Source organism: Ictalurus furcatus, chromosome 7 (genome assembly GCF_023375685.1).
Source record: "Ictalurus furcatus strain D&B chromosome 7, Billie_1.0, whole genome shotgun sequence".
Classification (NCBI taxonomy): domain Eukaryota; kingdom Metazoa; phylum Chordata; class Actinopteri; order Siluriformes; family Ictaluridae; genus Ictalurus; species Ictalurus furcatus.
This window is the reverse complement of record NC_071261.1, coordinates 4,107,834-4,179,922: the sequence shown is the minus strand read 5'-3', so window position 1 is coordinate 4,179,922 and position 72,089 is coordinate 4,107,834. Positions and strand designations below refer to the sequence as shown.

The 72,089-nt window shown below is 38.2% G+C and overlaps 3 protein-coding genes across 3 annotated transcripts in view; all 3 read right to left on the bottom strand.

Annotated features, from left to right (window-relative positions):
* Positions 1-15,290, bottom strand: part of LOC128609485 (carcinoembryonic antigen-related cell adhesion molecule 5-like) — a 19,208-nt gene extending 3,918 nt beyond the window's left edge. Inside the window, exons 1-10 of the mRNA XM_053627958.1 lie at positions 15,260-15,290; positions 7,048-7,083; positions 6,658-6,906; positions 6,253-6,525; positions 5,513-5,764; positions 4,401-4,667; positions 1,868-1,975; positions 648-752; positions 439-477; positions 245-319 (exon numbers count right to left, since the gene is read on the bottom strand). Coding sequence (XP_053483933.1) covers positions 245-319; positions 439-477; positions 648-752; positions 1,868-1,975; positions 4,401-4,667; positions 5,513-5,764; positions 6,253-6,525; positions 6,658-6,906; positions 7,048-7,083; positions 15,260-15,290 — 1,435 coding nt within the window. The remainder of the gene's footprint in view (positions 1-244; positions 320-438; positions 478-647; positions 753-1,867; positions 1,976-4,400; positions 4,668-5,512; positions 5,765-6,252; positions 6,526-6,657; positions 6,907-7,047; positions 7,084-15,259) is intronic.
* A 17,542-nt stretch (positions 15,291-32,832) lies between these two features.
* Positions 32,833-37,157, bottom strand: LOC128610651 (Fc receptor-like protein 5; the record flags this gene model as incomplete). The annotated part of the gene is made up of 4 exons (XM_053630070.1): positions 32,833-32,986; positions 33,167-33,439; positions 36,425-36,697; positions 36,830-37,157. Coding segments are annotated over 4 exons (1,026 nt in total), but the record flags the coding sequence as incomplete, so codon positions are not given.
* Positions 37,158-62,820: 25,663 nt separating this feature from the next.
* Positions 62,821-71,136, bottom strand: LOC128609490 (high affinity immunoglobulin gamma Fc receptor I-like). The gene is made up of 7 exons (XM_053627970.1): positions 71,106-71,136; positions 66,940-66,975; positions 66,562-66,852; positions 64,592-64,858; positions 63,688-63,954; positions 63,058-63,165; positions 62,821-62,964 (listed from the first exon to the last, which is right to left on the bottom strand). The coding sequence occupies exons 1-7, from the start codon at positions 71,134-71,136 to the stop codon at positions 62,906-62,908; spliced, it is 1,059 nt and encodes a 352-aa protein (XP_053483945.1). The 3' UTR covers positions 62,821-62,905.
* Between the last annotated feature and the right edge of the window lie 953 nt (positions 71,137-72,089).

The following is a 72,089-nucleotide window of genomic DNA, read 5'->3' as shown; positions in this document are numbered from 1 at the left end:
GTGTATTAAAATCGTGTAATGTACACCTAGCCATGGATTATCCCTTACACATGTGGTATTATGTAGAATATATTATATAATAAACAGGTTTTAGTAGTTTCTTTCTTTCTGAGGTTTATAGTGGAACTGACACCTAAAATGGGAGGTGCATGCAGATTTTTAGTATAGTAGATGATTGAATGTACTGTAGACTGTAAATATTTTTATATATAAAATGTGAAGTTGCAGTATAAAAATACTCCACCTTTATTCTTGTATGACTCCTTTTTCTTCATGACCTGTGCATAAACGGCCCCACTGAGTTCAGCTGCAGAGTCACCTAATCACAGTGCAATGTGATAGTCACTACAGGAGATGTATTTACTGTATGGTGTTAATCTGATTTATTCCTTCTAGTGTAAGTGGAAATATTTGACATGAAATAAAGAAATCTCTCACTTTTACTTGCGTTCTCCACAGTGGCATAAATGTGCACATCTACAGAAAAGAGTGCAAATAAAGAATAAACAAGATAAATTTTCAGACAGTTTTGAAAACAATTCCACTGAAATTAACATTGTTAAATTAGCTTGTTAGTAAGAACACAATCTTATATTGAATTACTGTATACATAAGGAAAGTATTCATTATGTGACACATTGTCTGACCGGTCTGAAGTGGAGCGTGTCCTGACTGAGAATCCTCAGCTCCTGACTGACTCGGGTTCTGGCCTGGTGTCTGATTGCTGTTCTGCTGTATGTCTCTGTCCTTTCCTGTATGAGAAGACAGAAATTCTTCATTTGCTCAATTTATAAAATCATACAAACTTTATTTTAGAGAACGCTTATACGTTAGTGTTTAGCTAAAATGTACCAGTAAATAAAGAGCAATTTCAAGCTATTAAATGTGTAAGCAACAATTTGTCTCATTTATCAAGCTGGATATGAACACATTTATTTGTAAATCATTCACAGGAGCATTTACATACATAATGTGTTATTCATGAATATCCAGTTAGTTTGGAAAACAACGGTGTATCCTATAAGAGCTCTTGAGTGTGGGCTAATTCACTTATAAGGAGAATCACTAATGTGAACCAATTAGGAGAAGAATAATGGTGCCCCATATTGCAACACATTGTGGTTGTCACTAAATGTAAATCTGCTGTGTCATAAATGCACTTGATGCAATTTACAGCTGATTGGAATTTATCAACATACATGAGTATGAAGAAAATCAGTGATACTAAAACTTGTGTAAATCTAGTGAGAATTATTTTTTGTTTACTTTGGCCTATGAAAACATTTAGACACAAGTCGATAATGATTAATAAACGAGGACCAAATTATGTAATTGCAAGTACAATGTGTAATAATTAGTATTCTATTCATATTTTTTATTACCTTGTAACTTTCTTATTTAATAGAAGCTATGTACAGTAGTTGTGTGTTAAATCATGTGTAATGAGAGTAATTATTAAAAAAGTATTAGATACAGTGGGGGAAATAAGTATTGAACGTGTCAACATTTTTGTTCAGTAAATATATTTCCAATGAGGCTATTCACATTAAATTTTCAACAGACATAAGTATTAACTCAAGAAATCCAGAAATATAAAGAATTCACAACATTAAAGTTCATAAATGAAGTTATGTGTAATAAAGTGGAATAACACAGGAAAATAGTATTGAACACACTAACTGAAATGTATTTAATACTTAGTGGACAAGTCATATACAAATATATAAATACCAGTCATATACCATTTTGTTAACATGTTTGTTATTTCCATGTTCGTGTAGCTTATACTATTTCATGTTTTATACACCATGCTTTGTAGAAGTACTGATTATATTATAAGCAATTTAGTGAAAACTAGTTATCAGACCTTTGTTGGATTTGTGCCACCAACGCAGGATCAGTAAAAGGATGATGAACAGAAAGGCCAAACTCAGTCCCACAGACACAAATACTATAACAGTATTGTATGTTAAACCTGAGACAGAGGAAAGAAAAAGACACAAATGATAAAAAAAAACCTGCTGTCACTAATAATAGCCCAATTTCTAATTCTCCATTTCTGTCCAAACTGTTTTAAAGAGTGTTTACCAGCAATCTCTCTGAGCCTTTCTAATCAGATCCACATTCTCTACTGAGACTGCTCTTCAAGGAGTCACTCATAATCTACTCCTTTCTGCTGATGCTGGTGCCTTTCCTCGATCAGTATTTCTAGCTTGGTTCATGTTTCCTTTTTCTCCTGCCCCTGACACACAAGGTATCCCTCAGTGATCAATCCTTGGCCCTCTCCTTTTAACTACAGGTACAGTATATGCATCCACTTGCTCAGTTCACTCAAAAACATCTGAGTTTCCACTGTTAAGCAGATAACACTGATTTATCTCATCATGAGCTATGTCTTCCACATCATTAACTGTATACATTCATGATATAGAATAATGGATGGACTCCAACGTTCTTAAATTGAACTCTAATAAAACAGACATTTTATTTGCATCCAAAACTCATTTGTTTTAAAATTCCAGCTATTCAGTAGATATTGATGGCATTAACATTAAACCTTCTACAAATGTTCACAATTTATTCATAATTTTTGACAACACAGTTTCATTTGAACTCTGTATTAGGTCACTCACAACAATCTCTTTATCAGCTCTGCATGACCCTTACTTAGTTTGAAAGAACTCTTGCTTCATGATTTCATCATTTCACAGTTACATTTTTGAAGAGCTCTTCATTCTCATTTCTGGTATAACTCCTAATCGACTACAACACGTTTGAAAATATGTTTGTTGTAGTCTTTACTCATACCAAACACACATTAAATGTGTACACTATCATGGACACTGGTTACCCATCTCACAGAGAATCAAATAAACAAACTCTTAATTCTAACACACATGGCCTCGCTGTAACTCTCTACACCCTGGAGTCTTAGATCCACCAGTACTGATCTACTAGTGGCTCCTAACGAGCAGACTGACAAGAATGGGAAGAATATTTAATGCCATAATCCACCCCCAGGCCTTTAACTGCACGTCCATGAACTCAAAACACATGTTTTGTACCAACAGTTTTCCTTTTTTTTTTTTTTCTTCCTGTTAGTAATTCTCCTACTGTTTTTTTTTTGTTTTTTTTAACAGTCCGTTTGAGTGATAGGTGCTACAGAAATTGTATTTGTGTTCTCCTTCTTCCTCTTATTATTATTATTATTATTATTATTAGTAGTAGTAGTAGTAGTAGTAGTAGTCACAGTCTCTCCTTTGAACACATGTTTATCAGGCTTTATGGTCACCACAGATATAGGAATCTCTACAGAAACAATTTTAACATCCCAGATACAAACACACTTCAATAATATACAGATCTACTTCTATTAACTGCTATATACCTAAGTGGTTAGTGATGATGCAGTTTATACGTATGTAATAATATCTAAAGTCTGTTAAGAAGTGCCAGTGTTTTGCAGTGATTTGTAAACTTTTCACTCACCAGTAACATTTACCCAGAATGCATCACTGTAGTGTGTGTAGTAGACTGGGTTTCCTCTTCCAGCTCTGCACCTGTACTGACCCCCATCAGAGTCTCTAACGGAGCTGATGTTGTAGTAGTCTGTTTCAGTCTCAGTCTCAGTGCTCTGTGTGGGTTTGATCCAGTAAAACTTCCATCCAGCAGACTGCAGCTTCAGTGTACAGGACAGAGTCACGGAGTTTCCTTTCAGTACAGCTCCTTCACGACTTGGTGTGAGTTCAGGTTTAGGTTTTTCTGCAGTTGGAGATGAAACACACAGTTCAGGATGTTAACTGTTCATGTTCTGCTGTCAGAGTGTTTAACACACTAATCACTACTACAGACAAACACACTATTACTGATACACTGTAAAGACTCCTGTCATAGTGAAATTATTCATGAATATCTATCAAAATATTTTGTGGTATTTATGAAAGTAATTTAGTTTTTGTGAGAGTAGATTTAATGTGAAGTACATTGTTCTCTTATTCAAGAAAATGTGTAAAGACAAAATGTACTGCATTAAGTTTGACTGTTATTTAAAACATCCTTCAATATAAAATGTTTGAACCAGCAGAATGCATTTTATTATTTCATTTTACACTTAATGCAGTAATAATAAAAGAAGAGATATTTTGCCATTAATATTATTTATTATTGGATAAACCTGGGACATTTTCATGTTCAGCATTTTGCAGCACATTGAGTCAGCAAATAAATAAAAATCACATCTTTAGTCTTCATCGACTGCATTTCACATCATCATCTCAAAGTCCAACATCTTTACTGCATATCACACTTTGTATGCATATTGTGCAGCTCTAATCTACACCAGTACTGAGTGCTGAGGTGAACCTGAGGTTAATGAGTACTGAGGAGATGATCACACTCACCTGATACAGTCAGTGTAACAGCATCACTGGTGTGTGAGGCGTGTGAGCCTCCTGTCTCTCTTCCTCTACAGGTGTATTTACCTGCATGAGATGTTTCAGCACTACTGATTCTGTACTCCTGTTCACTACTGACACCAGAACCATCTTTATTCCAGCTGTAGATCCAGTCAGAGTCCTCTTCATCCTGTAGGTCACATCTGAAAGTGACAGTCTCTCCTCTGTACACCTGTTCATCAGGATTTATGGACACCACAGGTTTTGGGAGCGCTGTACAAAGATAGTAAAATATTTCCTGAAATAATTATTATACTTTTGATTGATTGGTTTTCATGAGTGTAGAGAGTTTAGAAGATTTTGGAGAAGAATGTAACATTACACACGTAAATATTTTGGACAAGTTAAAACCACATGCAACAAAAAGTCCAGCGTCTTCAACAGATCCTGATTCTAATCATTTGGTATTGTGATGGATGTATTTATAGTAAAGTATTATTCAGATTTGTTTAATAAAATGAACAGGAGATTCATTTAATCCATTTATTTAACATCACATTTTATTCTGTATAATTCCATGTTTTGGTCATTGGTAAGGAAGCAGAGTGGAGCAAAAGAAAAAAAAATCCTGCAATTACTCGAGATCCTGATGTGATCTGGCTCCAGGTCTCTTATGTATGATTTCCAAAGTGATTAGTCAGCACTTATAGAGACGAAGCAGGTGATTTATTTACAGTGTAGCTTTAAGGCCTCTGGTATCAGACACACACTGTACATTCTTTCTATATTGATCATAATTTAATATTCTGTAGAGTGTTTCAGCACTAATGTCTGTGTTTCAGTTACAGTTATAAACACCATTATGAGTCTGATTAACATGAGTGCTGTGTAATTATAATTTCCATCTTTCTACTACCATGAGATTTATTATCCCTACATAACACTGATATCTGATAGTCTGGATCTCTTATAACGGAGATTCTCTTCCTGATGAACACACACACAGCGGTACTTTAACTTTTGCTCTACTGTTCATGAATGACAGGCTTTATAAATATCTAAAATATAATAAGAAATAACTTAAAACATGCAGTGAGAGAGTAGAAAGCATGACGTACCTCTAACTGTAACTGTAACTGGATCACTGAGCTCTGAGTCGTAGTTTCCTCTGCGTGCTTTACACTGATACACTGTTTCTCCTGCATTAGAGACTGTATCATGGAGTGTGTTGGTGTCTTCAGCTACTTGGACTCGATCTTTGTACCAGAGAAAAGTCCATCCATTAGACAGCAGATTACAGTTCAGAGTAACTCTGTCTCCAGTGTAGACGGAGCTCTGAGGATTCACTCTCACAGTCGGTTTGGGTTTTTCTGTTGATATGAAATGATGATGATATTAAAGTTTTCCTCTTTACAACATCAACAAGAGTTTTATCATCTTAATCAGATGATTTGTGTCTAATAATGCATTTATATTCAGCATTTGTTAAACAGTTACAGTTGTGTGACTTTATTACATGGACAACATGGTCTTATAATATAATATTATAATATACTCTATATATACTGTACATGGAATTAATTTAATAAATTTTTCATAACTGAACAAACACACTGGAGTTGTAATGAATTCATCTTCATCAAGGTGTGTTCACTATTATGAATGTTGGACGCAGTGAATGTACAACTACACCATTAATCATTACTAGACACAGGATAAGTAACTAAAACATTGTTTTTTTTTCAGAATCTGTGACATTTTAAATAAATCTTATGACTTTAATCCACACTGCATTTAGTGATGTGATGCTGAAGTTAATAAATATTGGTGTGAGGAAGAGATTAACACACACACACACCTGACACAGTGAGTGTAAGAGTGTTGCTGGTCTCTGAGGTCTGAGAGTCGCTTTTTCTCCGTCCGCTGCAGGTGTATTTAGCGCTGAGAGACTCTACAGGAGTGAATGAATATTTCCTGCTCTCAGTGTAGAAGGATATTTGGACACCATCTTTATTCCAGTTGTACATCCACTCAGTGTCTGCATGTCCTCGTATTTCACATGTGAAAGTGACTTCCTGTCCACTGAATATCTGTCCATCAGGCTGCAGAGTCAGAACAGCTTTTGGTCTCTCTGTACAGTTACAACAAATGCATCAAATCAGTCAAACACACGTTTCTCTGACCATCTGATATTTAATCAGTGTGTTTTGTAATGATTATGTGTATCAGTGCATGTTACAGGAGTGTAAGATCAGACATGTACCCATCACTGAGAGAGACACTTCATTGCTATCTGTCGTGAACCATCCATCAATAAACCCGTAACATCTGTATTTGTGACTCTGACCTACATTTATAATGTAGTAATTTTCAGCAGATCTGTGACTATAACCACCATCTTTGTACCAGTAGTACGATCCATTTCCTCCTGAAATCCTACATGTGAGTGTAACCGTCTCTCCTCTGAATATTTGAGGTGAATTCGGCTCCACAGACAGAACTGGTTTAAACACTGCTGGAAAAGTCAAAAAGCAAACACACACTGTCAATGTAAACAACTTACATTCTGCATGAAAATGTACAAACAATCTTCTCCACCTTAATACAAATCCAACATGTACACAACATAGGCAATAAAATATGTATAAATCACCTTGAGCTTGTCCGACTCGGATAAGTGAAATAAGCACTAAAAAGGGAAGAGGAACAGAGAATATGATGTAACGCTGACTTGTTTCTTTTCTTTAAGAAGACAAATGAGAACAATGTCATATACTGTTAAAAAAATCTATATTTAGTTTCACTTCAGCTATAAGAAATGCAATATATCGACCTGTTTCAATAATGAATGGTGTTTAGAAAAAGCTATTTTCACTCAGGTCACTATGCTGCTCATTACTGTCTCATGTTTAATGTCACGTCTCGTGACGTAAGGGAGATAGGGACGGATGCAAGTGCAGTAGGAACAGTTTTATTTAATGAGAAACACAGGCAGGTAAATCCAAAACGTGATCCAAAACATGCAAGAGGTCAGGCGATCGGAAAACAGGCCTACACGGGGCAAGGCAGGAAACGATGTCGTGGTCACCGAAAACAGGTCGAGATACAAAACATGAAACATAAACTATGACTATGAACTGGGAGCAGAGAAACCAGCGTGAACTAAACAAACGAATCTAAACATGAAACCTGACATAAACTATGACTGACTAACTGACTAACTAACTGACAGACAATCTAATCTAATCTAACATTCCGTGCTGTGTGCTGGGAGGCGCGCGGTATATATACACAAACATACTCAGCCTCGTAATGGCTGACGGCTGAGGGCAATTCAGACACACGTGAAACAATAGCCAATGACAGAACAGGGAGGAGACATAACAAACATAACAAATGCACGTGTCCAAATGTCACGAATGTCACCAAAGGAAAAGCAGGTGCTCGCGCACCTTGCTCGTCCACGCGCGCTCACATGTTCTAACGCGCGCTGCGCTGCGTTTCCTATGAGGAAAAAAACCCGATCTCAGTAGCACGTACAGGTAAATGAACACATTCAGGCTTGGACTGTGCAACGTACTGAAACATTTCTCTGAAAAAATGTCTATGAGGATGACTGTCGAGTGTAAAACTGAAAACTGGCATGGCCTTTAAAGTTCAAAGATGTTCTCTTAAAGCTAAGACAATATAGAAGGTTCATTCAGTCTTCCCTTTCTTCTGAAACAGGTGATCCTATCACAGAGCAGGACAGAGTCAAAAGGGAAATGAAGATCTGCAAGGCTGGATTACATGGTCAAAGTAGAAGTAGAAGATCTTGCTGTTGCAGATTCGGCAATCATCAGATTTCCTCAACAAGAAACGCACAAGGGAGAGATTGCTGCCTTGCAAAATGGAAGATCTGGAGTAAAGAGCAGCTGTGATATTCATAACCTTCATCCAGTGTTGATGGATGGTGTGCTCAAAGTTGGTGGAGGACTTAGTAGAGCAGCGATGCCAGAAGAGATGAAACGTCCTGTTATCTTGTCAAAGGAACACCATGTATCCAAACTCATCTGGCCACATGTTCATAAAAACTAGGTCATGCTGGAGGAAACCACATGTCAACACTTCAAAAAAGGTAATGAGTTATAAATTGAAACTCTGCCTGTAGAAAAATTATTTCAGAATGTTTGTTTGTCAGCGTCTACAGGGCAAGATGGGAGAATAAAAAATGGCTGAGACTCATGCATTAAAGTTTGATAATGGCACAAATTTCATTGGAGCAGAAAGAGAGCTCCAGACAGCTTTGAACACACTGGATCATGACTAAATCCAGCATACATGTTTCTATCTGAGGGACTCAAATGGACTTTAATCCCCCTGCTGCATCGCATCACGGTGGCGTGTGGGAGCGGCTCATTCATCTGGTAAAGAAGGTCCTGTACTCCACTCTCCAACAACAATCGTTGGATGATGAGAATTTTCACACCATCCTTTGTGAAATTGAAGCTATTCTTAATGACCTCCCCATCACAAAGCTTCTGATGATTTAAACAACCTGGAAGCTCTTACGCCCAATCACATTTTATAGCTGAGATCAAAACCACCTCTTCCACCAAGGCTTTTAAAAGACAGTGATCTGTACATAAACACGTGAAGAGCGACAAGTCCAATACTTGTCTGATCTTTTTGGAAAAGGTGGGTCAGAGAATTCCTTCCACTGCTCCAGGAATATCAGAAGTGGATGAAACCACACAGAAGCTTCGCTGTTGGTGATATTGTGATCATCATGGATCCAGCAGCTCCATGGGGTTCTTGGCTACTTGACAAAATAACTCAAACATATCCTGACAGTAGAGCACTAATACGAACTGCACAACTCAAAACTAAAACAGGATTACTGGACAGACCTGTGATTAAAATCTGCCTGTTTTTAGAAGACACCGGGGACTGATATCTAAAGTGGACATACACATGGCTCCTTTGATAATTTAATGGATTGTAGTTGCACACCAACAATTATGGGGTCGGTGTGTAGGAGCCATTGTAGATACAGGTGTATCTAAAAAAAATTTAATATTGTAGAAAAGTTCTTTTTTTTTTTCCATAATTTAGTTCAAAAAGTGATACTTTCATATTTTCTAGATACATTACACAAAGTGAAATATTTCAAGCCTTTTTTTCTTTTAATCTCAATGAATACGGCTTACACCTCATGGAAATCAAAAATCCAGTATCTTAGAATATTAGAAAAAAAAAATTATAATACAGAAATTCGACCATCTGAAAGGTATGTTCATTTATGCACTCAATACACGGTCAGGGCTTTAATCCTTTTGCTAAAATTACTGTATTAATGTGCCATGGCATGGAGGCGATCAGCCTGTGGCACTGCTGAGGTGTTCTGGAAGCCATGGTTTCTTTGATTATTGTATTATAAGTTCATTATTCTAATATTTTGAGATTTTTGATTTCCGTGAGCTGTAATCCAAAACCATCGAGATTAAAACAACAACAAAAAAAAGGCTTGAAATATTTCACTTTATGTGTAATGAATATAAAATATACATATTAAATTATGGCAAAAATAAATTTTTCCACAATGTAAAGTTTTTTTTAGATGCACTTGTAAATGTATGTGTAATGCATGTATTTTGAGGCTGTCACCACTGGGGGGCAGTATATGCATGGAAAGGGGTATAATCAGGTGATTATATGATATCAGGTGTACCCAGCTAACAATTTTTGGTTCTCAGAACATACATTTTTAAGGTTTGTTTTTTATTAACCAGGAACGTTTTCTTTATGGAAATAGAAAGATGTGGTTTGGAAAGGTAGGTTTGCAGTACATTCCCCTAATGTTCTCTTAATGCTCCCATGATGTTTTCTTAATGTCCCCATAATTTCATGAATGAGAATCGAAAACTACTCAAAGTGTCTGCATAAACTTTCATAATCTGTTTGTAAAAACCTTGCTGATGGACCTACTTGATATGAATCACAATTCCCAACTCAGTGGTACAGGTAGTAAAACTTGAGATAAAGTTCTCCAGTTCTCCAGCTCAACGTTCTCGACTCAGCTAGTAGCCTATTTTTTTAACGGAGGCTGTGGTAATTTACCTGCCAATGTATGACTTGATCAGATAAAAAGTTGGATTTATCATAAAACTTGCCTCCGGTGTTTTCATTGTTTGCAGGACTACCAGACCATAAAATATAAAACTTTTTGGCTAACATGAGACTAGGCTAGTTTGGTGTCAAGCTAAGCTAACTAAGCTATCATTGTATGGGTTTAGCTGCTACAGAACCATGCAGAGTACATTATCTCTCCTTGTGTAGCTGCTCCCAAACTTATTCTTCTGGTCAGATTAAAACGTACGCTTCAACTGATGTTTGTCGTTTCTTTTATTGCATTCCTTCACAACTTAAGCGCATTCAATCACCGTCAAACACCGTCAAACACCGTGAAAAGCTGAAATAAAGTACATAACACATTCTCACATGAGCATATTGTACATAAGCATGCTCTTAAGAGTCCATGAGTATTCATTCATCTTGCTCACATATTAAACTAGCATTAATGGCCTTAGGAAACATTTGCACTATTACATTACAATACAAACCAACATACCGTGTGCGCCTTCCGACCAGAAATCTAGGAGTAGCTGTAACGTTTTTCTGTTTAATTATTCTCTTCTTTAGCATCTAACTCCGTGTACAGCGTAGCACCAAAAACTGCATGCACATTTTTGCACTGCTATTAGTTAGGCTAATCGCATGACCACAGTAACTTAAATTCAATGCAGCTCACTAGTTTAACCTGTAGGTGTCACTATTTCTGCAACCCTCGTAAAACAAAACTCACATAGGCAAATTATTATTAATATTTACATTGCATTATTGTAATAACAACAACATAACAAATAAATACTTTAAAGGCTTAAAGAAAGAAAAGACCCATACATGTTTTCAGCGGCAGCTACATCATGTTCACGTAAACTGTAACTCATATAGACATTTACACATCAGAGGATGTTAGTGATTCAGTTTCAGTGCCTTTACTGGCTAAAAATAAATAAAAAATCAGTGTATATCCATTTTTCCCTCACACTGACTGTGAGATGGCTTTTGGCAGAATTGAGAGCTGTCAGCAAATAAGACACAAGAATTTCCACGTATTTTCCTGTAAACCTTGTCTGATTGGTCTCACCTCCATTTACTGAAGATAAAATTACAACACTTCAGTCAGTCAGTCGGGTGGTGGTGAGGGCATTGGGGTGCTTATCGGTGCCTCCAAGCTGGTGTTGCCCTAAGGACTGCCTGGTTCACCTATGTCTAGAACCGGCCCTGTCGCATAGCATGACAGTACGCACTGCATTAGATTCAGTACCTACAGCTCGTTGATACAGTGTGTACTGATCAGTATGTGTGTAGTATGAATACAACCTGGACATACTACATCCGACATGTTGGTGCAGACAGCTCTTCCGTGCCAGTTCCATTACATTATGGGATAGTGCAGTATCCACAGTGTCCACTGGATCCATACTGCAGAATCAGAAGGTCATCCGGGTATTTCTCGCCTACTGTTTTATGAATACTGAGAATTCTGACATGCTACGACTTTGGTGTACTGCTTTTCACCTACTGTGTAGTAGGGTAGTAGGGATATTCAGCCTATGGTAGTACACCAAAAATAATAGCACTGGACACTGTGCTATCCCATAATGCAGTGGTTCTCAACCAGGGGCTCCACTGGGGAGACGGGAAGAGATCGGAAGGGAGGTGCGAAAAAAACACAGACAGGGCATCAGTTGTGTACTCTGTGTATTTTATTGCTTTTCAAATAGAATGAGTATAAATGAAAAACTCAGTGTTTTCTCTCCCTCTGTATTTTCTGTTTTCTGGGGAGAGGTGTAGTTTAGCTGCCTTTTATCAAGCTGTCACTGCAGACCAGTGTTGCCAACTTAGCGACTTTTCAGACCCCTTTAGCGACATTCTTTTTGCAAAAAAATAAGCACCTAGTGACAAATTTAGCGACTTTTTGGACAAACCTTAGCAACTTTCCATTTGTGGCCAGTACTGTCCTGCAAGCACGAGGTCTTGCTTTCATGCTGCACTCACACCTCTCTCTGAATCTGCTCTGTTCAGTGAGGGGCTGAGAGCCGGAGATTTAACAATGTCATGGATAATGAGACATGCCCTTCTTCCCAATGTGAATGTTTTTAGAATACGAGACGAATGGAATGCAACATGTTTTACATAGTTCTCTTGTTCAAAGTATTCATAGTGTTCAGGAACACTTTATATCATTCATGTTCAATACCTGTCCGTTATATAGCTTTATAAATGTCAAATGTTATGAAAAGTAATAAAAAAGTACAAAAACACGAAAGCAAAAATAAAATAATCTATCTATCTATCTATCAAAAACATATTATATATATATATTTATATATATATAGGTATAATTATGATCTATTCTACACTATATATATATATATATACAGTATCTCACAAAAGTGAGTACACCCCTTACATTTTTGTAAATATTTGATTATATCTTTTCATGTGACAACACTGAAGAAATGACACTTTGCTACAATGTGAAGTAGTGAGTGTACAGCTTGTGTAACAGTGTAAATTTGCTGTCCCCTCAAAATAACTCAACACACAGCCATTAATGTCTAAACTGCTGGCAACAAAAGTGAGTACACCCCTAAGTGAAAATGTCCAAAATGTTCCCAATTAGCCATTTTCCCTCGCTGGTGTCATGTGACTTGTTAGTGTTACAAGGTCTCAGGTGTGAATGGGGAGCAGGTGTGTTAAATTTGGTGTCATCGCTCTCACACTCCCTCATACTGGTCACTGGAAGTTCAACATGGCACCTCATGGCAAAGAACTCTCTGAGGATCTGAAAAAAAGAACTGTTGCTCTACATAAAGATGGCCTAAGCCATACGAAGATTGCCAAGACCCTGACACTGAGCTGCAGCACGGTCGCCAAGACAATACAACGGTTTAACAGGACAGGTTCCACTCAGAACAGGCCTCGCTATGGTCGACCAAAGAAGTTGAGTGTACGTGCTCAGCTTCATATCCAGAATTTATATTTAGTGTAGAATAGATCATTATTATACCTGGTCTCCTCTAATATGGGGGGGTGCCACATGATAGGGAAGGCTTAGGGGGGCTTTAGTTACAAAAGGTTGAGAACCTCTGCCATAATGCAACAAGACTGGCACGGACGAGCTGTCAGAATCGGCACCAAATAGTATGTCCCATTTGTATTCATGCTTACCACTTACTACTGATCAGTACTGTACTGTATCAACGACCGAGCAGTAGGTACTGAATCGAATGTAGCAGGTACTGAATCTAATACAGAAGGTACTGAATCTAATGTAGCAAGTACTGAATCTAATGCAATAGGAACTGAATCTAATGTAGCAGGTACTGAATCTAATGCAGTAGGTACTGAATCGAATGTAGCAGGTACTGAGTCTAATGCAGTAGGTACTGAATCTAATGCAGCAGGTACTGAATCTAATGTAGCAGGTACTGAATCTAATTCAATAGGTACTGAATCTAATGTAGCAGGTACTGAATCTAATGCAGTAGGTACTGAATCTAATGCAGCAGGTACTGAATCTAATGCAGTAGACCTGTCACAGTATGCCATTTCGGATGCAGTCGCAGTTCTTACCACACAAACACGCTCACACACAACTTATCAACACTATCTTTTATTTATTTATTTAAAACTAACAACATAACACTCTAATCATGTACTCTTCCTTTCATACCTTATAAGAAACAGAAAATGTTCATACATGATAAAAGCCCACGAACATATCACAAACCAAGATCTGATTCACGCTCAGAAAAAACTCCACGTCACCACAGACACTCTACAACCCAAAATAACACCCAAATCCTGAAGATTTTAGATTCTACACACATGCACTAAAATGAACCAAAAGGTCACTGCAGTCTGTAGTGTGATTAGATTAGATTAGATTAGATTGGATTACATCCACTACGTACTGTATGTTGTAACACGTATGCGCCAATGGCAGACACAGTACATCACTGTTATCCATCTATGGTTAGGGTTGGGGTTAGTGTTAAGGTTAGAACATCCAGTACATAGTATATCTAATCTAATGTCATTACACTACAGGATGCAGTGAGGACACACCCAATTAACAGCAATCCACATAAACTATGCTGAAAATAAAAAATATTTAGGCCCCTCTGACACCATTGGAACAGCAGGCCCAGTTATTGTTATTGCTGCAGACTGAAGACATGTGGGTTAAGAGATCAAAAGATGAAAAAGAGAAGAGAGGTTAGAATTTCAGCTTCTGTTTCCTGGTATTTATATGTAGATGTGTTAAACGACGTAGAACATAGCACATTTCTTTCAGACCACCCAATTGGTAGATACTAGGAAGTAAAAGCTGAAATCCTAAACTCTTGTCTCATATCCATCTTTTGATCACAAACCCAAATGTCTTTGGTGTACAGCAGAAACAAATGAATACGCCTTGCCGTTCAAATAGTTTCAGAGGGGACTGTACTGTACCCTCCCACTGATATCATTATTAATGCAACTAACTAACACTATTTTACATATAAATGTAACCCTTACCTTAACCTCAGTAACCAAATAATAATAAAAATTCTCACAAGGGCTCAACTCAAATGAACTAACTCACACAACTGATATGGATGTACACTGATCCAACAATCATATCAGAGACTCTTACGAAAATGTTCTAATCACATATTAACCTCATCACACAGGACATTAGACTTCATCAGAACATATTGTTTTAAGCAGCCACTCACTCTAATGAAGACACAAAGAAAACATTTACTCACAGATCATCACACGGAGTGGACGGAGCTCCATCCTCTCACACTGATGAAGGACTGACTGATCAGTGGTCTGTGTTAAAGACACTACACTTCCTGTGTTCTTACACACAGAGAGAAAGTGAGAAAAATTTCCGTTCTGGTCAAAGTTGATGTGCTCTTTTCATGTGAACCCAGAAATTATAACAACAATTTGCAGAACATAACTTTATTCAACTCCTGAACATGTACAGTTCCTCTGCTACTTCACTCAGGTTCATGATTGATCTCAACAAGACATCCAGTGGACCTTTCTGTAAAGCTTTCTATCTCGTTTGATTGAGTAAGCAAGTTAACTCTTTTAAAAGAACGAGGTCTTTTCTAAATCAATAAACTTTTTTATTCTGTCAGATATACTTCAGGTTTTGGGTTTGATGCATACCATAATAATGTCAGAACCTCCTATGAAGCTGGGAGGCAGGGCTTCTGCTAGTCACAAAATGGGGTTCTTAAATGTACAACCTAGATGTGATCAGTGAAAGGGATTCTAAGATTTAGATTTTTCCAATAAATCTGTGTGTATTTTCATCCATTATATTTGGAAAATTATAATAATAATAATAATAATAATAATAATAATAATAATAATAATAATAATAATTCCTTAGATCAATGTAAGGCTTTTCTTGGCACTCAAAGCGTGTTGTATTGTATGGGAGGGGGGGGGGACCTCCTCAACCACTACCAGTGTGTAGCATCCACCTGGATACACCAGAACACCCAGCTATTGGTGGAGAGGAGAGTGATGTGTCCAATTCAGGGATGAGGATTATTAGGGGGCCATGATGGGGGCCAATGGGGGAATTTCACCAGGACACCAGGGTTATACAGAAAAGTAAGTGTTCTGGGATTTTTAATGATCACAGGACCTTGGTTTAATGTCTCATCCCAAAGACTGTGCATTAGGACCCACACTGAGCACCCCACAGAGTGAGCACCCCATGCTCTCTTTGCTGCTTCCAGCAGCAAGCTTAGTTTTCCCCAGAGAGTCTTCCATGAAGGTAATGGCCAAACTCACCCCTGCTTAGCTGCAGTGGGAAACCAGACGAGATCTACAGGGGGATATGGCTCGAGCAAATGATAAGATAACAATCTGTAAAGCTTCATGTGAAAGTAGGAGGTGTTTTTCTGGAGATGAACAAGTACTGAGTAATGCTGATGACAGGTACTGAATAAATAGGCTTGAGAAATAAAATGCTATTGAAATCTAAAAAGGTTTTAAATGAAAACAAATTAAATGGAAAAAGTGAAAAGAGTCTGATATGTACTCTGGTAAAAGTCTGGAAAAGCATCACAAAAGAAGGAATTAATAATTTGGTGATGTCAGTGAGCTGCAGGCTTGATGAAGTTATTGCAAGCAAGAGATATGCAACCAAATATTAAGTGTTATTTACTTCAGTTTACTTCAACTTATCTGTTCCTACACTTTTGCTCACCTAAAAATTGTTTGGTCTGATACAAAAGGTTCTATGTTTTATGATGTTTAACACCAAGATGTAAATACCAAGAAATAAAAACTCTAAACTCTTGTCTCATATCCATCTTTTGATATTAAATCCAAAGGTCTACAGGTGTACAGCAGAAACAAATGAATTGGCCTTGCTGTTCCAATAGTTTCAGAGGGGACTGTATGTACTAATCCCATAAACAAGTGTTTAGATCTTTTATATTTATTAATCCCCATAGTTAATGTGTGTTTAGATCTTTTATATTTATTAATCCCCATCACTAATTCATGTTTAGGTCTTTAATGTATGCTGCAGTGACATCTAACATTATGTTTTCAATTCAATTTCAATTCAATTTTATTTGTATAGCGCTTTTTACAATAGACATTGTCTCAAAGCAGCTTTACAGAAATATCAACACGGTATATAGATATTAAAGGTGTGAATTTATCCCAACTGAGCAAGCCACTGAGTGGCGACGGTGGCAAGGAAAAACTCCCTAAGATGTTTTAAGAGGAAGAAACCTTGAGAGGAACCCGACTCAGAAGGGAACCCGTCCTCATCTGGGTAACAACAGTTAGTGTGAAAAAGTTCATTATGGATTCATATGAAGTCTGTATGGCCTTAGGAGCAGCCATAGTCCCAGCAGTCTGGAATTAGAGAAGATTTGAGCTCCATCCAGAGGCAGAAAGGATCTGAAATCTAGTATCTCCATAAATTCGTGTGGGGCTCGGCAAAAAGAGAGAGGGAGAAAAAAGATTATTATGACTGCGAAGTAGTAAAATAGAATCTAGTCAGGGTAGGCTTGAGTAAACAAATACGCTTTAAGCCTAGACTTAAACACTGAGACTGTGTCTTAGTCCCGAACACTAATAGGAAGACTGTTCCATAACTGTGGGGCTCTATAAGCGAAGGCTCTTCCCCCTGCTGTAGCCTTCACTATTCGAGATACCGTCAAATAGCCTGCATCTTTTGATCTAAGTAGGCGTGGCGGATCATAGAAAACCAAAAGGTCGCTTAGATATTGTGGCGCGAGACCGTTTAGTGCTTTATAGGTTAATAAAAGTATTTTATAGTTAATGCGAGATTTTACTGGGAGCCAATGCAGTATTGATAATATTGGTGTTATATGGTCGTATCTTCTAGTTCTAGTTAGGACTCTAGCAGCTGCATTCTGGACTAACTGGAGCTTATTTATATTCCTACTGGAACATCCAGACAGTAAGGCATTACAGTAATCTAATCTAGAGGTGACGAATGCATGAACTAGTATTTCCGCATCATGTAGTGACAATATGATTCGTATCTTAGAAATATTTCTGAGATGAAAGAAAGCTATCCTAGTAATATTATCTACATGAGCATCAGATGATAGACTGGAGTCAATAATCACTCCAAGGTCTTTACATGATGAAACAGAAAGACCATCCAGAGTAATCATGTGATCAGAAAGATTACTTCTAGCTACACGTGGGCCTAATAAAAGTATTTCTGTTTTATCAGAATTAAGTAAAAGGAAGATAGTTAACATCCAACGTCTAATGTCCTTTACACAAAGTGTTTATCTTTTATTTTTAGCTCAGCTCACTGAGTGCTGTTAGTGTTTACCACAGAAACTAGAGTGAGAACATGCATGTGTGGCTGTTTTAATTTTGGCATTACTGAGAATGTGAATGGCAGCATTTCCTCATTTCTCACACAGCTCAACTAGAATAGAAACCAAACCACAATAATGTTTCATGTCTTAACTGCTAATCATTTAAAATGAAAGTCGCATATCTGCTGAAGAACAAATAAACTCTTTGTATAATAACGTCAATTAATCACATTCATTACTAGATATGAATGTTGTTGTTTTTTTTTAATGTAAATCAGATCTGAAATGACTGACGTGAGATAATTTGCAGTTGTGTACAGTTTTCAGATAAGACTACATAATGAAGCAGGAAGTCTTAAACTGTATCACTGCTCCCATTTAAATGAAAACATTCATAGATTAGCATCTGTACATCTGATCTCGGCTTTGCTGTGTGAACCTACTGGCTCTACAAGGTACTGCAAGTAAAAACATGATATACAGTGCCCTCCACTAATATTGGCACCCTTGGTAAATATGAGCAAAGAAGGCTGTGAAAAATTGCATTTATTGTTTAACCTTTTGATATTTTGTTAAAAAAAATTCACAAAAATTCTCTGCTCTCATGGATATCAAACAATTGTAAACAAAACACAGGTTTATCCAAAATATTTATTTTTTAAATATAGGTGTGTAACAATTATTGGCACGCTTTTAGTCTATACTTCCCTTAGCCAAGATAACAGCTCTGAGTTTTCTCCTATAGTGTCTGATGAGGTTGGAGAATACATGGCAAGGGATCTGAGGACGTTCCTCTATACAGAATCTCTTCAGATCCTTCAAATTTTGCGGTCCACGTTAGTGGACTCTCCTCTTCAGTTCACCGCACAGGTTTTCTGTGGGTTTCAAGTCAGGGGACTGGGATGGTCATGGCAGGGCAGTCAGGTTTTCATTTAATATCTGTTGATACTTGATAGAGTCCATGATGCCATGTATCCTAACAAAATGTCCAGGTCCTCTGACAGAAAAACAGCCCCAAAACATTAAAGAGCCACCACCATATTTAACTGTGGGCATGAGGTACTGTTCAGTATGGCTACGTCTCTGTGTGTGCTAAAACCACCTCTGGTGTTTATTGCCAAAAAGCTCAATTTTGGTTTCATCTGACCATAGAACCCAATCCCATTTGAAGTTCCCGTCATGTCTGGCAAACTGAAGACGCTTGAGTTTGTTTTTGGATGAGAGTAGAGGCTTTTTTCTTGAAACCCTTCCAAACAATTTGTGGTGATGTAGGTGACTTCAGATTGTAGTTTTGGAGACTTTCTGACCCCAAGACGCAACTAAGTTCTGCAATTCTCCAGCTGTGACCCTTGGAGATTCTTGGCCACTAGAACCATCCTCTTCACATTGCGGTGAGACAATATAGACACACGTGCAATTCCAGCATTTCCAGTTGACTGGAACTTCTTAAATATTGCCCTGATGGTGGAAATGGGCATTTTCAATGCTCATATTACCAGTGGTGCCAATATTAGTGGAGGGCACTGTAACTGCAATGAATGTGGCTTTACTGAGGTACTGAGCTTCACATATGAAAAGAAAGTTATCATTATGTTTTTTATTAAATATACTATATACTCATGAAGTCAGGGTAAATGTGTATAATGTCTAATAATCTAACTCTTTTATTTATTACAGTATTTGGTGAAATGAACTTGACTGGTTTATATCTGTGTGAAGCTGCTTCATTCACAATAATATTATATTCTCTTTTTCTTATTTCATTATTCATTACAAGTCATCTGGACCTCCCATAGAAGTTTGTGTGACAGAAGACAAGACAGCACTCACACTCCGCCCCATCTAGTTAACTTCACATCATCTCCCCACACACGCAGTAGTTTAGTCATTGTCTAGATCAGCGTTTCCCAACCATTTTTCAGTCAATGCACCCTTTGAAAATGTAAAAAAAAAATTGTGGCTCCCTACACAAGCACTAATGCTAGACAGCGTTAAGCCTGGTTTATACTCGACGCATCCACAATAGCGCGAGGGAGGGTGAGGCAAAAATTACGTCATCACGGAGTGGGCGGTCGAACGTGTTGAGTGCACGAGGCCTCGTTTCTCATGCCGGTTTGCACGGCATTTTTTGTAACTTGCTGGATCAGAAAATTAATGACTTTGAGGCGACTCTTACCAAAAGGTACAATTGTACAGGCTTCTCTATGATCCATCCATGCAGGACCATAGAGAGAGCCAGATGGCACAAAATTCATGGAAAGGTTTTTAAAAATAGTGATTTCAATGTGCTTTGTACATACTGTTGATAGAATAAAACCAATGCTGAAAGTTTTTTTTTTGGGGAGTGCACCATGTTTTCATTCATCAGTATCTTCACAAATAAACTCAGTCACTACACTACACCTTCAGACACAGTGATTAAACCTCATTCTCTTGTCTTTATACACAGAGACGTTTAGACTGATGGGTGAACATACAGAGTGATCATTCTGTAATACCTTTCTTTTGTCTCTATAAATAAAGAGACATTTACACTGATGGGTGAACATAATAATCACCTGATTTTGTAAATATGAGAAATTACATTTGCAGGAAGCTCCCACTTTTTGCTGATATCTACTGTAATTGCTAACATTTACAAAATGAGCCTACAATAAATAATAAATAAGTCTATATAATGAAAGTAAAGGTCGATGTTAAATAAACATCTTAATGAAATTAATAAAATTAAAAAATTGTTATAAAAATAGTTTTATACATATTCTCATTTTTATAGCTATATTTTTGTTGTTGTAATGTGATAAATGATAATCTCAAGGTTTACTGGGTTTTATATGATTCTTATATGATTCTTTGTTCTTTTTTTCCACACTGTGGGTTTTAGTGAAGTTTACTGAAAACAAACATCAACAACAACAAACACAACAATTCCTCCTCGGCATTCAGCAAGTCCACGCGAGACGCCATGTTTGTAAACGTTGCTATGGTTGTTCAGACAAACTACTTCTTCTCTCACCTACAGCGCGTCAAGTATAAACGCCTCGTGCGTTTGTGGAGGCTCGCGCTGCGGAGTCAGGCGGAAGTATGAACAGGGCTTTATCTCCATGAGGATGAAGCTGATGGTCCAGAAGCATCTGGAGTTTTTCTTTTAAGAAATCTGTCCATATTCTTTTGCACTACACACGCATCGTCACACGCTAATTATTAGGATAAAACACATAGACTGATGTTGACGTGCTGCTGACAGGTCAGAGAGGGGGAGGGAATTATTATTATTTATATATATTTTTTATTATTATTGTTATGCACGTGTGTCTGTCTTATTATTTCTGTGTCTGTGTTATTATTTCAGACATCAGATATTGATCATATATCGGCTATTAAATGTTTTATAGCTACACAATTTAGCATTTTATAAATGTTTGAAGGATTTCTACACGGCACCCTGCTCTCATCAGATGGTACACCAGCTGGAAAACACTGAAACAGACTGCACACGTGGGTCTGCGCTACAGCTCCATTTCACACACACACACACACACACACACACACACACACACACACAGGTTTTTTATCACATATTACTTCTCCCTGCTGATCCACATGCCCAATAATCACACTACACACACCAGATAAGTTTAAAACAGAACATCTTTATTTACGTGTCTGTATATTTGTATAGTCTGTCTTTGTTTGTGCTGTAGATTGTCCGCGTCCGTCTTCCGGGTCCAGTCCGCCGAGACTACAGCAAGAGGGAGGAGATAAACTCCTGTCCTATTTCTGCACCAGTGTTTATGTGTCTGGGGGAAAAGGGGGACTTTTATTGAAATGAACATGAGGAAGGTGGTTAATATGTGTGTATGTTCACATTATGATCATATTATATGTTTATATCTATATGTTTATGATGATGTATACTTATCTTTATGTGTGAGGTTGTTGTGTTCATACTTACCTGATATTTATTCTTTATAATGGTTCATGCCGAATGGGCGGAGCTTCAGCTTAATAAGCGGGCTGCTTCCCTACATGCGGCGGCTGATGGAAAGTCTGATTCATTTTCACGAACCGGTTCTTTCGGACAGTTTGTTTCAATGAACCGGTTCATCGGTTCCTTTACGTTATCAGACAATGGCGTCACTACATATATCTTTTCTAACAACTCAGTGTCATGTTGCATCAATGAAACCTTCAGATAAAGTCATTTGTGTGAACGCATATTGCTGATTATTGCCTTTTATTCACTTAAGTTAATGGTGTTTGTGGTCATTAACCATTAGTATTTCAAAAAAACAAACAAACAAACAAAAAAGAAAAACAATTAAAAACAAATGTAAAATGTACATTTTCAAAGACATAGAATTTAATAATGCGTAGACTTTTCTATAATGAATTATACCCAGAAGATGGCACTGTTGTAATCTTTTGACAAGTGCGTAAAGGTAATAAAATGACCCCTTTATACAGAAAACACATAAATGCATTTTTTTTTTATTGTTTTGTTTTTAAATTTGCAATATCTTACAGTAGACTTTATTCACAGTCTGCGTGATGCAGGATTGATAAAATATTTCCTCATCTGAAATTTTTCATGCTCTCTGTTTAGCTTTAGCCACTTTTTAAACATAATATTAATGAGAAACAGAGCTGATGATTTCTACTACAGTGCAGGTATTTTTCTTGTAGAGTACAACAATAATGATGCATGAGAATGAATATATGCATTGTTTCATAGGATGTCATCACTTGTAAAGCAACTGGAGGTTAATCAGTGAATAACGCCCCTTAATAAAATACAGCTGCTTTGTATACATGTATATTTTAATGCAGGGTTTCATTTGTGTGACCTAAAAGTACAACTGTAATCGCTGAAATGCTTACAAATTTAAACCAAAGAAAAAAAATACATTAAAATACCAAGTAAATAAATTGAGAGATTGCACTGTACTGAGCACCTCTAACTTTACATATACTGATACTGCTTATGTCCACATGGATGGAGATGAGTACAAACGTTTGCTGGAGATAAAACTGTACACTCTATGCACATGACTTTTCTAACAGGCTTGTTACAGTGCAATAAAAATACATTAAAACGATAGTTTCTGGAAGATGTGTGACATTACAGACACATTTGGTGCACACAGTTTAGGGCTTGTGATAGATATTCATCTTCTTGTGGTTTGTGATATCTGCATGCATTTATTTAAAGTGTTGCTTAATACAATGAAACCATGAAATGATATTTGTTATGATGAAATGATACATGATCTTTCTAACTGTAGGCTGCAGATTGTGGTTGTACCATGTGGTGGAAAATACATCAGTGTATCTCTGTATGTGATCGTAACGACTTTCAGTTCTGTAGGTGTGAACTGCACACAGATGACATGATGAAGCCCCTCACATGAGTGAAAAAACATTTTCAAGAATAAAAGTTCAGTCACATTGACTTATTACTCTTACTATTACTACTAAATCCTTTTGCTTTACAACCAGTCTTAATAGTGGGACAAGTAATCAATAAAATACACCCTGTAAATACTTCTTAATGCTGTCCATACACACGTTCTTAACCCCCCCCCCACCCCCCCACCCCCCCACCCCACAACCCCACAATTTAAACCAAATAAGTGCAAAGAACCTGTACAAAACAATCTCACTCCGATTTTATTGGCACTGCACACATGATGAACTTCTCTCTCTCTCTCTCTCGTCTGTTCAGTTGTGTATTCACTCCTCCAGCACCTGTAAATGAACATTTACAGCTGTTTTAGATTTTAGTTCCTGAAATGGTTAAACTTTGGTGTTTTAAGCCAACAGCAAATCATTAAGGAACATTTAAAAGGCAATGCAAATTTATATTTCAGTATATACAGTAATTATTAAATATAAAGCAGTAAATAGTGATGGCTTATTTAAGGAGAAACTGTCATGTATGTTATTACACTGCAATATTTGCACTTCTTATAGTAGAATTTCTCTCAACTGCACTGACACTATAGGATTGAGCAACAAATTTCATGAAAATGCATAAATATATATATATTTTATTTTAAACCACTTTATCTTTATTTTATGTATTTTCCAAAAAATTGGATTGGCAGTAGAATCAACAACTTCGATGTTGTGTTGAACAAGAGACATGGGCTTGTTTAATCCACACACTGTATTCCACAGTAGCTAATGATACATCAGCAAAAACGAGTCTTTGTAAATGTATAGTTATTGGACCAGGTAGTGGTAAACAGTTTAATACACATAAAAAGTGTATTAAATCCAGTTTCTACTGTGAAAAACTGTGAAACTGATTTACTTGTCATAATACATGTTATACGTTCAGCTGTGGGATCTGGTTGCCTTAAGGTTGTTTATTTTTCTATAGACTGAGGTTTATTTGTTTTCCTAAATTAGTTGAGGGTGTGAACACAGTGAGCTTTAAAAGTAAAGATCAACCCCAGGAATTTAAAGTTCTAGAGGACTCTCTCACTTTGTTTACTGAGTGTTTGAGCTGTGAGAGGAACCAGAATGCACATCTCTATTTTCTACTGCTAAGAGCTATAGAGCATTTCTACAGTTGACTCACTTCCGCTGTGATTACATCATGATACCCAGCAGCTGGTAAGGCTTGCAGCAACAGGAAGAGGGGACACTGGAGCTGCTTTTTGAAGTAAAGCCTATTTATACATTTACACACTGCAAAGAAGGAATTTGAAGAAAGTAGAAAAAAGCCTTGTTTTTGGGAAATTAGTCTTATTTTTTGTGTAAAAAGAAAAAAATAATCTTGTCAAGAATGTTTTGCATTAGAAAAGTAATCTCATTTGAAGAAAATAAAAATATTTAATTTTGTGTAAATAAGATATGCCAGCTAATACGGAGCAAGATTTAACCAGTAACAAGCTACAACAATGGTTTGCATAAAATACCAGCAGAGGAACAACATTATTTTCCTTATTTTAAGACTATCTTTTCAATGAAGCAGCTATGTGTCCTGGGCTGCATCTGAAATGGCGTACCCTGCTACAGAGTAGGCGAAAAGCAGTACATCAGAGGGATAGTACGTCTGAATTCTCAGTAGACGAGAAACAGTAGGCACGAAATACCCGAATGGCGTACTGCTTCCGGTGAGTTTTTGCAGTATGCAACCGATGGACACTACACTAGTCAAAAATCCCACAGTGCAACGGGACTGGTGTACACAAGCTCAGAAAGAAAAAAAAAAAAATGATGGAAGACAGCGTATGGGCTCTTTTTAAGTATTAAACCTTGGTTAAACAGGACTTGTTTAATAATACCTGAATAAATTGTTAACTTGTTGAAGGTTTAAACAAGAAAACTGTTGTCACAGCATTTTAAAGCTTTTTTGTGATCTCCATCATGCGTTAGCTGGCCAAGATAACTGTAACGAATTTACCTCAGCCTGTTAACCCCGCCCACATTACAAATTCAGTTAACTTTCCTTATGTGCATTTTGCCGTTAGTGCGGTTGCTTTAATCTGGTGGTTTAATCTGGTGATTTTTGTGTTTATGATGACATCGAAGGTCGCATGACAACGCCAACATGGCTGATGTATGTCCAGGATTGTATTCATACTACACACATATACTGATTAGTATGTACTGTTTCAACGGCCATGCAGTAAGTACTGTCACAGTACAAGAGTTCAGACGCAGCCCTGATTATGCTGGAAACCACACTGAACTACTTTATCCATCAGCCACAGCATGTCACATGACCTAGTCACATGTCCAACTGATCACTCACACCTGTTCTGTGTTACCCCTAATAAGCACCCCTGTACAAGTTCTAGTTTTTCAGCACCTAACAGTCAAGCTTTTGTTGTCGTGTTCATGTGTTATCATGTGTCCTACAGCTGCTCTCATAGTCTGCATGTTTTTGCCTTGTGTCCATTGTTACGTTTATGGCTCTTGTTTACACAGATTTGGTTGTTTGTTTTGCACTTCATTCAATAAAACTCTGCGCTTGCATCCGCTGCCTTCTACAATCCCTGACACTATGTTGCAGAGTTTTTCCCTGTTTCAATAAAAATGATAAAAATAACAATGCTTCTGGTGGCTTAATTTAAGACAAAGTCACTTATTTTATTATGCTGTTTGAAGAAATTGTGTGTTATTATAAGCTTGTTTTGTGCTAATTATTAATCTTAGATTAAGGGATAAATTCTTATTAAACTCAAGCAAGAGACCAAAATACTCATTTTAAATAAGTGTATGTTGAATAACTGAGTCTTCATTACTTGCGATAAGCACAACTTGCTTAAATTTGGCATTTTTGTCTAGATTTAATATCCAATAGCATTTTTAGTGACTAGATATTTATGCTATTTTCAGGAATTCTTACCAAGTCAGTTTTGCTTACCCCATTGGCAGATTTTCTTTGCTTGATTTTAGTACATTTTAACTAGATTTAAGTGTGTCTTGCTTGTTTCAAGAAAGGCATTTTTTGCACACTACGAGTGACCTCTGACTGAAATTTGATGCAGCGTACAATTTGCTTTTAAAATTGCTTCAGGTGTAGTACCATTTGATTACACAACACTATTTAACTCCTTGAACAAAACTTGAACTAGGGTTTCTATACAAGATCTCTCCAAGTATTTCTAACTCAATTTGAGAACAAATTTTGTCTTACCTATGTGCTCTGCTTCAGCTGTGAGTAAACAGTTCCATACTCTACACTGACCTTCACTAGATGTAAACAAGAAACGCTGAATTAATGTCCACAATCAACTGCAGCCCATCTCAACTGTTAAATAGACATGAACTAAATGAATTGGTTAATAAATCAGAAAACATTCAAAGTTGATGTACCTGCATACGCATGCAAAGATAGCTTTACCTTGATTTTTCTTTGTTTTTTTCTGTGGCTTGAGTTCAAGCTCAGTGTAAGTCACGTCACTGGGTCCAGCAACATCATCTGCAGTGACAGTGAACGGAACAAAACAAACACAGCTACAGCTTTAACCTGAATCTAGCTTTGCTTAAAAAGAATCAGTGTGGGGAATTACTAGTATATGATGGGATGTAGCTGAACACAAGATACATTTTAAATGTGGAGCTTATTGTCACTTCTACATGTTATGGTTTTGAAATACATGTGTTCCCTTCGCATGTTTTTTTGTTGAAAACTTGCAAACTTTATATGCACAATAACTAAAGCTTCATATATATATATATATATATATATATATATATATATATATATATATATATATATATATATATATATATAAAACATTAAAACTACTGACAGGTGAAGGGAGCATTGATTATCTCATCACAATGGCACTTGATCTAATGACACCTATCACAAGGGGTGGGATATATTAGGCAGAAAGTGAACAATTAGTTCTTGAAGTTGATGTGTTGGAAGCAGGGAAAATGGGTAAGTGTAAGTGACTTTGACAAGGAGAAAATTGTGATGGCTAGATGACTGGGTCAGAATGACAGGTCTTGTGGGGTGTTCCCAGAATGCAATGGTTAGTACCTACCAAAAGTGCTCCAAGGAAGGACAAACAGTGAACTGGTGACAGGGTCATGGGCACCCAAGGCTCACTGATGCTTGTGGGAGGGAAGGCTAGCTTGTCTGGTCAAATCCCACAGAAGAGCTACTGTAGTGTAAAAGTTAATGCTGGCTATGATAGAAAGGTGTCAGAACACACAGTGCATCATAGCTTGCTGTGTATAGGGCTGCGTAGTCCCAGAGTGCCATGGAAGAAGGTTTGATGGTCTGATGAATCACTTTTTCTTTTACATCAGGTGAAAGGTCCGGTGTGTGTGTACATCATTTACCTGGGGAAGAGATGGCACCGGGATGCACTTTGGGAAGAAGGCAAGCCGGCGGTTTGATGCTTTGGCCAATGTTCTGCTGTGAAACCTTGGGTTCAAGTGGATGTTATTTTGACACATACCACATACCGAAACATTATTGCAGACCAAGCACACCCCTTCATGGCAACGGTATTCTATAATGGCAGTGGCCTCTTTCAGCAGAATTATGCATGCTGCCATACTGCATAAATTGTTGCTAATCGATATATATACAGTGCCATCCACTAATATTGCTTTACTGACCATAAAATCAAGGTCCTGCCATGGCCATCCCAGTCCCCTGACCTGAACCCCATAGAAAACCTGTGGGGTGAACTGAAGAGAGTCCACCAGCGTGGACCTTGAAATTTTAAGGATCTGGAGAGATTCTGTATGGAGGACTGGTCTCAGAACCCTTGCCATGGGTTTTTCCAACCTCCAACCTCATCAGGCATTATAGGAGAAGACTCAGAGCTGTTATCTTGGCAAAGGGAGGTAGCACAAAGTACTGACTAAAAGTGTGCCAATAACTGTTGCACACCTATATATAACAAAGATTTTTTTTTTTATAAACCTGTGTTTTGTTTGCAATTGCTTGATATTATTATTTTGAAGGCACCTTTGCTCGACAGCATTTCTTTGCATTTGAATAAATATGTAAGTGTTTTTATATATAAAATGTGAAGTTGCAGTATAAAAATACTCCACTTTTATTGTTGTGTGGCTCCTTTTTCTTCATGACCTGTGCGTAAACGGCCCCACTGAGTTCAGCTGCAGCGTCACCTAATCACAGTGCAATGTGATAGTCACTACAGGAGATGTATTTACTGTATGGTGTTAATCTGAGATTTATTCCTTCTAGTGTAAGTGGAAATATTTGACATGAAATAAAGAAATCTCTCTCACTTTTACTTGCGTTCTCCACAGTGGCATAAATGTGCACATCTACAGAAAAGAGTGCAAATAAAGAATAAACAGGAGAAATTTTCAGACAATTTTGAAAACAATTCCACTGAAATTAACATTGTTAAATTAGCTTGTTAGTAAGAACACAATCTTATATTGAATTACTGTATACATAAGGAAAGTATTCATTATGTGACACATTGTCTGACCGGTCTGAAGTGGAGTGTGTCTTGATTGAGAATCCTCAGCTCCTGACTGACTCGGGTTCTGGCCTGGTGTCTGATTGCTGTTCTGCTGTATGTCTCTGTCCTTTCCTAGGACCAAATTATGTAATTGCAAGTACAATGTGTAATAATTAGTATTCTATTCATATTTTTTATTACCTTGTAACTATTTCTTATTTAATAGAAGCTATGTACAGTAGTTGTGTGTTAAATCATGTGTAATGAGAGTAATTATTAAAAAAAGTATTAGATACAGTGGGGGAAATAAGTATTGAATGTGTCAACATTTTTGTTCAGTAAATATATTTCCAATGAGGCTATTCACATTAAATTTTCAACAGACATACAGTGAGGGAAAAAAGTATTTGATCCCCTGCTGATTTTGTACGTTTGCCCCCTGACAAAGAAATGATCAGTCTATAATTTTAATGGTAGATTTATTTGAACAGTGAGAGACAGAATAACAACAAGAAAATCCAGAAAAACGCATGTCAAAAATGTTATAAATTGATTTGCATTTTAATGAGGGAAATAAGTATTTGACCCCTCTGCAAAACATGACTTATTACTTGGTGGCAAAATCCTTGTTGGCATTCACAGAGGTCAGACGTTTCTTGTAGCTGGCCACCAGGTTTGCACACATCTCAGGAGGGATTTTGTCCCACTCCACTTTGCAGATCTTCTCCAAGTCATTAAGGTTTCGAGGCTGACGTTTGGCAACTCGAACCTTCAGCTCCCTCCACAGATTTTCTATGGGATTAAGGTCTGGAGACTGGCTAGGCCACTCCAGGACCTTAATGTGCTTCTTCTTGAGCCACTCCTTTGTTAGCTTGGCCGTGTGTTTTGGGTCATTGTCATGCTGGAATACCCCTCCACGACCCATTTTCAATGCCCTGGCTGAGGGAAGGAGGTTCTCACCCGAGATTTGAGGGTCCATCGTCCCTTTGATGCGGTGAAGTTGTCCTGTCCCCTTAGCAGAAAAACACCCCAAAGCATAATGTTTCCACCTCCATGTTTGACGGTGGGGATGGTGTTCTTGGGGTCATAGGCGGCATTCCTCCTACTACAAACACGGCTAGTTGAGTTGATGCCAAAGAACTCCATTTTGGTCTCATCTGACCACAACACTTTCACCCAGATCCTCCGAATCATTCAGATGTTCACTGGCAAACTTCAGACGGGCATGTATATGTGCTTTCTTGAGCAGCGGACCTTGCGGGCGCTGCAGGATTTCAGTCCTTCACGGCGTAGTGTGTTACCAATTGTTTTCTTGGTGACTATGGTCCCAGCTGCCTTGAGATCATTGACAAGATCCTCCTGTGTAGTTCTGGGCTGATTCCTCACTGTTCTCATGATCATTGCAACTCCACGAGGTGAGATCTTGCATGGAGCCCCAGGCCGAGGGAGATTGACAGTTCTTTTGTGTTTCTTCCATTTGCGAATAATCGCACCAACTGTTGTCACCTTCTCACCAAGCTGCTTGGCAATGGTCTTGTAGCCCATTCCAGACTTGTGTAGGTCTACAATCTTGTCCCTGACATCCTTGGAGAGCTCTTTGGTCTTGGCCATGGTGGAGAGTTTGGAATCTGATTGATTGATTGCTTCTGTGGACAGGTGTCTTTTATACAGGTAACGAGCTGAGATTAGGAGCACTCCCTTTAAGATTGTGCTCCTAATCTCAGCTCATTACATGTATAAAAGACACCTGGGAGCCAGAAATCTTTCTGATTGAGAGGGGGTCAAATACTTTTTTCCCTCATTAAAATGCAAATAAATTTATAACATTTTTGACATGCGTTTTTCTGGATTTTCTTGTAGTTATTCTGTCTCTCACTGTTCAAATAAATCTACCATTAAAATTATAGACTGATCATTTCTTTGTCAGTGGGCAAACGTACAAAATCAGCAGGGGATCAAATACTTTTTTCCCCTCACTGTAAGTATTAACTCAAGAAATCCAGAAATATAAAGAATTACATTAAAGTAGAGAACATTAAAGTCCATAAATGAAGTTATGTGTAATAAAGTGGAATAACACAGGAAAATAGTATTGAACACACTAACTGAAATGTATTTAATACTTAGTGGAGAAGCCTTTGTTTGTAATGACAGCTTCAAGCTGCTTCCTGTATGAAGAAATTAATCGGCCAAAGTATTCGGGTGTGATTTTGGCCCGTTCTTCTAAACATAACTAAACACTGTAAATACCAGTCATATACCATTTTGTTAACATGTTTGTTATTTCCATGTTCGTGTAGCTTATACTATTTCATGTTTTGTACACCATGCTTTGTAGAAGTACTGATTATATTATAAGCAATTTAGTGAAAACTAGTTATCAGACCTGTGTTGGATTTGTGCCACCAATGCAGGATCAGTAAAAGGATGATGAACAGAAAGGCCAAACTCAGTCCCACAGACACAAATACTATAACAGTATTGTATGTTGAACCTGAGACGGAGGAAAGAAAAAGACACAAATGATAAAAAACCTGCTGTCACTAATAATAGCCCAATTTCTAATTCTCCATTTCTGTCCAAACTGTTTTAAAGAGTGTTTACCAGCAATCTCTCTGAGCCTTTCTAATCAGATCCACATTCTCTACTGAGACTGCTCTTCAAGGAGTCACTCATAATCTACTCCTTTCTGCTGATGCTGGTGCCTTTCCTCCATCAGTATTTCTAGCTTGGATCATGTTTCCTTTTTTCTCCTGCCCCTGACACACAAGGTATCCCTCAGTGATCAATCCTTGGCCCTCTCCTTTTAACTACAGGTACAGTATATGCATCCACTTGCTCAGATCACTCAAAAACATCTGAGTTTCCACTGTTAAGCAGATAACACTGATTTATCTCATCATGAGCTATGTCTTCCACATCATTAACTGTATACATTCATGATCTAGAATAATGGATGGACTCCAACGTTCTTAAATTGAACTCTGAAAAAACAGATATTTTATTTGCACCCAAAACTCCTTTGTTCTAAAATTCCAGATATTCAGTAGATATTGATGGCATTAACGTTAAACTTTCTACAAATTTTCACAATTTATTCATAATTTTTGACAACACAGTTTCATTTGAACTCTGTATTAGGTCACTCACAACAATCTCTTTATCAGCTCTACATGACCCTTACTTAGTTTGAAAGAACTCTTGCTTCATGCTTTCATCATTTCACAGTTACATTTTTGAAGATCTCTTCATTCTCATTTCTGGTATAACTCCTAATCGACTACAACATGTTTGAAAATATGTTTGTATGGCCTCGCTGGCCTTGCTGTAGCACTCTACACCCTGGAGTCTTAGATCCACCAGTACTGATCTACAAGTGGCTCCTAACGAGCAGACTGACAAGAATGGGCAGAATATTTAATGCCATAATCCACCCCAGGCCTTTAACTGCACGTCCATGAACTCAAAACACATGTTTTGTACCAACAGTTTTCCTTTTTTTTCTCTTCCTGCTAGTAATTCTCCTACTGTTTGTTTTTTTTTTTTTTTTTTTTTACAGTCAGTTTGAGTGTTAGGTGCTACGTGCTACAGAAATTGAATGTATTTGTGTTCTCCTTCCTCCTCTTATTATTATTATTATTAGTAGTAGTAGTAGTAGCAGTAGTAGTCACAGTCTCTCCTTTGAACACATGTTTATCAGGCTTTATGGTCACCACAGATATAGGAATCTCTACAGAAACAATTTTAACATCCCAGATACAAACACACTTCAATAATATACAGATCTACTTCTATTAACTGCTATATACCCAAGTGGTTAGTGATGATGCAGTTTATACGTATGTAATAATATCTAAAGTCTGTTAAGAAGTGCCAGTGTTTTGCAGTGATTTGTAAATTTTTCACTCACCAGTAACATTTACCCAGAATGCATCACTGTAGTGTGTGTAGTAGACTGGGTTTCCTCTTCCAGCTCTGCACCTGTACTGACCTCCATCAGAGACTCTAACGGAGCTGATGTTGTAGTAGTCTGTTTCAGTCTCAGTCTCAGTGCTCTGTGTGGGTTTGATCCAGTAAAACTTCCATCCAGCAGACTGCAGCTTCAGTGTACAGGACAGAGTCACGGCGTTTCCTTTCAGTACAGCTCCTTCACGACTTGGTGTGAGTTCAGGTTTAGGTTTTTCTGCAGTTGGAGATGAAACACACAGTTCAGGATGTTAACTGTTCATGTTCTGCTGTCAGAGTGTTTAACACACTAATCACTACTACAGACAAACACACTATTACTGATACACTGTAAAGACTCCTGTCATAGAGAAATTATTCATGAATATCTATCAAACTATTTTGTGGTATTTATGAAAGTAATTTAGTTTTTGTGAGAGTAGATTTAATGTGAAGTACATTGTTCTCTTATTCAAGAAAAAGTGTACAGACAAAATGTACTGCATTATGTTAGACTGTTATTTAAAACATCCTTCAATATAAAATGTTTGAACCAGCAGAATGCATTTTATTATTTCATTTTACCCTTAATGCAATAATAATAAAAGAAGAGATATTTTGCTATTAATATTATTTATTATTGGATAAACCTGGGACATTTTCATGTTCAGCATTTTGCAGCACATTGAGTCAGCAAATAAATAAAAATCACATCTTTAGTCTTCATCGACTGCATTTCACATCATCTCAAAGTCCAACATCTTTACTGCATATCACACTTTGTATGCATATTGTGCAGCTCTAATCTACACCAGTACTGAGTGCTGAGGTGAACCTGAGGTTAATGAGTACTGAGGAGATGATCACACTCACCTGATACAGTCAGTGTAACAGCATCACTGGTGTGTGAGGAGTGTGAGCCTCCTCTCTCTCTTCCTCTACAGGTGTATTTACCTGCATGAGATGTTTCAGCACTACTGATTCTGTACTCCTGTTCACTACTGACACCAGAACCATCTTTATTCCAGCTGTAGATCCAGTCAGAGTCCTCTTCATCCTGTATGTCACATCTGAGAGTGACAGTCTCTCCTCTGTACACCTGTTCATCAGGATTTATGGACACCACAGGTTTTGGGAGCACTGTACAAAGATAGTAAAATATTTCCTGAAATAATTAGTATACTTTTGATTGATTGGTTTTCATGAGTGTGTAGAGTTTAGAAGATTTTGGAGAAGAATGTAACATTACACATGTAAATGTTTTGGACAAGTTATAACCACTTGCACCAAAATGTCCAGCGTATTCAACAGATCCTGATTCTAATCATTTGGTATTGTGTTAGATGTATTTATAGTAAAGTATTGTTCAGATTTGTTTCATAAAATGAACAGGTGATTCATTTAATCCATTTATTTGACATCACATTTTATTCTGTATAATTCCATGTTTTGGTCATTGGTAAGGAAGCAGAGTGGAGCAAAAGAAAAAAAAATCCTACAATTACTCGAGATCCTGATGTCATCTCGCTCCAGGTCTCTTATGTATGATTTCCAAAGTGATTAGTCAGCACTTATAGAGACAAAGCAGGTGATTTATTTACAGTGTAGCTTTAAGGCCTCTGGTATCAGACACACACTGTACATTCTTTCTATATTGATCATAATTTAATATTCTGTAGTGAGTGTTTCAGCACTAATGTCTGTGTTTCAGTTACAGTTATAAACACCATCATGAGTCTGATTAACATGAGTGCTGTGTAATTATAATTTCCATCTTTCTACTACCATGAGATTTATTATCCCTACATAACACTGATATCTGATAGTCTGGATCTCTTATAACAGAGATTCTCTTCCTGATGAACACACACTCAGCGGTACTTTAACTTTTGCTCTACTGTTCATGAATGACAGGCTTTATAAATATCTAAAATATAATAAGAAATAACTTAAAACATGCAGTGAGAGAGTAGAAAGCATGACGAACCTCTAACTGTAACTGTATCACTGAGCTCTGAGTCGTAGTTTCCTCTGCGTGCTTTACACTGATACACTGTTTCTCCTGCATTAGAGACTGTATCATGGAGTGTGTTGGTGTCTTCAGCTACTTGGACTCGATCTTTGTACCAGAGAAAAGTCCATCCATTAGACAGCAGATTACAGTTCAGAGTAACTCTGTCTCCAGTGTAGACGGAGCTCTGAGGATTCACTCTCACAGTCGGTTTGGGTTTTTCTGTTGATATGAAATGATGATGATATTAAAGTTTTCCTCTTTACAACATCAAGAAGAGTTTTATCATCTTAATCAGATGATTTGTGTATAATAATGTATTTATATTCAGCATTTGTTAAACGGTTACAGTTGTGTGACTTTATTACATGGACAACATGGTCTTATAATATCTGTCAGGAACCTCGAGTCGGCACGGAAGCAGGAGCGGGCGGCAGGTGTAGAGCGTGGTATCGGGAAGTTCAAGAAACGTAGTCGTAAGACAGGCAAAGGTCAAGCGATCGGACGAACAACACAAACGGGGTCAGGCAGAGAGCGTAGTCGAAACCGGAGACAGGGGTCGAGGATAACGAGAAGACTAACTAACTAGATCGGCTTGGTAACGCAGAGAAACGAGTTGACTGAACATATACTTCGCATTGACTCTAGGTGAATGACATCCCTAAGTACTAGCGGTGAGAGTGTGTGTCTGTGTGTGTGTGTGTGTGTGATTGGTGCCAGGTGTGTCTGATCAGAACTCCGGGGATGGTGAGCGCATGCGTGCATGAGAAGTGAGTGTTGCATCTTGGGAAATTAAGTTCTGATCTGACTGAGCTGTGACAATATCATTATACTTTATATATACTGTACATGGAATTAATTGAATACATTTTTTCATAACTGAACAAACACACTGAAGTTTAAAAGGTTTTTCATTTTTTTTTCAAAATGCACTTTATGAGTGGTGCATAAATACACACTCTTAATGAATTCATCTTCATCAGTGTGTTCACTATTATGAATGTTGAACACAGTGAATGTACAACTACACCATTAATCATTACTAGACACAGGATAAGTAACTAAACGTTGTTTTTTTTTCCCGGATCTGTGACATTTTAAATAAATCTTGTGACTTTAATCCACACTGCATGTAGTGATGTGATGCTGAAGTTAATAAATATTGGTGTGAGGAAGAGATTAACACACACACACACACACACACACACACACCTGACACAGTGAGTGTAACAGTGTTGCTGGTCTCTGAGGTCTGAGAGTCGCTTCTTCTCCGTCCGCTGCAGGTGTATTTAGCGCTGAGAGACTCTACAGGAGTGAATGAATATTTCCTGCTCTCAGTGTAGGAGGATATTTGGACACCATCTTTATTCCAGTTGTACATCCACTCAGTGTCTGCATGTCCTCGTATTTCACATGTGAAAGTGACTTCCTGTCCACTGAATATCTGTCCATCAGGCTGCAGAGTCAGAACGGCTTTTGGTCTCTCTGTACAGTTACAACAAATACATCAAATCCGTCAAACACACCCTTCTCTGACCATCTGATATTTAATCAGTGTGTTTTGTAATGATTATGTGTATCAGTGCATGTTACAGGAGTGTAAGATCAGACATGTACCGATCACTGAGAGAGTCACTTCATTACTCCCTGTCGTGAACCATCCATCAATAGACCCGTAACAGCTGTATTTGTGACTCTGATCTACTTTTATAGTGTAGTAATTTTCAGCAGAACCGTGACTATAAACACCATCTTTGTACCAGTGGTACGGTCCATTTCCTCCTGAAAACCTACATGTGAGTGTAACCGTCTCTCCTCTGAATATTTGAGGTGAATTGGGCTCCACAGACAGAACTGGTGAAAAAGTCAAAAAGCAAACACACACTGTCAATGTAAACAACTTAAATTCTGCATGACAATGTACAAACAATCTTCTCCACCTTAATACAAATCCAACATGTACACAACATAGGCAATAAAATATGTATAAATCACCTTGAGCTTGTCCGACTCGGATAAGTGAAATAAGCACTAAAAAGGGAAGAGGAACAGAGAATATGATGTAACGCTGACTTGTTTCTTTTCTTTAAGAAGACAAATGAGAACCATGTCATATACTGCAAAAAAATCTGTATTTAGTTTCACTTCAGCTGTAGAAATGCAATATATCGACCTGTTTCAATAATGAATGGTGTTTAGAAAAAGCTATTTTCACTCAGGTCACTATGCTGCTCATTACTGTCTCATGTTTAATGTCACGTCTCGTGACGTAAGGGAGATAGGGACGGATGCAAGTGCAGTAGGAACAGTTTTATTTAATGAGAAACACAGGCAGGTAAATCCAAAACGTGATCCAAAACATGCGAGAGGTCAGGCGATCGGAAAACAGGCCTACACGGGGCAAGGCAGGAAACTATGTTGTGGTCACAGAAAACAGGTCGAGATACAAAACATGACACATAAACTATGACTATGAACTGGGAGCGGAGAAACCAGCGTGAACTACACAAACGAATCTAAACATGAAACCTGACATGAAGACTGACTGACTGACTGACTGACTGACAGACAATCTAATACAATCTAATACAATCTAATCTAATCTAATCTAATCTAATCTAATCTAATCTAATCCAAGCTAACATTCCGCGCCGTGTGCTGGGAGGCGCGCGGTATATACACACAAACATAATCAGCCTCGTAATGTCTGACGGCTGAGGGCAATTCAGACACACGTGAAACAATAGCCAATGACAGAACAGGGAGGAGACATAACAAAACATAACAAATGCACGTGTCCAAATGTCACGAATGTCACCAAAGGAAAACCAGGTGCTCGCGCACCTTGCTCGTCCACGCGCGCTCACACGTTCTAACGCGCGCGCTGCGCTGCGTTTCCTATGAGGAAAAAAACCCGATCTCAGTAGCACGTACAGGTAAATGAACACATTCAGGCTTGGACTGTGCAACGTACTGAAACATTTCTCTGAAAAAATGTCTATGAGGATGACTGTCGAGTGTAAAACTGAAAACTGGCATGGCTTTTAAAGTTCAAAGATGTTCTCTTAAAGCTAAGACAATATAGAAGGTTCATTCAGTCTTCACTTTCTTCTGAAACAGGTGATCCTATCACAGAGCAGGACAGAGTCAAAAGGGAAATGAAGATCTGCAAGGCTGGATTACATGGTCAAAGTAGAAGTAGCAGATCTTGCTGTTGCAGATTCGGCAATCATCAGATTTTCTCAACAAGAAACGCACAAGGGAGAGATTGCTGCCTTGCAAAATGGAAGATCTGGAGTAAAGAGCAGCTGTGATATTCATAACCTTCATCCAGTGTTGATGGATGCTGTGCCCAAAGTTGGTGGAGGACTTAGTAGAGCAGCGATGCCAGAAGAGATGAAACGTCCTGTTATCTTGTCAAAGGAACACCATGTATCCAAACTCATCTGGCCACATGTTCATAAAAACTAGGTCATGCTGGAGGAAACCACATGTCAACACTTCAAAAAAGGTAATGAGTTATAAATTGAAACTCTGCCTGTAGAAAAATCATTTCAGAATGTTTGTTTGTCAACGTCTACAGGGCAAGATGGGAGAATAAAAAATGGCTGAGACTCATGCATTAAAGTTTGATAATGGCACAAATTTCATTGGAGCAGAAAGAGAGCTCCAGACAGCTTTGAACACACTGGATCATGACTAAATCCAGCATACATGTTTCTATCTGAGGGACTCAAATGGACTTTAATCCCCCTGCTGCATCGCATCACGGTGGCGTGTGGGAGCAGCTCATTCATCTGGTAAAGAAGGTCCTGTACTCCACTCTCCAACAACAATCGTTGGATGATGAGAATTTTCACACCATCCTTTGTGAAATTGAAGCTATTCTTAATGACCTCCCCATCACAAAGCTTCTGATGATTTAAACAACTTGGAAGCTCTTACGCCCAATCACATTTTACAGCTGAGATCAAAACCACCTCTTCCACCAAGGCTTTTTAAAGACAGTGATCTGTACATAAACACGTAAAGAACGACAAGTCCAATACTTGTCTGATCTTTTTTGGAAAAGGTGGGCCAGAGAATACCTTCCACTGCTCCAGGAATATCAGAAGTGGACGAAACCACACAGAAGCTTCGCTGTTGGTGATATTGTGATCATCATGGATCCAGCAGCTCCACAAAGTTCTTGGCTACTTGACAAAATATCTCAAACATATCGTGACAGTAGAGGACTAGTACGAGCTGCACAACTCAAAACTAAAACAGGATTACTGGACAGACCTGTGATTAAAATCTGCCTGTTTTTAGAAGACACTGAGGACTGATCTCTAAAGTAGATATACACACATACATATTCCGGCTCCTTTGATAATTTAATGGATTGTAGTTGCACACCAGCAATTATGGGGTCGGTGTGTAGGAGCCATTGTAGATACAGGTGTATCTAAAAAAAATTTAATATGGTAGAAAAGTTTTTTTTTTCTTTCCATAATTTAATTCAAAAAGTGATACTTTCATATTTTTTAGATTCATTACACAAAGTGAAATATTTCAAGCCTTTTGTTCCTTTTAATCTCAATGAATACGGCGAATATGAATCAAAAATCCAGTATCTTAGAATATTAGAAAAAAAAATTATAATACAGAAATTCGACCATCTGAAAGGTATGTTCATTTATGCACTCAATACACGGTCAGAGCTTTAATCCTTTTGCACAAATTACTGTATCAATGTGCCGTGGCATGGAGGCAATCAGCCTGTGGCACTGCTGAGGTGTTCTGGAAGCCATGGTTTCTTTGATTATTGTATTATAAGTTCGTTATTCTAATATTTTGAGATTTTTGCTTTCCGTGAGCTGTAATCCAAAATCATCGAGATTAAAACAACAACAAAAAAAGGCTTGAAATATTTCACTTTATGTGTAATGAATATAAAACATACGTAAAAATAAATTTTTCCACAATGTAAAATTTTTTTTAGATGCACTTGTAAATGTATGTGTAATGCATGTATTTTGAGGCTGTCACCACTGGGGGGCAGTATATGCATGTTAAGGGGTATTATCAGGTGATTATATGATATCAGGTATACCCAGCTAACAATTTTTGGTTCTCAGAACATACATTTTTAAGGTTTGTTTTTTGTTATCCAGGAACGTTTTCTTTATGGAAATATAAAGATGTGGTTTGGAAAGATAGGTTTGCAGTATGTTCCCCTAATGTTCTCTTAAGGCTCCCATGATGTTTTGTTAATGTCCCCATAATTTCATGAATGAGAATTGAAAACTACTCAAAGTGTCTGCATAAACTTTCATAATCTGTTTGTAAAAACCTTGCTGATGGACCTACATGATATGAATCACAATTCCCAACTCAGTGGTACAGGTCGTAAAACTTGAGGTAAAGTTCTCCAGTTCTCCAGCTCAACGTTCTCAACTCAGCTATTAGTCTATTTTTTTATTGAAGGCTGTGGTAATTTACCTGCCAATGTATGACTTGATCAGATAAAAAGCTGGATTTATCATAATACTTGCCTCAGGTGTTTTCATTGTTTGAAGGACTACCAGACCATAAAATATAAAACTTTTTGGCTAACATGAGACTAGGCTAGTTTGGTGTCAAGCTAAGCTAACTAAGCTATCATTGTATGGGTTTAGCTGCTACAAAACCATGCAGAGTACATTATCTGTCCTTGAGTAGCTGCTCCCAAACTTATTCTTCTGGTCAGATTAAAACGTACGCTTCAACTGATGTTTGTCGTTTCTTTTATTGCATTCCTCCACAACTTAAGCGCATTCAATCACTGTCAAACACCATCAATCACCGTGAAAAACTGAAATAAAGTACATAACACATTCTCACATGAGCATATTGTAAATAAGCATGTTCTTAAGAGTCCATGAGTATTCATTCATCTTGCTCACATATTAAACTAGCATTAATGGCCTTAGGAAACATTTGCACTATTACACTACAATACAAACCAACATACCGTGTGCGCCTTCCGACCAGAAATCTAGCAGTGCTGTAACGCTTTACTGTTTAATTATTCTCTTCTTTAGCATCTAACTCCGTGTACAGCGTAGCACCAAAAACTGCATGCACATTTTTGCACTGCTATTAGTTAGGCTAATCACATGACCACAGTAACTTAAATTCAATGCAGCTCACTAGTTTAACCTGTAGGTGTCACTATTTTTGCAACCCTTGTAAAACAAAACTCACATAGGCTAATTATTATTAATATTTACATTGCATTATTGTAATAACAACATAACAAATAAATACTTTAAAGGCTTAAAGAAAGAAAAGACCCATACATGTTTTCAGCGACAGCTACATCATGTTCACGTAAACTGGAACTCATATAGACATTTACACATCAGAGGATGTTAGTGATTCAGTTTCAGTGTCTTTACTGGCTAAAAATAAATAAAAAAATCTGTGTATATCCATTTTTCCCTCACACTGACTGTGAGATGGCTTTTGGCAGAATTGAGAGCTGTCAGCAAATAAGACACAAGAATTTCCACGTATTTTCCTGTAAACCTTGTCTGATTGGTCTCACCTTCATTTACTGAAGATAAAATTACAACACTTTAGTCAGTTGGTCTGGTGGTGGCGAGGGCGTTGGGGCGCTCATCGGTGTCTCCAAGCTGGTGTCGCCCTAAGGACTGCCTGGTTCACCTATGTCTAGAAACGGCCCTGTCGCATGCCATGACAGTACGTACTGCATTAGATTCAGTACCTACAGATCGTTGATACAGTGTGTACTGATCAGTATGTGTGTAGTCTGAATACAACCTGGACATACTACATCCGACATGTTGGTGCAGACAGCTCTTCGTGGCAGTTCCGTTATATTATGGGATAGTGCAGTATCCACAGTGTCCACTGGATCCATACTGCAGAATCAGAAGGTCATCCGGGTATTTCTCGCCTACTGTTTTATTAATACTGAGAATTCTGACATGCTACGACTTTGGTGTACTGCTTTTCACCTACTGTGTAGTAGGGTAGTAGGGATATTCAGCCTATGGTAGTACACCAAAAGTAATAGCACTGGACACTGTGCTATCCCATAATGCAGTGGTTCTCAACCAGGGGCTCCACTGGGGAGGCGCGAAAAAAACACAGACAGGGCATCAGTTGTGTACTCTGTGTATTTTATTGATTTTCAAATAGAATGAGTATAAATGAAAAACTCAGTCTTTTCTCTCCGTCTGTATTTTCTCTTTGCTGGGGAGAGGTGTAGTTTAGCTGACTTTTATCTAGCTGTCACTGCAGACCAGTGTTGCCAACTTAGTGACTTTTCAGACCCCTTTAGCGACATTCTTTTTGCAAAAAAATAAGCACCTAGTGACAAATTTAGCGACTTTTTGGACAAACCTTAGCAACTTTCCATTTGTGGCCAGTATTGTCCTGCAAGCACGAGGTCTTGCTTTCATGCTGTACTCACACCTCCCTCTGAATCTGCTCTGTTCAGTGAGGGGCTGAGAGCCGGAGATTTAACAATGTCATGGATAACGAGACATGCCCTTCTTCCCAATGTGAATGTTTTCAGAATGCGAGACAACTGGAATGCAACATGTTTTACATAGTTCTCTTGTTCAAAGTATTCATAGTGTTCAGGAACACTTTATATCATTCTTGTTCAATACCTGTCCGTTATATAGCTTTATAAATGTAAAAGTAATAAAAAAGTACAAAAACACAAAAGCAAAAATAAAATAATCTATCTATCTATCTATCTATCTATCTATCTATCAAAAACACACACACACACACACACACACACACACACACACACACATATATATATATATATATATATATATATATATATATATATATATATATATATATATATATATATATATTTAGTATAGAATAGATCATAATTATACCTGGTCTCCTCTAATATGGGGGGTACCACATGATAGGGGAGGCTTGGGGGGGCTTTAGTTACAAAAGCTTGAGAACCTCTGCCATAATGCAACAAGACTGGCACAGACGAGCTGTCAGAATCGGCACCAAGTAGTATGTCTGGTTTGTATTCATGCTTACCACTTACTACTAATCAGTACTGTACTGTATCAACGACCTAATCTAATGTAGTAGGTACTGAATCTAATACAGAAGGTACTGAATCTAATGTAGCAAGTACTGAATCTAATGCAATAGGTACTGAATCTAGTGTAGCAGGTACTGAATCTAATGCAGCACGTACTGAACTAATGCAGCACGTAGGCTACTGAATCTAATGAAGTAGGTACTGAATCTAATGCAGTAGACCTGTCACAGTATGCCATTTCTAAACTCTTGTCTCATATCCATCTTTTGATCACAAACCCAAATGTCTTTGGTGTACAGCAGAAACAAATGAATAGGCCTTGCCGTTCCAATAGTTTCAGAGGGGACTGTACTGTACGCTCCCACTGATATCATTATTCACGCAACTAATTAATACTATTCTACATATAAATGTAACCCTTATCTTAACCTCAGTAACCAAATAATAAAAAAAAGTTCTCACATGGGCTCAACTCAAATGAACTAACTCACACAACTGATATGGATGTGCACTGATCCAACAATCATATCAGAGACTCTTACGAAAATGTTCTAATCACATATTAACCTCATCACACAGGACATTAGACTTCATCTGAACATATTGTTTTAAGCCACCACTCAATCTAATAAAGACACAAAGAAAACATTTACTCACAGATCATCACACGGAGTGGACGGAGCTCCATCCTGTCACACTGATGAAGGACTGACTGATCAGTGGCCTGTGTTAAAGACACTACACTTCCTGTGTTCTTACACACAGAGAGAAAGAGAGAAAGACTTCCGTTCTGGTCAAAGTTGATGTGCTCTTTTCATGTGAACCCAGAAATTATAACAACAATTTGCAGAACATAACTTTATTCAACTCCTGAACTTGTGCAGTTCCTCTGCTACTTCACTCAGGTTCATGATTGATCTCAACAAGACATCCAGTGGACCTTTCTGGAAAGCTTTTTATCTCGTTTGATTGAATAAGCAAGCTAACTCTTTTAAAAGAACGAGGTCTTTCCTAAATCAAGAAACTTTTATATTCTGTCAGATTTACTTCAGGTTTTGGGTTTGATGCATTCCATAAAGATCAGAAAAGTTCACTGGACATGATGTCAGAACCTCCTATGAAGCTGGGAAGCAGGGCTTCTGCTAGTCACAAAATGGGGTTCTTAAATGTACAACCGAGATGTGATTAGTAAAAGGGATTCCAAGACTTAGATTTTTCCAGTAAATCTGTACGTATTTTCATCCATTTTATTTGTATATAATAATAATAATAATAATAATAATAATAATAATTCCTTAGATCAATATAGCGCTTTTATAGGCACTCAAAGCACTTTACATTGAACGGGCGGTGGGGGGGGGGGTCTTCTCAACCACCACCAGTGTGTATGATGCGACAGAACACCCACTACACACCATCCATTGGTGGAGAGGAGAGGAGAGTGATGTAGCCAATTCAGAGATGGAGATTATTAGGGTGTCATGACATAGAAGGGCCAATGAGGGAATTTCGCCAGGACACCAGGGTTACACCCCTACTCCTTACAAGAAGTGTCCTGGGATTTTTAATGACCATAGTGAACCAGGACCTTGAGCTCACTGAGTGCTGTTAGTGTTTACCACAGAAACTAGAGTGAGAACATGCAGGTGTGGTTGTTTTAATTTTGGCATTACTGAGAATGTGAATGACAGCATTTCCTCATTTCTCACACAGCTCAACTAGAATAGAAACCAAACCACAATAATGTTTCATGTCTTAACTGCTATTCATTTAAACAGTGTAATCATTAAAATCATTTAAAATCACATATTTGCTGACGAACAAATAAGAATAAATAAACTTTTTGTGTAATAATGTCAATTAATCACAACATTCATTGAATGGTTATTTATTTTTTTTGATCAAGGTTTCTTTATTAACATTTTTCAAATTAAACATACAACACCAACCAAACAGACAGAAACCCCCCCACCCCCCCACCCCCCCCACCCCTCTTGCCAGACACAGAACATACATATTACATATTATAAAGCCAGATCACCATAGAAGAGAGCAAAAGAAATAAAATTATAAACAATGATCACATAACAATACTGTCAGCATCCACGTCTCTGACAAAGAACAGAAAAGGTTGCCAGATTCTGTAAAATTTCCCAGTCGCCCCCATGACAGTGTACCTAATCTTTTCCAACTTAAGAGGAGATATGACTTCCCTGACCCAATGACCATACACTTGTGGAGCAGGATCCTTCCATCTAAACAATATTAATCTCCTGGCCAGGAGAGTGCAGAAGGACATCATGCTGGTCTCGCACGATCTGAAAGGAGTATTCTCCGGGGTCACCCCAAACATCGCAATAAGAGGGGACGGCTGTACTACTCTTCCCAATATCGTAGTAAAGGTCTCAAATATAGATTGCCAGAATGTGTACAGCTTTGGACATGTCCAGAACATATGCAACAGAGTGGCTGGGGCCTGTCTGCATCGATCACATGTGGGATCTATGCCGGAATTAATCTTCGAGAGTCTAGCTTTGGACCAATGCAGACGGTGAACAATTTTAAATCGGACAACCGCATGTCTGAGACATATGGAGGAGGAGAAAATCCCCCGGATTACCTTGCACCAAGCAGCATCAGAAATTGATTCGCCTAAGTCCGCCTCCTATTTATTCTTAAGGAGATCTAGGGACGACAAATCATGCATGCTGAGTAGGTCATAGATAACCCTTATTGTCTGCTTCCTGGCCAGTTTACAGTTAAAAATTGCATGTAATAGCGAATTGGAAGGGCACAACGGGAAGGTGTCCGAATTTAAGGCCACAAAGCTTCTAAGCTGCAAATATTTATAAAAATGCGATCTGGGAATGTCATATTTCTGCATGAGCTGCTCGAATGAGACAAAAACGCCCTCAAAATAGAGATCAGACAGTAAGACAGCTCCCTTTCTAGACCAAGTAACGAAAGTCTTATCCAACAAAGATGGGAGAAACAGATGATTATTTGCAATTGGCCCCATGAGTGACAAGTCCCCAAGAGAGAAAGATCTTCTAAACGGATTCCTAATTTTGATTGAGTGTACAACAACTGGATTAGAGGTAAAGCTAGACTGAGGTTGTGCGAATGGTAATTTAGCACACAGTAGGGCCGCCGGGGAGGTGAACGCGATGGACGCCCCCTCCATAATTGTCCATACAGGGGCTGCCACACTCTCCCCCATCCAGTACAACAATGATCTTATATTAGCTGCCCAGTAGTAGTACATAAAGTTTGGGAGTGCCATCCCTCCCTTCGCTCGAGGTCTCTGCAATATATGCCTTTTGATCCGTGATGGCTTTTTGTTCCAGATAAAGGCTGATATCTGATTGTTCAGATTTGAAAAGAAGGATTTCGTAAGAAACACTGGGAAACACTGAAAAACATATAAAAATTTAGGCAGCACATTCATCTTTATAGTATTGATTCTGCCCCCCAGGCAGAGAGGCAGGGGATCCCACCGCTCAATATCTTGCTTCAGATTAGATAACAGGGGCTGATGCATAACCCACATATACTTGAATTTCTTTAGACTAATTTTGAAAGGGAATGAGTCCAGGGGTACCTGGATTGCCCCCTCCCCAACAGTCATCAGTTCACTTTTTTGAAAATTACCTTATAGCCCGATATTCTACCAAAAACCTTCGAGTAGGGTCATTAGTTCAGGGAGACTCTCCAAGGGCTGTGAGATGAACAATAGCATGTCATCCGCGTACAAAGAAACTTCATGCTCTATCCCCGCACGCCGGATCCCCCTAATGTTAGCATTCTGTCTTAGCGCCACAGCAAGTGGCTCCATTGCAATGGCAAATAGCAGTGGTGATAGAGGACATCCCTGTCTTGTACCCCGCTGGAGCTCGAAGTAGGTGGACAAATTATTATTAGTGCGAACAGCAGTCCTCGGAGACGTATATTGAAGTTTGATCCATGATATGAACCTGGGACCAAACCCAAACCTCTCCAGCACGCTGAAAAGATAGCCCCACTCCAGCCGGTCAAATGCCTTTTCAGCGTCAAGTGAAAGCACCACTTCTGGGGTACCAGGTGGGGAGGGGCTATAGAGGATATTGAAAAGGCGTCTGATATTGAAAAAAGAGTATCGATTCCTAATAAAACCTGTTTGGTACGGTGATATAATGGATGGAAGAACTCCCTCCAAGCGATGTGCCAGAGTTTTAGCAAGGATTTTAACATCACTATTTAGTAAAGAAATTGGCCGGTAAGAACTGCACTCAAGAGGGCTTTTGTCTTTCTTAAGGAGTAAGGAGATAACTGCTTCACGCATAGTAGATGGCAGGGCTCTCAAGGAGAACGACTCCTTGAAAACCGACGATAACAAACGGGAGAGTTGCCTTGAAAACTTTTTATAGAAATCGTTTGGATAACCATCTGGTCCTGGGGACTTGCCGCTCTGCATAGAGCCAATCGCTGATGCTATCTCTCCAACCGAGAGGTCCTCCTCTAACCCTGCGGCTTCCCCTGGATCTAAGGACAGAACATGCAGGGTCTTAAAAAAGTCTTCCAATGCAGAAGGGTCTACAGATGGGCCGGAGCTGTATAGTGACATATAAAAAGTTTGAAAACTGGAGTTAATCTTATGATTATCTGTGCATTTTGAGCCCTGCTCATCATATATTTCAGAGATGGTCAGATTAGCAGTCCTCTGTCTTAGTTGGTGGGCGAGAATTCGTCCAGCATTCTCCCCATGCTCATAAAACCCGTATCGTGATTTGGAGATAAGATACTCAGCCTGTTTCGTCAATAAAAGGTCAAACTCTGTCTGCAGTGACAAACACCTCTTCATAAAATCTGCAGAAGGTAGTTGGCTATGTGCCCTATCCAGCTCAAGAATCTCTTCCGCCAGTTCTTTAAGTCGAGCCATATTCACTCTCTTCTGATTAGCACAGTATGAGATGACCTGACCTCGTAAATATGCCTTCAGTGACTCCAAATCGTCAAGGAGGACATTCCAGGTGTTTGATTAATATCCCAAAAAAAAAGAAAAGAAATTTCAGATGCAATAAAACATCATCATGAACTGAGGAGAAAAAGGAGTAACTCCTAGAAGCAGGGTTGCGAAAACGCCATACGTCCACCACTCCGTACGACTCGAGGAAGAGCTGGATAGAACGCGCCACCCCCGACAGGGATGAGGATCTAGGTGAGCTACGATCCAACATGGGGGAAACTGTACAGTTTATGTCACCGCCGAGGATAAGGTAATGCGATGACATATTCGGTAGGCGTGAAAAAAAATTCGTGAAGAACATTGAATCATCCCAGTTTGGTGCGTAAACACTGGCCAAAATGACCGGAAAAGTATAAATTCGCCCAACGACAATAACATAGCGCCCAGCGGGGTCAGCTTCCACACTTGTCATCGTAAATGGTGTATTTCTATCAATTAATATAGCTGCCCCCCTAGCCTTCGAATGGAAATTTGAATGAAATATCTGTCCTGACCACTCCCCTCCCAATCTAGCGTGGTCTGATGACCGTAGATGTGTCTCCTGAAGAAATGCAATATTTATATTAAGCCGTTTCAGATGTGCAAATACCTTCTTCCGCTTCAAAGGATGATTAAGCGCCTTAACATTCCAGCTCACGAAATTAACCATACTACCATCCGATCCTCTGGGAATACTGAAGTCAGTCATAATGAGAGAAGAAAAAAAAAGAAAGGTTAGATATCTGAGCCCTGCAGGGAACGTAGAATGACCGCAGATGGGCCACAATACAGATGTCTGGCAAATTAAACACAATAAATGACAAAGTCTGGCACACCCTCCCCTTAACCCCACCCCACCCCCCACAGCACCTACAGGAACAGGGTGCTCACCATACCCACCCAAAACAAATCCATACATTCAGTGCTTGTGTGGGGGAACTCTATAGAGCCTACAGCCAAAGCTCCCACCGAACCCCTGGTACGAAAAATAAATTGAAAAAGTGCATCCTATCACAGTGTAGAAGCATGCACCCTATCATAGCTTATATAACAGAAAATAAGACAGCGGAGTTGACCATCTTCCTTGTTACAGTAAAAGTCTGATCAAACAGTTATCATCCAGTCAGAGTTCAGTGTGAATGAATTAGCCGGGGCAACGTTACATACTCAGCCCTCTACAGTAGTAACGATATTCTTCTTGACGTAGCTCATCACTTTGCTTGCGTCTATGAACTCCTTTTCTTCTCCGTTGAATGTAATACGGAGACGGGCTGGAAACACGATGCCATACCGAACCCCCTGCCGGTTACGGAGCAACTTCCTGACCTCATTGAAGGCCGCCCTGGCCTTAGCGACACTCGCAGTATAATCCAGAAAGATAGCAATCGTCTCACTGTTACGCCGGAGTGGCGCTCGAGAGCGCGCCACGCTCAGTACCTCAACGCAGTCCTGGTAGTAGTGGAGTTTGGCTATGATGGCGTGTGGTTTCCCATCCTTCCTCACAGGACCCAGGCTTCTATGAGAGCGGTCCACAAGCACATCTTTATCCAGCTGTAGTATTTCTTTCAGTAGCTCTGAGACCGATGTTGTGGAGCTGGATCCATTCGCTTCCACCACCCCCAGAATTCTGATATTACAACTCCTCAGTCTGCCCTCCATGTCCTCACAACTGTTTCTGAGTCCACTCACCTCCACTGCCAGGTCCTTCACCCTAGTCTGTAAGACTGCCACTTCATCCGACCAGGTCGTTAGCCCACCTTCCACCTCTTTAATTGTGGCTTTCATCAGGTCGATTTCGGAGTGAATTGCGGCCGTACTGTTCTGTATTTCCGCTTTCATCGCTTGCAACTCGCTCTTAAGAAAGTCGAAGCCTTCAGCAAGTGCACTTTTCAGCTCAGTTTTTATCACCGCAGCAATGTCAGCCCTAAGTGAAAGTAGGATATCCGTCTTCAATGATTCAGCATCTAACTCCTGGCTGTTCGGCCGGGGCGGGGGCTCCGAACCAGGAGAGGCAGCAGAACTCGCGGCCAAGGCGGTGCTGGGCCTAGATTTGGTTGACTCGGTGAATTTATACTTCCGCAAGTTTGTCTCCATCTTCACGCAAATGTACGCACAATCAAATTGGAAAGATGTGTTAGAAACAGGGTTTGCTAGTATTTAACTATGAAAAAACACTTATTAACTTAAAAAAAAAACATAAGTTCGACGGGAGCTCAAACGAAACCCGACCTACTCCATTTCCCACTCGACAGCGCCCCCTGAATGGTTATTTTTAATGTAAATCAGATTTGAAATGAATGATGTGAGCTAATTTGCAGTTGTGTACAGTTTTCAGATAAGACTACATAATGAAGCAGGTAGTCTCAAACTGTATCACTGCTGCCATTTGCAAAAACTTCAACGCTCATAGATTAGCATCTGCACATCTGAGCTCGGCTGTGCTGTGTGAACCTACTGGCTCTACAAGGTACTGCAAGTAAAAACATGAGAGCAAAGTAGGCTGTGAAAAACCTTCATATTTTGTTCAAAAAATTCACAAAAATTCTCTGGATATCATGGATAAACAATTGCAGACAAAACACAGGTTTATAAAAAAAATATATCTTTGTTAAATATAGGTGTGCACCAATTACTGGCACCCTTTAAGTCGATACATTGGGCTACCTCACTTTGACAAGATAACAGACAAGAGTCTTCTCCTATAATGCCTGATGAGTTTGGAGAATACATGGTAAGGGATCTGAGACCATTCCTGCATACAGAATCACACCAGATCCTTCAAACGCTGGTGGATGCTCCTCTTCAGTTCACCCCACAGGTTAATTTTTTGATATTTGCATTGAATCATTGTCCTGCTGGAAGATCCAACCACGACCCATTTGAAGCTTTCTGGCAGAGGCAGTCAGGTTTTCATTTAATATCTGTTGATATTTGATAGAGTCCATGATGCCATGTATACTAACAAAATGTGCAATTCTTCTGGCAGAAAAACTACCCCAAAACATTAAAGAGCCTCCACCATATTTAACCGTGGGCATGAGGCAGTTTTCCAAATGGCTACCTCTCTGTTTGCGCCAAAACCACCTCTGGTGATTATTGCCAAAACACTCTATTTTCTGACATCTGACCATAGAACTCGATCCCATTTGAAGTTCCAGTAGTGTCTGGCAGACTGAACATGCTTGAGTTTGTTTTTGGATGAGAGTAGAGGCTTTTTTCTTTAAACCCTACCAAGCAACTTGTGGTGATGGAGGTGACTTCAGTTTTGGAGACTTTCTGACCCCAAGACGCAACTAACTTCTGCAATTCTCCAGCTGTGATCCTTGGAGATTTTTTGGCCACTCGAACCATCCTCTTCACACAAGAGATGATATAGACACACAACCAATTCTAGGTTGATTCATAACATTTCCAGTTGACTGGAATTTCATAATTATTACCCTGATGGTGGACATGGACATTTTCAATGCTTGTGCTATTTTCTTATTGCCACTTCCCATTTTGTGAAGCTCCACAACCTTTTGCCACACATCCCAGCTATGTTCCTTGGTCTTACCCATTATTATGAATGAGTAAGGGAATTTGGCCTATGTGTTACCTCATATTTATCTTGGTTGAACAATTTCTCCAGGTGTACTAAAAATAAAATATCAATGGGAATATACTTCAAATATAATTTTCTTAAATGAATTCATAGGGGTGCCAATAATTGTTTCACACCTATATTTAACAAAGATATTTTTGGATAAACCTGTGATGTGTTTGCAATTGTTTGATATCCATGAGAACAGAGTAGTTTTGTGACTTTTTTAAACAAAAGATGAAAAGGTTAAACAATAAAGACAACACACAGCCTTTTCACAGCCTTCTTTGCTCATATTTACCAAGGGTGCCAGTATTAATGGAGGGCACTATAATTGCAATAAATGTGGCTTTACTGAGGTACTGAGCTTCAAATATGAACAGAGAGTTATCATTATGTTTTTTTTTTAATATACTATATACTCATGAAGTCAGGGTAAATGTGTATAATGTCTAATAATCTAACCCTTTTATTTATTACAGTATTTGGTGAAATGAATTTGACTGGTTTATATCTGTGTGAAGCTGCTTCATTCACAATAATATTATATTCTCTTTTTCTTATTTCATTATTCATTACAAGTCATCTGGACCTCCCATAGAAGTTTGTGTGACAGAAGACAAGACAGCACTCACACTCCGCCCATCTAGTTAACTTCACATCATCTCCCCACACACGCAGTAGTTTAGTCATTGTCTAGATCAGCGTTTCCCAACCATTTTTCAGTCAAGCCACCCTTTGAAAATTAAAAAAAGATTGTGGCTCCCTACACAAGCACTAATGCTACACAGCGTTAAGCCTGGTTTATACTCGACACATCCACAATAGCACGAGGGAGAGTGAGGCAAAAATTATGTCATCACGGAGTGGGCGGTCGAGCGTGTTGAGTGCACGAGGCCTCGTTTCTCATGCCGGTTTGCACGGCATTTTTTGTAACTTGCTGGATCCGAAAATGAATGACTTTGAGGCGACTCTTACCAAAAGGTACAACTGTACAGGCTTCTCTATGATCCATCCATGCAGGACCATAGAGAGAGCCAGATGGCACAAAATTCATGGAAAGGTTTTTAAAAATAGTGATTTCGATTTGCTTTGTACATACTGTTGATAGAATAAAGTTAATGTTTTTTTTGGGAGTGCACCATGTTTTCATTCATCAGTATCTTCACAAATAAACACAGTCACTACACTAAACTTCAGACACAGTGATTAAACCTCATTCTCTTGTCTTTATATACAGAGATGTTTAGACTGATGGGTGAACATACAGAGTGATCATTCTGTAATAACTTTCTTTTGTCTCTATAAATAAAGAGGCATTTACACTGATGGGTGAACATAATAATCACCTGATTTTGTAAATATGAGAAATTACATTTGCAGGAAGCTCCCACTTTTTGCTGATATCTACTGTAATTGCTAACATTTACAAAATGAGCCTACAATAAATAATAAATAAGTCTATATAATGAAAGTAAAGGTCGATGTTAAATAAAAAATCTTAATGAAATTAATGAAATTAAAAAATTATAAAAATAGTTTTATACATATTCTCATTTTTGTAGCTATATTTTTGTTGTTGTAATGTGATAAATGATAATCTCAAGGTTTACTGGGTTTTATATGATTCTTATATGATTCTTTGTTCTTTTTTTCACACTGTGGGTTTTAGTGAAGTTTACTGAAAACAAACATCAACAACAACAAACACAACAATTCCTCCTCAGCATTCAGCAACTCCACGCGAGACGCCATGTTTGTAAACGTTGCTATGGTTGTTCAGACAAACTACTTCTTCTCTCACCTACTTCCTGTTGGTTTATAGGACGATTACTCAGAGTCGCCCCCTTTCGTTTAAAATAATATTACAACCGCGAGCTCGTCAAGTATAAACGCCTCGTGCGTTTGTGGAGGTGCGCGCGCAGGCACTGGAGGCTCGTGCTGCGGAGTCAGGCGGAAGTATGAACAGGGCTTTAGCTCCATGAGGATGAAGTTTGATGGTCCAGAAGCATCTGGAGCTTTTCTTTTAAGAAATCTGTCCATATTCTTTTGCACTACACACGCATCGTCACACGCTAATTATTAGGATAAAACACATAGACTGATGTTGACAGGTCAGAGAGGGGGAGGGAATTATTATTATTTATATATATTTTTTATTATTATTGTTATGCACGTGTGTCTGTCTTATTAGTTCTGTGTCTGTGTTATTATTTCAGACATCAGATATTGATCATATATCGGCTATTAAATGTTTTATAGCTGCACAATTTAGCATTTTAGAAATGTTTGAAGGATTTCTACACGGCACCCTGCTCTCATCAGATGGTACACCAGTTGGGAAACACTGAAACAGACTGCACACGTGGGTCTGCGCTACAGCTCCATTTCACACACACACACACACACACAGGTTTTTATCACATATTACTTCTCCCTGCTGATCCACATCCCCAATAATCACACTACACACACTAGATAAGTTTAAAACAGAACATCTTTATTTACGTGTCTGTATATTTGTATAGTCTGTCTTTGTTTGTGCTGTAGATTGTCCGCGTCCGTCTTCCGGGTCCAGTCCGCCGAGACTACAGCAAGAGGGAGGAGATAAACTCCTGTCCTATTTCTGCACCAGTGTTTATGTGTCTGGGGGAAAAGGGGGACTTTTATTGAAATGAACATGAGGAAGGTGGTTAATATGTGTGTATGTTCGTATTATGATCATATTATATGTTAATGATGATGTATACTTATTTTTATGTGTGAGGTTGTTGTATTCATAATAATAATAATAATAATAATAATAATAATAATAATAATAATAAACTTTGATAGAGTGCCTTTAAAAGCAGCTTCTCAAAGCGCTGTACGCACAATAAGCAGTACACAGAAAAAAATGAAATAAATAAAAGTTAATAATAATAATAATAATAATAATAATAATAATGAAAAAGTAGACATCAGCAGTCAAATGCAAGTTTAAAAAGTAAGTCTTAAGTTGAGCTTTAAAAATGCCAAAGGTCTGAGCTTCCCTAAGTTCGAGAGGAAGAGAGTTCCAAAGGGAAGGAACATAGACAGAAAAAGCCCCGTCACCCATAGATTTTAAGCAGGTTTGTGGAACAGTTAACAGATTACACTGTGGGGAGCGCAGTCTGTGATTTGGGGTGTAAGGAATTAATAAAGCAGACAAGTAATGAAGAGCCAAACCATGTAATGCTTTGTATGTCAGCATCATAATTTTAAAATCAACACGGAACCTGACCGGGAGCCAGTGCAAGGACTCCAGAACAGGAGTAATATGATTGTATTTCCTGGTCCCAGTCGGGATCCTCGCAGCAGAGTTTTGAACATATTGGAGTTTATTGATTGTGGATTTAGAAACTCTGACGGTAATCCAGCCGAGTGACAACAAATGAGTTTGTCAGTTTTTCAGCTACAGAGAAGTTTAGCATAGGGTGCAGTCTTGCTATGTTTCTGAGGTGAAAAAAAGGATGCTCAAAAGTGCTCTGTACAAAAGAATCAAAAATGTAAGGACGGTATCAAAAATTACTCCAAGGTTCCTCATTTTACTTTGAGTCTCTAGAACAGAGCCATCAACAAATAAAGACAGTGGACCAGCTTTGAGAATTTGCTGACGGGAACCTATAAGCATAACTTTGGTTTTACTGACATTCAGGCACAGAAAATTATTATTCATCCACGTTTTTATCTCAGAAATACAATCAGAAAGAAAACAGACATCAAGGTTTTCACCAGATTTTGAGTGAATGTAGATTTGGCTTTCGTCAGCATAAAAGTGATAACGGAGGCCGAGCGATTGCAGCAAATGCCCAAGTGGAGATAAATAAATATGAAAAAGTAAAGGGCCTAATACTGAAACCTAAGGAACACGAGCGAGCACAGAGCTAGTGTCAGACCTGTAACCACTTATAGAAATAATTCATATTTACCTGATATTTATTCTTTATCATGGCTCATGCCAAATGGGCGGAGCTTCAGCTTTATAAGCGGGCCACTATACTACATGCGGGCGCTGATGGAAAGTCCGATTCATTTCCGCGAACCGGTTCTTTCTGACGGTTTGTTTCAATGAACCGGTTCATCGGTTCCTTTACGTCGTCAAGCAATGGCGTAACTACATATTCCTTTTCTAACAACTCAGTGGCATGTTGTATCAATGAAACTGCTGGCCCAAATTTAGCCTATTACCCAAAGACACTTAAAATTCAACATAGAAGCAAATACTCACATCTGTGAACCCAGTTGGAGATAGAAAAAAAAGACACCAGCCGTGAGTGAGAAGAAGCAAGGGTCCAGACTTATTGGCTCCGTTCCACCACATGAGATCCACACCGATGAGAATTCTCAGAAGTGATCTGACACCTGGAGCTCAAGCTCCAGTATTTATACTGTATTTACACAGTAAATAACCAATATATCTTAGAAAGACTATGATATCAATACCAATAGGGTTAAAAAAAAGAGCTCATCTACATTACCATGATGTTTAAAAAGAGGCTTAACAAATTTACCATTATGTTTTGAACGAGGACTTTCTGACTACCATTAGGATTGAAAGTGGGAGAGAGAGAAAACAATTTAGAGAGACCTTGGTCTCACTTTTATCTCGTGGGGGCAGCTTGACTCAGCTACCCTTCTAAATTGCTCCTCATGGTTTCTCTTAAAATTAAGGCCCCCGTCTACACCACGCCTGACCCTTCCTCGCGAGACAAGAATCTTCACCATCTGAATTATGAGTAAGTTTCTTTTACATTTTTCTGTATTTCTGGTTTATAATTTACTTTCATATTTGCTCTATATCTCTATTTTATATATGGTTATACTGCTTGCAAATGGTTTACTGTACTCCCTACTTCATAATATCATTATATTATCCTTCTAATATCCTACATATCCTACTACTCTTTATATTACCCTTATAATATCTTAATACTCCTTTTTATTATTCTTATAAAGTTATAATGTTATGTGTGTGTGTGTGTGTGTGTGTGTGAGAGAGAGAGAGAGAGAGAGAGAGAGACAGAGAGTGTGTGTGTGTGTGTGTGTGTGTGTGTGTGTGTGTGTGTGTGTGTGAGTGTTATGTCTGCACGCCTGCCCTTGACTGTACGAGAGTGTGTGTGTTTCTCAGCCTGCACTCCTCAGCTCTTATATTTCTCTGTGACTAATAAACCATAGTGTGTTACTCTTAAAAATCTTAAAGTGTGAATCCAATTCGTCAATATCCGCCTAATACCGCTTCTGTGTGTCTAGGTGCCCGTCGTCATTTTTCCTTCTCCCTTTACTGGAGGGGCTGGATTTGGATCTGAACACTCACTATCAGCTCGCGCATCTCACTGCTGACATCATGGTGCTACTTAACGTTCTTCGCAGCACCCCCTCTGGAAATGGAAATGCGGGGTTCTCCCCCCTCTCAGATACAGAATCCACCCCGTGAATGTGTGTATTGACGCCTCTACACAGACAGACCCTCCGCCTGACCCTCCCTCCAGCTTTCAGTCTGAGGATGATGTCACCTTCTCTGATCTGGGCTCTGACCACTCTTCCCTCTTCTCACCTGTCAGTCCGCCGTACTCTCAGTGTTCTCCTTATTTCACCCTTGCTGACTATCCCATGTCCCCAGGACGCACCCCATTTTCTTCCCCCTACCGCTCTCCTCAAGATTACGCACCCACCAGTCCTGTGAATTTTCAATAAAATTACATATTACTCATACTAGGCCTCCCTCATATTTATTTCATGTCATTTTAATCCACAACAAAACCTTCAAATAAAGTCATTTGTGTGAACGCATATTGCTGATTATTGCCTTTTATTCACTTAAGTTGATGGTGTTTGTGGTCACAGTTTCATTCACTGATCCTTCATATCAGATTCGACAGACCAATATTGAGTAGCGTACATCTTGGATAAGTTTCCTACATTAAAGTTTTACACCTACAGCACACATTACAGACATTGATAAACAAACATGGATATGTTCTATGTGTCTAAAGTATAAGGAAAGAATAAGCTAGTCTTATAAACTCCACGATTTAGCTTCAACTTAGATAGAAAGGTTTTTCCATATTTTAATAAGAATGTACTTAATGTAACTAGTCATAAGCATATTTCCAGTACGTTTTGTTTGTTATTTAAAAAAACAACAACTTTCATTTCCCATCAGGCTCGTTCAAGTCATGTGCATAGTGTCAGCAACTCACTCGTCTGAATCCTCTGCAAACTTCAACAGTTAGTTGAACCGGCTCATACGGTACTTTTCGAGTCGAATATAATGAAAAATCAACTCTGCCTGTAGGTTTGATTTGACCTAGTGTAGTCTCCAACTTGTTCATTTCGAACTGGGTCTCACGCTCGTGGCAGACACCCTGGATCGTCATTATAGGCTACTATGTTGGTGTCGATGCATAAAGTGAAGCATCATTGAACAGCATCCATTAAGTCTAATGACAAATGTAATCACAAGTTCACAACTGGGAAACAAATATATTTAGGTTTAATAGGAACGTTGTAGAGTAAAATGCCTACTTCAAATTCTCACATATTTTTAAATAAATCAAAAATAACAGAAACAAACATCTGTCAGTTTATAAATGTTTCATTCCACTACTGCCATTAACGTCACAGCACATAGCGGGTCCTCAGTAATCCTCCGCAAACTTCGACAGTTAGATGAACCTGTTCATTCGGTTCTTTTTGAGTTGGACATGGTGCGGAGCATGCTACTCCAGCTGTGTCTTCATCATCAAGCCAGAATTAAAGTTCGATTCAGTGAACCGGCTTGACTGATTACTTCTTGAGAACCAGCTCAAAAGAACGATTCTTTCAAGAACTGGCCATCACTACATGCGGGGGTTAGTTTGCTGGTTCATGTGGAGTTAGATGTGAGAGTAGAGTAGTGTTGTCAAAAGTAGTAATATTGAGAACTTTTTTGAAAAAGCAATCCAGTCTAATTATAAAATTAATATTATATAATTAGTATTTTATATATATATATATATATATATATATATATATATATATATATATATGTATATATTATATGTGTGTGTGTATATATATATATATATATATATATATATATATATATATATATATATATATATATATATATATATATGCCCTGCGATGGACTGGCACCAGGGTGTACCCATCCTTGTGCCCGATGCTCCCTGGGATAGGCTCCAGGTTCCCCGCGACCCTGAAAACGAGTAAGCGGTAGAAGATGGATTGATGGATATATATATATATATATATATATATATATATATATATATATAGTAGATATTCATTTTTCTTTTCACCATTGTGTAAATATTTTTTTTTTCTTTGTTTAGCCTGAGAATGTGAAATGATGGATCAGCAGTACAAAATCAGTTTAGCACCTCCTGTCTCTTTCTCACTGTTTAACTCACACTGCTGAGAAAAGCAAAACACCACAACTGCTTTAAAGCTCAGTGATGATCAGAGTGGGAAATGTTCACTCAGTCAGAATAGAGGCAGTTAAACAGCTCCTAAACAGAACCAGAATTATTGTTAACAGTAAATAAAATGAAAAGTCTAGCCACTATAGTATGGAGACAATAGGACAAAGCCACAACATACACCCCATCAATAGTAAAGTGATTGTGTGGGAAAACGAACCTACAGAGCCCCCTAGTGTCAGGTAAGAAAGAAAAAAACAGCCATGTGTAAACCGTGCTCTCAGATTCGTAATCCGTGCCCTTATTATACCCCGAGCAAAGCCAATAGATTGATTCACATATCCTAACCCCCCCCCCCCCCCCCCCCACACACACACACACACGTATATAAAGATGTCATTGATTTTGGGAAGACACTGTCACTGTCTGTCTATGAAGCTCTCTGGAACTACCTGTTCAGTAGTTTTGATCGCACCACCTTCCAACCAATCAGAATCCAGTATTGAGACTGAGAATTTTATAATACAACATGATCAACTTTGTATTCTGCTTACATGGGACTGCTCCCGGAGATATACTGTTGTATAATAATTAAAGTATTAATGTTTTATTATAGAAACTTGGCAAATCAAATTTCACCTGGCCATTGGACTATGTCCTTACTGAGAGACTGTGAGGTACAGCTTTTAACTTCTTTGCATGTAAACCATTATTATCAGCAGTGGAGTGTCATCATATACTACATTCACAGTACACTATAGACTGTATGTACAGTATCTGGTCTTATTCCACTCTTAATTAACAGGGACACCACTTCAGCTTGGAGGGACGGACTGTGGGATATTCATGTTGATGGTAAGTGGTCATATAATTGCTATACCATTGCCTCTGTGTGTGCTAAACACTGCATTTGTTAACTCTGATAACATCAGAGTTTTGATTTTGTATTTCAGTATGCCCTGTATGTGACCCTTGCAAAGCCCTTTTTTCAGCTGTGAGTTTTTATCAATTTATGGTTATTTTTTTCAGCAAAAAGGACCGTAAACACAACTAAAATTTTATGATTAAGATTTTCAGTTGTCATCGTTTATCAGTCTGACATGCCTGTAATCAGGAGGTGGTGGTGCCATCAGTCACTACAGGCATTTCCTCTGGCAAGGTATGATACTCATAACTATAGTTTGGATGAAGATGTCCATTATGTGCATTCCCAGTATGCAGGTCATTTGTAATAAATAAAAAATAATGCACACTGGAAAAATTTTTACTGTTTTGTCACTTTTTCTTCAAAGTCAAATCCAACAGTCAGTCACCAAACAAACAATCTTACTGGCGCTAAACATCATGGAGGTCACCCCATCTGTGTTAGACCTCTTGGAGGTCACCCCGTCTGTCTTAAATATCATGGAGGTCACCCCATCTGTGTTAGATGTCATGGAGGTCACCCCATCTGTGTCAGACCTCATGGAGGTCACCCCAACACAGAGAATCCATGTATATACAGGGAACGTTTATGTATTGTTTGACTATCGTTTGTTTATGTAATTACCTTTCTTGTTTCATAAAAGTGTTTGTGCCGCACTTGACTAATTACATGTTTATTGAAATGTCTTATCTTTTTGTACAAAGGACTCGGCGGTGATGAAACAGACTCTGCTTGCCTGTGAGTGGGTGGAGGAGAACAGACCCCACTTTGCTGGGAAAGTTCACTTACCACGGATCATGATGATGAACGAGGATGATGCCTTGTTGGCCATCACAATGCAGAACCTGTTTATCAACACTATTTTTTATGAAAGTGAAATGGACGAAGAGAAAATCCGGGCTCCCTTCCTTTTCACCTTCGAGAGATTGGAGGATATGGAGTTTTTCATGCAGGAAATATGCGATAAAAGATAAAAGTGTCTTGCCTGCACAACCCTCACCGCTAACAAGCTAATTAGTGGGGTAGATCTGTGAAAATATTGTTTTTACGTGTAGTTTTAGGTTTTGTAAAATGTTGTTGTTTTTTTTTTAACCCATTAAAGTTTTGTGGGAAAACAAAATGTGTTCTTGAAACCTAATATACTAAAATTTTATTTTGTATCTTTTATCTTATATTTTTTTTTCCTAGAGTGAAGACTGATTTTTATGTTAGATGTACATTTTGTTAATGAAGGTGAATAGAAATAAAATAAATTCAGCAACACTTGAGGGCAGTGGAGTATGTGACTAATAAATTGTAAATTAAGTAACACTCCCAGTCTACTACCAAATGTTCATGGAGTTGGTTGCCTTGCTACCAGTCTCAGACCACACGTGTCCTCTTGTTTTGTTTTTTAGTGTGACACGTGGCTGGGTTCAGACTACAAGACAAGTTGCTTATTACCATTTGATGAAGACAATCACATGTGGACTGAGTCCATCCAAAATTATATTCACATATTTCCATCTAAATTATATTCACAATGATACTCTCTTTGTACATGCATTCATTTTTCTTTCATGAGGTGGAGACCCTAAGTGTACATTTAAAAGCAACAAAAGAGATAAGACAAGCAGATAGGTGATCATTTTATTTATTTATTTATTTATTTATTTATTTATTTATTTTTTATCACACCTGCAAGGGTAACTCAGTTCCCATGTTTAAAAGCAAAGAGCAATTAGGAGCACACTTTATTACATTAATGAATCACATATGACTGAGAAAATTTACAAATAGCTTACATAGCCTTAATACAGTGGGGAAAAAAGAAGGTAGTCTAGTCATGCAGTTTGTCACAGAAACAGTGCAGAAAAATCATGAAATCATGAAAAATGTTAAAGAAAGATAAGGCAATATTAGCTATGCCAGCATCTCCAATCCCATGCAAGTCTTATGGTTACTTTGGCCTAACCTTGGTGCATTAACAATCAACATGTTTTCCCCTTTAGGTAAGTTTGATCTAAAGAAGGGCTTGCATTGACATTAACAGCCAGTAGGTGGCGAAATGAGCCATAGAGGTGGAACTAGACTACATCCATAGAGGTGAAACTAGACTAGATCCATAGTTTACTAGACTAGATCAAGAGAGGTGGAGCTAGACATCCAGCTCCATCTATTTGGCTCTGCAGTGAGCAGTAGTGATGGGAAGTTCGGACCATTTTACTGACTCGGATCTTTGAATCTCGTTCAGTAAAATGAACAAATCTTTTTTCAAGTCATTTCTTTCATTTCAGCAGAATATAATTAAAATGTTACATGTTAAATTCACTAACACATCTAGTACTTACGCAAACGTTGATCACATTTGGAATAAAAGATCAAATATAGGCTATTGCAGCCAAGGCCAAATTATGAGAAACAGAAATGATTAATTAATAGCTTAGCATTAGGTCTTCAGGCTATACAGTCTGTTAGTTCACCTCACCTCCCGATCCGAGTCGTTCTTTCTTTGGTCACGTCGCATTTCTCACGTCTGTTCCCCGGAAACAGAAATGATTATTTCAGCTCTCGAGTCTTCGGGTCAGAGTCGTTCATTCATCACGTTACAGCTCCATGGGCTAAATGCAACGTACTCTGTTGCACGGGGAGCTGCTGTTATATAAAAGCTAGATGATAAAAAATAATGTAAACACCTGAGACTCAGACAGACGCTTCAGCTTCTATCACTCTGTATGGTCTGTTGTCCTCATCAGGGTCAGCTGTAAAATACACACTCATGAACACTTCAAATTAGCCTCTTATTAAATGTCAGGGTTTAATTTTATGGCTAATGAAGAACACTGAGGTCTTACTTCGAGCTCTGTAACATTTCACTGCCAGAATGATGGTCACCAGCACATACGGAGAGGCCGCTACTGCACTGCTGAGGAGCTTCAGTACCGACAGTGGAGCTTTTCCATCTGATAGAACAGGAGGGAAAAATACCATGGATAATAAAATAATTATAATCATACTAATAATAAATTATAATTAATCATATATAAAGCATAAATGAACAGGCCATAGATCTAATACATACAAGTTTCATGAGTATTCAAATTTCAAGATATGAGTCTGAAAAGGTGTCTGAAACTTAATATGTTTCTTTAACCATATACAAGCGTTTCTCTGGAACATTTAATTGAACATTAGGACAGTTATATTTGTGCTTTACTACTGATAATGTAGAAGACATAAAAATAAACATCTAAATAAACACAAAATAAAAATCAGACCGACTTTTGGACAGTGCTGTATTGTTTAGCATGAACTGATAAGCTAGTTGATAACATTATTAACACTGCAAATACAAATATACTTCAATAATGTAGAGTTCTATAATACTATAACTGCTATATATTTAAGTAATTAGTGATGATGCAGTGTAGACGTATGTAATAATATATAAAATCTGTTAAGAAGTGCCAACCTTTTTCACTCACCAGTAACATTTACCCAGAATGCATCACTGTAGTGTGTGTAGTAGACTGGGTTTCCTCTTCCAGCTCTGCACCTGTACTGACCTCCATCAGAGACTCTAACGGAGCTGATGTTGTAGTACTCTGTTTCAGTCTCAGTGCTCTGTGTGGGTTTGATCCAGTAAAACCTCCATGCAGCAGACTGCAGCTTCAGTGTACAGGACAGAGTCACTGAGTTTCCTTTCAGTACAGCTCCTTCACGACTTGGTGTGAGTTCAGGTTTAGGTTTTTCTGCAGTTGGAGATGAAACACACAGTTCAGGATGTTAACTGTTCATGTTCTGTCTCAGACTGTTTAACACACTAATCACTACTACAGACAAACACACTATTACTGATACACTGTAAAGACTCCTGTCATAGTGAAATTATTCATGAATATCTATCAAAATATTTTGTGGTATTTATGAAAGTAATTTAGTTTTTGAGAGAGTAGATTTAATGTGAAGTACATTGTTCTCTTATTCAAGAAAAAGTGTACAGACAAAATGTACTGCATTATGTTTGACTGTTATTTAAAACATCCTTCAATATAAAATGTTTGAACCAGCAGAATGCATTTTATTATTTCATTTTACACTTAATGCAGTAATAATAAAAGAAGAGATATTTTGCCACTAATATTATTTATTATTGGATAAACCTGGGACATTTTCATGTTCAGCATTTTGCAGCACATTGAGTCAGCAAATAAATAAAAATCACATCTTTAGTCTTCATCGACTGCATTTCACATCATCATCTCAAAGTCCAACATCTTTACTGCATATCACACGTTGTATGCATATTGTGCAGCTCTAATCTACACCAGTACTGAGTGCTGAGGTGAACCTGAGGTTAATGAGTACTGAAGAGATGATCACACTCACCTGATACAGTCAGTGTAACAGCATCACTGGTGTGTGAGGAGTGTGAGCCTCCTCTCTCTCTTCCTCTACAGGTGTATTTACCTGCATGAGATGTTTCAGCACTACTGATTCTGTACTCCTGTTCACTACTGACACCAGAACCATCTTTATTCCAGCTGTAGATCCAGTCAGAGTCCTCTTCATCCTGTAGGTCACATCTGAGAGTGACAGTCTCTCCTCTGTACACCTGTTCATCAGGATTTATGGACACCACAGGTTTTGGGAGCGCTGTACAAAGATAGTAAAATATTTCCTGAAATAATTAGTATACTTTTGATTGATTGGTTTTCATGAGTGTAGAGAGTTTAGAAGATTTTGGAAAAGAATGTAACATTACACATGGAAATGTTTTGGACAAGTTATAACCACATGCACCAAAAAGTCCAGTGTCTTCAACAGATCCTGATTCTAATCATTTGTTATTGTGTTAGATGTATTTATAGTAAGGTATTATTCAGATTTGTTTAATAAAATGAAAGGTGATTCATGACATCACATTTTATTCTGTATAATTCCATGTTTTGGTCATTGGTAAGGAAGCAGAGTGGAGCAAAAGAAAAAAAATCCTACAATTACTCGAGATCCTGATGTGATCTGGCTCCAGGTCTCTTATGTATGATTTCCAAAGTGATTAGTCAGCACTTATAGAGACGAAGCAGGTGATTTATTTACAGTGTAGCTTTAAGGCCTCTGGTATCAGACACACACTGTACATTCTTTCTATATTAATCATAATTTAATATTCTGTAGTGAGTGTTTCAGCACTAATGTCTGTGTTTCAGTTACAGTTATAAACACCATCATGAGTCTGATTAACATGAGTGCTGTGTAATTATGATTTCCATCTTTCTACTACCATGAGATTTATTATCCGTACATAACACTGATATCTGATAGTCTGGATCTCTTATAACAGAGATTCTCTTCCTGATGAACACACACTCAGCGGAACTTTACTTTAACTTTTGCTCTACTGTTCATGAATGACAGGCTTTATAAATATCTAAAATATAATAAGAAATAACTTAAAACATGCAGTGAGAGAGCAGAAATCATGACGCACCTCTAACTGTAACTGGATCACTGAGCTCTGAGTCGTAGTTTCCTCTGCGTGCTTTACACTGATACACTGTTTCTCCTGCATTAGAGACTGTATCATGGAGTGTGTTGGTGTCTTCAGCTACTTGGACTCCATCTTTGTACCAGAGAAAAGTCCATCCATTAGACAGCAGATTACAGTTCAGAGTAACTCTGTCTCCAGTGTAGACGGAGCTCTGAGGATTCACTCTCACAGTTGGTTTGGGTTTTTCTGTTGATATGAAATGATGATATTAAAGTTTTCCTCTTTACAACATAAACAAGAGTTTTATCATCTTAAACAGATGATTTGTGTCTAATAATGCATTTATATTTAGCATTTGTTAAACAGTTACAGTTGTGTGACTTTATTACATGGACAACATGGTCTTACAATATCATTATACTCTATATATACTGTACATGGAATTAATTTAATAAATTTTTCAAAACTGAACAAACACACTGGAGTTGTAATGAATTCGTCTTCATCAATGTGTGTTCACTATTATGAATGTTGGACGCAGTGAATGTACAACTACACCATTAATCATTACTAGACACAGGATAAGTAACTAAACGTTGTTTTTTTCAGAATCTGTGACATTTTAAATAAATCTTGTGACTTTAATCCACACTGCATTTAGTGATGTGATGCTGATGTTAATAAATATTGGTGGGAGGAAGAGATTAACACACACACACACACACACACACATAAACACACACACACACACACAAACACACATACCTGACACAGTGAGTGTAACAGTGTTGCTGATATTTAATCAGTGTGTTTTGTAATGATTATGTGTATCAGTGCATGTTACAGGAGTGTAAGATCAGACATGTACCTATCACTGAGAGAGTGACTTCATTACTCCATGTTGTTGACCATCCATCAATAGACACATAACATCTGTATTTGTGACTCTGATCTACATTTATAGTGTAGTAATTTTCAGCAGAACTGTGAACATTAACACCATCTTTGTTCCAGTAGTACGGTCCACGCCATCCTAACAACCTACATGTGAGTGTAACCGTCTCTCCTCTGAATATTTGAGGTGAATTCGGCTCCACAGACAGAACTGGTGAAAAAGTCAAAAAGCAAACACACACTGTCAATGTAAACAACTTAAATTCTGCATGACAACGTACAAACAATCTTCTCCACCTTAATACAAATCCAACATGTACACAACATAGGCAATAAAATATGTATAAATCACCTTGAGCTTGTCCGACTCGGATAAGTGAAATAAGCACTAAAAAGGGAAGAGGAACAGAGAATATGATGTAACGCTGACTTGTTTCTTTTCTTTAAGAAGACAAATGAGAACAATGTCATATACTGCAAAAAATCTGTATTTAGTTTCACTTCAGCTATAAGAAATGCAATATATTGACCTGTTTCAATAATGAATGGAGTTTAGAAAAAGCTATTTTCACTCAGGTCACTATGCTGCTCATTACTGTCTCATGTTTAATCTGATCCACATCTGCTAATCTGAAACTGGATTACACACTTCCTTCTCTGTGTCTCACATGAGAAAGGCGCTCCTGTGCACTAAAGCTGTGGTGTAATACATACAGCCTGCAGGATGATGTCATATATCAGGAAAAACCTGATCTCAGTAGCACATACAGGCTAATGAACACACACAGGTTAATGAACACACACAGGCTAATGAACACACACAGGATAATGAACACACACAGGTTAATGAACACACACAGGTTAATGAACACACACAGGATAATGAACACACACAGGTTAATGAACACACAGTTTAGGATGATCAGTGTAAATTGTTATTTTGTCTTCTGGGAAACATGCAAGTACCTTATTTAGAGTCTGAAGGGCAGTACTAAATGGAAAAAATAAGATCTTTAAATAAATAAACAATTTAAACTGATCACCCTGTTCAAAAGTTTACACCCCCCTGAATCTTAATGTATCGTGTCACCTTCTCGAGCATCAGTGAATGTTTTGCACCTTATGTAATAGTTGTGTACGAGTCCCTCAGTCGTCCTCAGTGTGAAAAGACAGATCTGAACATCATATAGCCTGTGTTGGAAAGGGCTAAAATATACAGAAGATGCTGGAAAAGCGAAGAATGTGCAGGACCTGGAGGATTTTTCTGAAGAACAGGGGGCAGTTTAACTGCTCAGGAGAAACAAGGGACTCGTGAACAACTCTCACAAAACATAAACACACTCGTGGATCATCCAGGTAACGACACAGTATTAAGAATCAAGGGTGTGTAAACTTTTGAACGGGATAATTTTCATAAACTCAGCCATTGTCTTGTGGACTATATGTAAACATATGTTCTGTGAAATAGCTTATTCAGGACAGGACTAAATAAACAACGACATGGAATTTTTATGATCAGTCTTATTTTGTTAAAAGTATTAAGATTTTGCAGATTCAGCAAGGGGTATGTAAACTTCCGATCGCAACTGTATGTTCTCTATATGTCTTTTCTTTACAAAATATAAATATATTTGTTTAACTTATTTTGTTATTTGTTAATAAATATTCATATTACATTCATATTATATGAATTCATATTGTTCATATTGTATTTTTAATTGTTTATAAAAGTCCTTGATGTTTTTAAGTGGTTGAATTTTTCTGTGTGTGTGTTGGTAGCTGTGTGTGTGTGTGTGTGTGTGTGTGAGAGAGGATTTGTTTTTGCCTTTAAATATACTGTAAATATATTTATTTGTTATTTTGTTGTTTTTAAAAGTGTGTTGTTAATAAATGTTCATATTGTAGTGTATTTGTTAATGTTTATTAAAAACCCTTAATCTTATTAAATGGTTGAATTTGAGTTTCCCTACTAAAATGAAGTACATTTAGCAGTTTCTGGGCCACATCTGGCCCGGGGACCAAGCCGACTCTCAGCCAGATCTGTCTTACAGTGTCTGGGGCAGACTCGGGCCAAATAAAACAATATAATTCACTTTACAGTGTGTGGGCCGGATCTGGGCTGGAGGAAATTGTGTGTGTCGGTTTGCAGTGTGTGGGCCGGATTTGGGCTGGAGGAAATTGTGTGTGTCGGTTTGCAGTGTGTGGGCCGGATCTGGGCTGGAGGAAATTGTGTGTGTCGTTTTGCAGTGTGTGGGCCGGATCTGGGCTGGAGGAAATTGTGTGTGTCGGTTTGCAGTGTCTGGGCCGGATCTGGGCTGGAGGAAATTGTGTGTGTCAGTTTGCAGTGTCTGGGCCGGATCTGGGCTGGAGGAAATTGTGTGTGTCGGTATGCAGTGTGTGGGCTGGTTTTGGCCCGGGGACCCAGGCGTATACTGGGCTAGAACTAAAGCAAGTATGTGGCCCACAAGTGGCCAGACACATTTTGCTATCTGGGTGAGAGACGGAGATTTAACAATGTCATGGATAAGGAGACGCGCCCTTCGTCCCTATTCGTCCCAATGTGAATGTTTTTTGAATGTAAGACGAATGTAATGCAAGATGTTTTACATGTAAAATAGTCCATGTTATTACAGCCTAGTTCTCTGTTCAAAGTAGTTATAGTGTTCAGAAACATTTCTTATCATTCATGTTCAATACCTGTCCGTTATATACTTTTATAAGTCATAAAAAATTTTTTTTTAAATCATGAAAGTTATGAAAAGTAATAAAAAAGTACAAAAACACAAAAGCAAAAAAAAAATTATCTATCTATTTATTGATCTATCTATCTATCTATCTATCTATCAAAAAATAGATTATAGAATATATATATATATATATATATATATATATATATATATATATATATATATATATATATATATATATAAAATAGATAATCATTATACCTGGTCCCCTCTAATATGGAGGGGGGATGGGGGGCATGCCAAATGATAGGGGAGGCTTGGGGGGGCTTTAGTTACAAAAGGTTGAGAACCTCTGCCATAATGCAACGGGACTGGCGCGGAAGAGCTGTCAGAATCGGTGCCGAGTAGTATGTCTGGTTTGTATTCATGCTTACCACTTACTACTGATCAGCACTGTACTGTATGAACGACCGAGCAGTAGGTACTGAATCTAATGTAGCAGGTACTGAATCTAATGCAATAGGTACTGAATCTAATGTAGCAGGTACTGAATCTAATGCAACAGGTACTGAATCTAATGCAGCAGGTAGGCTACTGAATCTAATGCAGTAGACCTGTCACAGTATGCCTTTTCGGAAGCAGCCGCAGTTTTTACCACACAAACACGCTCACACACAACTTATCAACACTATCTTTTATTTATTTATTTAAAAGTAACAACATAACACTCTGATCATGTACTCTTCCTTTCATACCTTATAAGAAACAGAAAATGTTCATCCATGATAAAAGCCCCCAAAAATATCATGAACCAAAATCTGATTCACACTCATAAAAAACTCCACGTCACCACAGACACTCTACAACCCAAATAACACACAAATCCTGAAGATGGTAGATTTTAGATTCCACACATATGCACTAAAATGGACCAAAAGGTCCTCACTGCAGTCTGTAGCGTAATGACACATTGGATTTTATCCACTAGGTACTGCATGCTGTAACACGCATGCACCAACGGCAGACACAGTACATCACTGTTATCCATCTATGGTTAGGGTTGGGGTTAGTGTTAAGGTTAGAACATCCAGTACGTAGTATATCTAATCTAATGTCATTACACTACAGGCTGCAGTGAGGACACACCCAATTAACAGCAATCCACATAAACTATGCTGAAAATAAAAAATATTTAGTCCCCTCTGACACCATTGGAACAGCAGGCCAAGTTATTGTTATTGCTGTAGACTGAAGACATTTGGGTTTGAGATCAAAAGATGAAAAGGAGAAGAGAGGTTAAAATTTCAGCTTCTGTTTCCTGGTATTTATATGTAGACGTGTTAAACGACATAGAACATAGCACATTTCTTTCAGACCACCCAATTGGTAGATACTAGGAAATAAAAGCTGAAATCCTAAACTCTTGTCTCATATCCATCTTTTGATCGCAAACCCAAATGTCTTTGGTGTACAGCAGAAACAAATGAATAGGCCTTGCCGTTCCAATAGTTTCAGAGGGGACTGTACTGTACACTCCCACTGATATCATTATTAATGCAACTAATTAACACTATTCTACATATAAATGTAACCCTTACCTTAACCTCAGTAACCAAATAATAAAAAAAGTTCTCACAAGGGCTCAACTCAAATGAACTAACTCACACAACTGATATGGATGTACACTGATCCAACAATCATATCAGAGACTCTTATGAAAATGTTCTAATCACATATTAACCTCATCACACAGGACATTAGACTTCATCTGAACATATTGTTTTAAGCCGCCACTCACTCTAATGAAGACACAAAGAAAACATTTACTCACAGATCATCACACGGAGTGGACGGAGCTCCATCCTGTCATACTGATGAAGGACTGACTGATCAGTAGACTGTGTTAAAGACACTACACTTCCTGTGTTCTTACACACAGAGAGAAAGAGAGAAAGACTTCCGTTCTGGTCAAAGTTGAGGTGCTCTTTTCATGTGAACCCAGAAATTATAAGAACAATTTGCAGAACATAACTTTATTCAACTCCTGAACTTGTACAGTTCCTCTGCTACTTCACTCAGGTTCATGATAGATCTCAACAAGACATCCAGTGGACCTTTCTGGAAAGCTTTTTATCTCGTTTGATTGAAAAGTTAACTCTTTTAAAAGAACGAGGTCTTTCCTAAATCAAGAAACGTTTCTATTCTGTCAGATTTACTTCAGGTTTTGGGTTTGATGCATTCCATAAAGATCAGAAAAGTTCACTGGTCATGATGTCAGAACCTCCTATGAAGCTGGGAGGCAGGGCTTCTGCTAGTCACAAAATGGGGTTCTTAAATGTACAGCCTAGATGTGATTAGTGAAAGGGATTCCAATATTTAGATTTTTCCAATAAATCTGTGCATAGTTTCATCCATTTTACAATAATAATAATAATAATAATAATTCCTTAGATGTATGGGGGGTGGTCTTCTCAACCACCACCAGTGTGTATGATGTGACAGAACACCCACTACACACCATCCATTGGTGGAGAGGAGAGGAGAGTGTTGTAGCCAATTCAGAGATGGAGATTATTAGGGGGCCATGCTAGATAAGGGCCAATGGAGGTATTTCATCAGGACACCAGGGTTATACCCCTACTCTTTACAAGAAGTGTCCTGGGATTTTTAATGACCATAGTGAACCAGGACCTTGGTTTAATGTCTCATCCCAACGACTGTGCATTTGGACCCACATAGACCATTAAGTGAGCACGCCATACTGGCCTCACTAATAGGTATTTAATGTATAAATTTTATACTAATCCCCACAAGT

Coding starts and splice junctions, on each gene's coding strand:
- LOC128609490 (XM_053627970.1), bottom strand. CDS start 71,136: ATGGAGCTCCGTCCACTCCGTGTGATGATCT. Junction 66,976..71,105: donor TCCACTCCGTGTGATGATCT/GTGAGTAAATGT, acceptor TTCCCTTTTTAG/TGCTTATTTCACTTATCCGA. Junction 66,853..66,939: donor CCGAGTCGGACAAGCTCAAG/GTGATTTATACA, acceptor GTTGTCATGCAG/AATTTAAGTTGTTTACATTG.